Source organism: Chelonoidis abingdonii, chromosome 16 (genome assembly GCF_003597395.2).
Source record: "Chelonoidis abingdonii isolate Lonesome George chromosome 16, CheloAbing_2.0, whole genome shotgun sequence".
Classification (NCBI taxonomy): Eukaryota; Metazoa; Chordata; order Testudines; family Testudinidae; genus Chelonoidis; species Chelonoidis abingdonii.
In genome coordinates, this window is record NC_133784.1 from 20,350,949 (window position 1) to 20,421,423 (window position 70,475).

At 53.9% G+C, this 70,475-nt stretch overlaps 2 protein-coding genes and 1 long non-coding RNA gene across 4 annotated transcripts in view; all 3 read right to left on the reverse strand.

Annotated features, from left to right (window-relative positions):
• HYAL2 (hyaluronidase 2) overlaps positions 1-12,803 on the reverse strand; it is a 21,213-nt gene extending 8,410 nt beyond the window's left edge. Inside the window, exons 1-2 of one of the 2 annotated variants that reach the window (XM_075072948.1) lie at positions 6,090-6,148; positions 1,006-1,954 (exon numbers count right to left, since the gene is read on the reverse strand). In XM_075072948.1, the coding sequence (XP_074929049.1) occupies positions 1,006-1,923 (918 nt within the window). In that variant the 5' untranslated portion in view covers positions 1,924-1,954; positions 6,090-6,148. Of the gene's footprint in view, positions 1-1,005; positions 1,955-6,089; positions 6,149-12,323 lie in introns of those variants that run through there. The other variant, XM_032799319.2, reaches the window with a different exon arrangement.
• Positions 12,804-17,189: 4,386 nt separating this feature from the next.
• LOC116836000 (hyaluronidase-2-like) lies at positions 17,190-33,303 on the reverse strand. The gene is given in 7 exon segments (XM_032799307.2): positions 17,190-17,404; positions 17,407-17,430; positions 17,433-17,511; positions 17,513-17,588; positions 18,163-18,257; positions 24,081-25,052; positions 33,007-33,303. Coding segments are annotated over 6 exon segments (1,416 nt in total). The 5' UTR covers positions 25,008-25,052; positions 33,007-33,303.
• Positions 33,304-46,227: 12,924 nt separating this feature from the next.
• On the reverse strand, positions 46,228-46,711 carry LOC142047838 (uncharacterized). The gene is made up of 2 exons (XR_012657103.1): positions 46,635-46,711; positions 46,228-46,314 (listed from the first exon to the last, which is right to left on the reverse strand). It is a non-coding gene; the product is annotated as an uncharacterized LOC142047838 (long non-coding RNA).
• Positions 46,712-70,475: the final 23,764 nt, after the last annotated feature.

Below are 70,475 nucleotides of genomic sequence, written 5' to 3' on the forward strand. Positions count from 1 at the left end.
CCCTGCTCTACTCCATAAAGCACCACAAGCCCATGACAATGCAGGAAGGGCACAGCTGGGGTTGAATTTGAGGAGCTGGTGTTTAAAGCCTTGGATGGTGGGAAGAATCAGTTCCTCCTGCCCTCCCTGGTGGAGATCACACGGGGCCTGGAAAAGACTGTGCAAAGTCTGTCCTCTTGGTATGTTCTGGAGCCTTTGCTGTAATATGCTGGGAGGATGTGTGATCACACTGCCCCCTAGTGGTGACACCACCCACTACCCTCTCCCAGAACCAGAGAGCCAGAGGCCCAGGAAGAAGCAGGGTTCTAGGCAGAGTCAGTGAAAGTAAGCCGGTACGCCCCGGCACAGCATACCAGTAAAAGCCAGTACGCCATGCTGAGCTGGCTTCTCCAGACAGCAATTAAAGGGCCTGGGGCTCCCAGCACCGGCTGGAGACCCAGGCCCTTTAAATTGCCACCAGAGCCCTGCTCCTGGAGCCCTGGGGTAGCGGCAGCAGGGCTCTGAGGGTTATTTAAAGGGCTGGGGCTCCCGCTGCCTCTACTGCCCTGGGCCCTTTATATAACCACCAGAGCCCCACCGCTGCTCCGGCAGCTATTTAAAGGGCCCAGAGCGCTAGAGGCAGGGGACCCCTGGGCCCTTTAAATAGCCCCCAGAGCCCTGCTGCCAAAGCCTTGGGGTAGCAGCAGCAGCCGGGGGGTTCGGCAGCAGTTTAAAGGGCCGGGGTTGGTAGCAGCAGCCAAGCCCTGGGCCCTTTAAACTGCTGCCGGAGCCCCCGGCTGCTGCTGCTACCCCAGCGGGGGAGGGGGAGGCCACTGACCTGTACAGGGTAGGCTGGGGCTGGCTCTAATGCCACCCCCCATCCCCTCCCCTTCTGGGGGCCAGAGCTGGCCCCAACTCAGCCCAGCCCTATACCGGTAAGTCCCTATTTCTACTTTCACCCCTGGTTCTAGCCCCAACGTCTCTGGCAGAAATGGGTCTATCCCTGGGGCGCGGGCACCACCTTACACTGCTCAGGACGTCCAGCTTGTGGCTGTAGGTGGGCCTGGTGTAGACGAAGACTGGCAGCGAGTAGCCGTCATGGTGCTGGTGGGAGATCCGCAAGGCCTCCATGACCCGTGAGCGCACGAACTTGCGGCCGTTCTCAGAGGAGGCCAGGATCTGGTCTAGGTAGATGGAGGGGTAGAGGGCTGTGCTCTCCTTCCAGAGCCAGGACAGCCGGTCATTGCGTGTCTCCTCCATGTCAGGGCAGTGGCCCGTGTAGCTGTCTGGATTCTTGCTGTAGTCACGGTTGTAGCAGTCCGGGAAGAGGTAGTAACCCCACAGCTGCTTGGGCCGATAGCTCTTGGCATGCTGCAGGGTGTGAAGCATGAATCTCTGGGCCGAGCTCTCAAACTCGTACTGGGCCTCCTTGTTCACCATGTCCTCCTGCCAGTCGGGGTGTTGCGACAGCACCAGCTGGCGGGAGTTCTGCCGGTAGATGTCTTTGTTGCGGACCCAGATGGGCTGCCATTCCTCCCAGTCGATGACAGCCAGCCCTTCCTTGGCCTCAGAGCGGATGTACCTCCAGATTCCTTCCTGGAGCTGGTCCAGGTGCTCCTGTAGGCTGCTGTTCTGGGGGACACCTCCATTCACAGCCACCTGCTGCTCATCGTAGTAGGGGTAGAGGCCCAGGCGCTCCTTGCAGAAGATGGTGAGCTTCTGGTCTACAAAGCCCTCATTGGGCGAGGCATCCAGGTCAAAGAGGCTGAAGTCCAGCTGGACCTGGAAGCGGGGCTTGCAGTCCTGGGTGGGCGCATTCCAGGCCACAATGAAGGGCTTCTGGGTGAAAAGGGGGGCAAAGGTTGGCTTCTCATCCTGCCCACGGACGCCGATGACAGCAAGGACCAGGAGCCATGGCACTGCCAGCACAGAGCCTCCCCGCATTCTCTCTCACTGGGCGGCTTCAGGTCACAGCCTGCAGGGGAACAAGACTGTAAGAGGGTAGAGCAAAAGGCACTCCCCCATCCCACTAGCAGTAGAGCTTTGCAGGCTTCTCCCAGTTCTGCCAATGCCCCAAAGCCCCCCTACTATCTCAACCCCACAAACCCAGCTTTGCCAATGCCCCTCCAAAACATTGAGGTATTCAAATGGTCTGCCACTGGCCCCCATGTGAGCACCTCACAAACGTCAGTGCATCTCTGCTCTGAACTGGGGAGAATACTTTTCCACTTTGCTGAAGGGAAACTGAGGCACAGAGCTCAAGTGACTGACCTGAGGCCATACAGAATGCCTGCAGTGGAGCTGGGAACTGAACCAAGATCTCCTGCATTGCAGGCTAGCATCTCAGACCCCAGATCAGCCTTCCTGTCCTGCTCTGCCAAGGCACTTCGGTCCTGACCTGCCACAACCCACCTGAGCCCAGTACGACTTGATGGTGTTACCGAAATGTTGGGTCCGCCTAGGTGAGAGCCAATGACGGCCAGACAAGGATAAGGAAAGGTTGCTTTATTCTGCAGAAAAAAGGAGAGTTCTCTACCTTCGTACAAAAAACAAACACTCTCCTCCATACAAAAAACAAGAATCTTTTATACACACACACACAGGCTTCGGTCATGTCAGCATTTGATTCGTGGTTAGCAAACTCTGCACTTCTGCAATCTGCTCAGCAAAAACCAGCTTAGGACCAGCTTCAACTACCTCAAGACTAATAAGGGAAGACAGTTCAAAAGTTCAGACTACTATCTCCGTGAGGTATCCAATCTCCCCTTATGGTTGCCAGCTATTATAAAACCACTAGCTGTTAAGGAGTCACTGCTGACTGTCACAGTCCCCACTTCGGGCCTGATAATCCAAATTGTCGGGCCCGTTACACAATTTGTGATCAAGCTGGAGGGAGAAATATTGCGTTTTCCTACAGACAGTAGAGCCCTTAGTAACAGCACTACACAAACATTTTGCACATTGCAACATTACCCAAACGACACAGAGAAAGAAAAGAAAGAAAAGAATCCATTTGACAATTTTACGGAAAAGGCCAGTAAACCATGACCCAAGGTCAGGGAGGAAGTCGTCAAAATTAAGGGTATGATCAAGAGATACAGTGTGGAAAACAACAGCTGCATCCTTGATGGCCTGCAAATCCTCCTCAATTAAACCAGAGCCATTAATATAAAAACAGCATCTTTCCCCAATGCAAGCACAGGCCCCCGCTACTTCAGCATTCATGGCATCTAGCACACGCCTATTTTGCAGTGTTACTTCTGCTATGTCATCAATTTCTCGTTGTAACTTTTGGAACGCATCCAAGGAAGCATTAGCTGCTTTTTCAAGTTCTGCAGAAATGTTTACCACCGCCCTTTCCAGCTCTGCCACCCCCAGTCCAGGAATTAGCCCCCGTATAAAGGAATTAAATCCTGTTTGCCTGATTACTAGGGGGTTTTCGACATGTTTAACCCGAGCCCCTTTCAAGGGTGTGAAGAGCTTGTGAGAATAAGTCCCCAGGTTGAGAATTTGGCTTGAGTCCAGTGTGGTGTTTACTTGAACGTCTGGTAATACTCTGGCCACACCACACCGGCCATGCCAACCTGGCAGGAGAGCTTTATAAGCATTATGGCCACAAATAAAATACAGACTGGGGCTTTGTAAATAAAGGGTGAGGGAGCTTCCTGCTACTCAGTGGCCGAGGTCGAGGACAGTATATGCGGGGATTTTCTTCCCAAAAATCGACCTCTTTAGGAGCAGAAGGTTTTGGGTATAGAGGGGCTTGAATCTGTATTTTCTTAAAGCGACGTCCCACAAGAACCAATAATCCATTTGTCCCGGTGCCTGGTTTTCAAGCACCAGGCACAGAGGAGTTAAGTGAGTCAGAGTGTCAAAAGACCCAAACTCAGGCCAATCGGTTCCCAGGGCTGGCCAATCCTGAGTACAAAGCTGCAATAAACGCCTCTTTGACATTCCTTTCTGAACACTGGGTAAAGGCCATTCATTTAACATGTAATCTAAAGGGCTATCCTTAGAGGGTTTCCGCTGAGACCCACCCATCCCTCTTCTGGCACTCATATAGAGAAGTAAACAGAAAGAAGGAAGGAATAATGGTCTAATCTAAAAAAATCCAAGCCAGCAATCTCTGCTTACACTGACTGCTACAGGGGATAGAACAGAAGGATTTTAATACGACCTCAGGGCTTCCTTGCACACTATGGCTTCCACCCTGAGGATTTATGAACAAGCAGCTCAGTCCTGCCCACACACCTAACACCCAAAGGTATAAGACAGAAATACAGTAACCAGCTAACCAGAATATAACTAGAACCCAGGAAGTGTTTCCTTATCCTATTAGGGCTCACCTTATCGGAGCACGAACCCCAGGGGCCGTGGCGGAGTGAGGAAGAGGGGCTAAGCACCCTGGTGGCGCCACTCCTAGTTCATCGCAGCCATCCAGAGTCCGATGTCCGAGCTAGGAGGCTCCCATCTGGGGATGCCAGAAACCGTTACCAAAATGTCAGGTCCGCCTAGCTGAGAGCCAATGACAGCCAGACAGGGATAAGGAAAGGTTGCTTTATTCTGCAGAAAAAAGGAGAGTTCTCTAACTTCGTACAAAAACACTCTACTCCATACAAAAAACAAGAATTTTTTATACACACTCACACACAAGCTTCGGTCGTGTTAGCATTTGATTGGTGGTTAGCAAACCCTGCACTTCTGCAATCTGCTCAGCAAAAACCAGCTTAGGACCAGCTTCAACTACCTCAAGACTAATAAGGGAGGACAGTCCAAAAGTTCAGACTACTGTGTCCCTGAGGTGTCCAATTTCCCCTAATGGTTGCCAGCTATTCTAAAATTACTAGCTGTTATGGGGTCACTGCTAACTGTGACAATGGGCAGCAGAGACTCGCCCTTAGGAGGGGAAGCTTCCAGCCACAAAAATCCTCCAGCACCTGCACCGGGCCAGGAGCAGTCTCAGACCCAAGTCTGTCAGCACAGTAGGCTGAGCAGCCTCCCCAACCCCTGCAAAGGGCCTGCTCCACAGCTCAGCTCCAACAGTACGATTCCAACATAGCTTTCTTGACAGTCCCACCAGCAAGAGCCAGGCCCCATCATACAGCAGGCACATAACCTCCCTGGAAGGGAGCTTGCAATGCAGGGCCTGGTTCCGATCTCTCCCACACATTGCGCCGACTATTCGAATCGAGTCACTCCGGACTGAGACTGGCTGTAAATCGGAAGGATCGGGCCCCACGCCGGAAGCTGAAGCCTTGAAACATCCGAGGAATGTGCGGGCCTTCGCTTATCAGCGCACTCGGTGGGTCGGACAAGTTTTGTTCCAGACCGATCCCTCCCTCCTCCCGGGCTGCGCCCTCGTGCGACCCCCCCCAGACCCCCGCCTCAGCTCCGCCGGGGCGTGCCAGCGAGGCCACCTTTTGTTCGGCAACTCCGCGCACGGAGCAACAGGCTTCGCGCGAGCTGCGGGGCAGTGCGAACTTCTTTCCATTGCAATAGCCTGCGAGGCCAAGCGATCGGCGAGAAGCAAGAGCCCGAGATCAAATAGCAAAGGGGCCGGGCGAGGGAAAAATGTGGGTGTCAGCAGAGCAAGGGCTCGCACAAAGCCGCCCCAAGGAGCTGTGCTGCAGCGAGAACAGATCCGCTCTCAGCCCGGCCGGCAGCTAGCGGCACAAATCACAGCACGGCGCAGAGCCGGGAGAGGGAACCCGAGCAGCGGCGCGTCCGGGACAGAGCCGGGGCTCCCCAGAGTGACCAGCTCCCCCGGCAAGGGGGAGGGAGTGGGCTGCCCGTCGCCCCCCGCCAGACCCCCAGCCAAGCCGCACGCCGGGATCCAGACCGCAAGTTCCTGGAGCGGGGCGGCGGGGCAGGACAAGGCGCGGAACAGGGGACGCTTCCCGGCCACCCAGAGCTCCGCTCCAGAGCGGGCCGCTCGCCGGGCCGCAGGGGGGTCGGCAGCCCCCGCGCTGGAACCAGAGCCAGTGGGAGAGCCCCACGCCCCCGGCGCTGCTGCCTCCTGCCCCACTCCCGGCAGCTGGGAAAGTTCCGTGCCCGCCCAGTCCCGGCCGGCCCAGCCCCAACAGTCCCCTGCGCTCCGGGCGCGCACTCACCTGCGGCTCAGCCCCCCCCAACCAACCTGCTCTTAAAGACCACGAGCCCAGCACCGCCCCGCTCGGCGCTGCCGGCCTCGGCAGCCCCTTTAAAAGCCCAAAGGCTGGAGCGGCCCAATGCGAGCTGGAGGGGAGGGAAGATCCCCGACGGGCCCCCGCCTCCCGGCTCTAGGGAGGAACTGGCTCAGCGCGCTGCCGGCCGGCCAGAAGCGGGACGTAAGTCCTGTGGCTCCTGACTCGCTCTGCGCCGTTTGTAACGCTCCGTGGCAACGGAGACTGTTATTTTTATATGCCCTAGTCCTCACCCCCCTCCCTGGCCGCCAGGAGCCACTTGGTACAGCCCGGCTGTCTCGGCATGCCCGGCGCCGCTTGCTACTGAACTACAGGGGGCGGGGCGTGACGGGGCGGGGCGGGTCTGGGGGAGGGGCCGGGCCAACGGAGCCCGCCCAGGGCGGTAGTTAGGGGAGCGGCGAACTGCTGCAGCGCCGGTCTCTGCCCGCAGGGGGCGCAGTGGGGAGGGTCACTGGCTGTGTGGGAGATCCCAGTTACTCCAGCCCCAGCCTCTCCCAGCAGGGGGCACTGTGGGGAGTGGGCGAGACACTGGCTGCGGGGGTCCCGGTTACTTCAGGCCCAGCCTCTCCCAGCAGGGGACGCTTTGGGGAACGGGGCAGAGGGTGCTGGCTGTGGGGTGGGGGGGGGCCACCGGCCCCAGCTCCAGACTCCCCTGCAGTTCCAATGTTCAGAGCCCCTTTTCTCCAGGAGCTGCAGACAATGGGGCAGGCATGCCTGCTGCCTTGCCCTCGCCCACCATGAGTTGGTATAAGGATTGACTTGGGAGCACTGGCTCTCTGATCAAGTCACAAAGCAGCTGTTATGTCAACAGCTGGGAATCCCTTGGAACGGTTGTTTCGTTATGGACTCTACATAAACATCTGCTGGGGGAACAAGGTCAGCCCCAGTGAATGGCCATTGTCTTGGGAGGGCCATTTTCCTTCCCAAGAATGCACCCGCCAGTCTGCTGGGCTCAATGGCTCCCCCAGAGCCCTGGCAACTGGCTGCCGGGACAAGGCTTGGCATGCCAAATAGCTGGCACGTTCCAGCCAGACAGCGTTCTGGAACCCCTCCAAAGTGCCACTAGAGCTCAATCAAAACCAGCTCTTCAGACCCAGAAGGCTAAGCGGCTGGATCTTCTCCCATCACAAGGTTGGTTATTTGCATGTTCTTGTGATACCAGAAGCCGACCGTGCTCAGGGGTTCAATGGGACTTGTCTGAGTTTGGTGGCTGGCCAGCTTGGGAATCTGCAGCTGCAGGATGCTGAGTGATGAGCTCTGGTTGAGTTCACCTGCAGTTGAGGGTTTTCCTCAACTCTGGAAATCAGGCTTCTGTCTCACTACATAACAGCCACTGCTTTCCCCATACCATCTGGCCAGCGGGCCTCAACCCTGTCCCAGAAGGGCCTTGAGACCCCATGGTGTCCCAGACCTCTCTGCTGAGAGTGCCACCACCAGAGGCAGAAATGGTGCTTGTCAGCTCAGGATGTCTCCATGGCTTTATGCTTTCCTTGAACCCTCCTCTCTGGGAGCCCTGGGCTGTGACAAGGAACATGGGGGTTAAAGAGACAGTGCTGCACAAATGGATTCCTTATTGATTAAAGCCTCCAAAAAGTGCCTTCAGTCACCTATGGTACTGGGGACTGGCATGGCTCTGGGGATGGAATCTCTCACCTCTAGGTCCCTAGTTCCATAACCCAGCCAGGTCAAAAGAGACCAAAGAGCCTTCCCTTGGGATGGCTGATCAGTGGCCTGTTGGCCATGAATTAGATGGGGAGGGATGTCCCAGTCCATTTCCAAATGGGCCAATATCTACGTGACACCCAGTGCCACCAAACCTGCTGGCACTCCCAGCAGCGAGACCAAGAACTGAGTCAGCCACAGGGTCCCTCTGCAGTACGGAAACAGCCCACAGGCTGACCTCAGTTGCCCACTGCAGATCTCTCTTGATCCATCCAGGATTGCTGCTGCAAATGGGGATAATAGGACGAGATCACTGGGGACACTGTTACAGGGTACACGACCAGGCCCCAGTTCTCAAATGGTTTGGGCCCATCTACAGTAACACTTCCCTCAATGGTGAGGGTGGGTCCAATGGAACATATTGATTGCTTTTGCTGGCCTCCGGTGGACTCCCGTCTCACACAGAGGTTGGTCTCTGTGGGGTAGGACTGAAGCATGTGGGTGATATGGAGGCTGTTTGCCCTGCCACTGCCCATGCTGTATCTTGGCTGCAACCGACCAGAGGCCTTTGAGCTCCAGGGCTGCCACCACAGCCCCAGTCTCATTCCCCCACAATCCAATGCAATTTTATGTTTGCACTGCCAGCTGGCCTGGGCACCTCCCCTTCCTTCCTCTGCTGGACTCGCAGGGCTTGCTTCTAGCTGGGCTCTGCTTTTCCAGCCACATGTGCGTCACTTACAAGCCACTGTGGGTGTAAAATGATTAAGGGCTTTTCTACATGGGGAGTTTGACCACATACACTTAGTCTAGAAGTGCCTGCTTCTAGTTTAGCTTAGCTCCCTATAGCTGTCCACATGTAGGCTTACAGTGGTTTAAATTCACTCCTTTAGCTTCTACTGGTAGAACTTCCTGGGTGCATGAATCTGAACAACCAAACAGGATGAGGCCAACTAGAGACAGCTGGGGTGAGAACATCCCGCACCCTACAGACACGGTAAGGAGCCACTCCGACCCCATCATTACTCGCTGGTTACACAAATGGAGGGACAAACAACAGGGCATCACATTAGGGCTGTTCTTAATGGGCAGCCACCCCACTCTTTACTGCTTCTGCTGGGAGAGGTGGACCTGGTAACTGGGGTCTCCCCGCATACCCAGCACTCCTGCCCCTCCCCTCAGTGGCCCGTGCTGGGAGAGGCTGGGGCTGAAGTAGCTGGTCGCTCCCCTCAGAAATCCCCCCACAGCCAGCGCTCCAGCCCCCTCGCCCCAGCACCCCCTGCTGGGAGAGGCTGGACTGGAATAGCTGGGAGCTCCCCCCACAGCCAGTGCTCCTGCCCCACTCCTTACAGCAGGTGCCAGAATCATCGGGGCAAAGTGGTACCAACAATGCCCTCTGAGCAGCAGTGGGGGGGTCCTGGCAGCGCATGCCCACCGTGTGAGGCCCAAGGCCAGGGAATAACAACACGGAGGAGAGCTACTGGATTAGCTGGCACCTTTGTCCCAGCTGAGATGGATCTCCATGGGCAGAGGAAATGAAGGGCTGCTGATCTGTAATCCGATCACAGCCCCTCATACCCCTGCGCTAGGGAGAGGCAAGGGGGTGAGGCCCAAAGGCTCCCTGGAGAGCTGGACTCTGCAGTTCGGGGTGGAGGGGGTGAGCTCCCAGCACGAGGAGGGGGAAGGGAAAGACACTGGGGCTAGACTGAGGCAGGGGGCCAGGCCAGCCAAACAATGGGGGCTCCCAGAGGAGCTGGCTGTGGAGCTTGGAGCTTTGTTCCACACAAAAGGCTCAGGAGGCAGCAGTGGGGCAGCTCCCAGCAATCAGACTAGCCAGACTACCAGACTACGTTCTGGGAGCTGGGGGCTTTGTCAGCTCAACCCCAAGCCATGAGCACAGGCAGCCAATTCAGGATGGATACAGACCACCAGCCATGCCAACCACGCCTGCACTTCCCATCCCCCCCCGCCCAGAGCTACAGCCCCCATTACAGGCCCCAGTTCCCACACTCCCCCCAATAAAGACTCTAATTCACTCTCCCACCCCCATTACAGAACCCAATTCCCTCTGCCCACCCCCCATTACAAACCCCAATTCCCTCAGCCCACCCCTGTTACAGACTCCAATTCCCCCTTTCCATTACCCCACCCACCCCATTACAGACCCCAAATTCCTCCACCCCATGTTGCGCCAGGTCTCTACAGAGGCCAAGGCTGATGGTCACTAGGGGATGCCCTTCTGCCTGGGGGGCTGCCCTATGGGTGTAACACTGCGCAATGGCTGCAGTTTAGGATAATCGTTCCATGCCTCCTTGCTGGGAACAAAGCAAAGCAACTCAAGCTGGGGCTGATGGAGGAGATAATACACGCAGCCAATCCAGGATGACCAGACAGCAAGTGTGAAAAATCGGGACGGGGGGGGAGGGATACTAGGAGCCTATATAAAAACAAGACCCAAAAATCGGGACTGTCCCTATAAAATTGAGACGTCTGATTACCCAAAGCCCATCCGGCTTCTTGATAGGCCAGGAAATCCATGTGCCTGGGATGAAGGAACAGCCAGGAAGAAATGCAGGAAGCCAGGTGTGTTCCAGCCTGGAAGCATGAGACACTCACTGACAGTCCAGAGGGAGAGGCAGGGGCTGGCATAGCTAGGAGCTCCCACCACCAGCCAACACTCCTGCCACCTCCCCACAGTGCCCCCTGCTGGGAGAGATTGGCACAGGAGTGGCTGGGCACTGCTCTGTGTCTAGCACTCTCACTTTTCTGGACAGTGCCTCCTCTGAAAACACTGTAAATAAGCCACTTGTCCCAAATACAGAGAACTGAGATAGCAAGTCCCTGCCGAGTACTCTGGTCTGGATACAGAACCAGAGCACCCCCACCTCCACACACACACAAACCAGTGCCTGGGACCCACAGCCCTGTATCCTTCCAGTTACCAAGTCTCATGTTATCACACTAACAATATAGATCACAAAGCCCTTTGCAAAGGTGGGGGTCATTATCACCATTGCACAGATGGGGAAAGTGAGGCACTAAGTGTTACCCAAAGACACATTGCAAGTGGGTGACAGAGCCAGGTCCTGAACCCAGCTCCCCAGCACCACGTCCCACCCACAGGGTAATGCTGTCACACGCAGCTCTAGTGCATTGCTGCTGTAGCGTCTCCACTCCAGCTGATCTTTGCTGCACATCATGCAGTCCTCAGCCCCACCAGGGCAAAGTGCTGTCTTCAGAATGTCTCGCTTGCCTGCCCTCATGGTGTCCGAACCTGCTGCGCTGTTGGTCAAACCGCCCTCTCATTGACCCTCAGGGCTGGTTGTTCCAACCACTGGCACATTGGCAGCCAAAGGGTGTCCCCACCAGATGGCTAGTCACTGGCTTGTGTGACATGAGTTTGTGGGGTGTCAGTCCCATGGGCCCGTCACAATGCCAACAGGCCACCTGCTTTTAGTCGCTGCAGAAAGGCTGAGGACTGACCGGGCCACGGAGCCAACCTCCCTGCTCACCCCAGAGGCTGAGGCAGAGAGCGGTGTGTGAGATGCCTGGCACTGCTTCTGCCCATGCTGGACATATGCTGGCAAACACAGTTACCATGAAACTCCCTGAGCTACGCCCTTGGCTCAGATTCACCCTCAGCAGTGTAAGGGCCTAGCAAGGACTATTCTATATAGGGAAGGTTTCTGTCGCACACCTAACATGAAGGAGGCAGTGCACTGAGCAGGTGCCCATGCCCAGCTAGATGAGCATAATGGACATTGCAGGTCACTGGATGTTCTATTCCCTTCTTCTGGGACAGCTGGCCGGGGTGTTTCTAGCACATGGCACTGGGCACTCACAAGGCACTCAAGCTCCCGTTAGTGCATTAAGTCTTGTCTCCTACCCCTAGCCTGGCACTGGGGCAGGATCAGATCCTTTGCTAGCCTCCTGCAGACCCTCTATAGGTTAACACTGGATGTGTCGTTAGCACCACCCATTGGAGGGTGTCATTGCACTTTGTGGACATTAATTTACCCACAGAACCCCTCTGGGAGCCCAGTCAGTAGCATTAGCCCCATTTTATAGATGGGGAAACTGAGGCACAGAGTGAGGAAGCAACTTGACACGATCAGGCAGCAGGCCAGCAGCAGAGCCAGGCCTAGAACCCAGCTCTTCCAAGGCCTAGCCCAGTGCACCAGCCACTAGGTAACACCATCAGAATGGGCATGTGATGGAGCTGGGAATAGACCCCAGGAGTCCTGACACACATTGCCCCCCATTCTCACTGTTAGATCCCCCACCACCCACTTCCCTTCCAGAACTGGGAATAGGACCCAGGAGTCCTGATTTCCACCCCCCATTCTCCTTCCAGAGCTGGGAAGAGAACTGAGGCATCCCAGCTCCCTGCTCTTATCACTCTCTTCCTGACCTCATTTCTATTGCTAGGTCCATCCCAGCCCATTATTCTCTCCTGGTAAAGCACATACCTTGGCCTTCCCCAAGTATAAAAAAATGACTCACCTGCCTGGCTTGGCTTTCTGTGGCTCCGGGTGGCAGCAGCCATGTTGGCGCAGGGAAGGGTGTGGTAGAGAGATCAGTCCACACTGGGGGAAACCCCTCATGGATGGCTGCACCCAGCGAAGGAAGGGAGAAAGAAATGAACGAAGGAGCCGGCAAGGAGGAGAGTTTTGACCCCCACAGGGGATCTCCGAACAGTCCAAAGTGTCCAGATTGGACAGAGACACTTCCTGGGCTGTGCCGTCCCAGGGCTAAGATTCCAGGGCCTGCGGGGCTGGACAGTGGCTCTCTCTCCCGGTGTCTCTCTCTCCTTCTCAGCTCTCCTATGCTCGGTCCCCCTCTCCAGAGGTGCACACTCACTCTCTGCAGCCGAGGGAGCTGTGCGCTCCCCAGTTCTCACCTGCCCCCGTGGAGCTGCCCTATGTGTCTTAGCCAGTGCACACCCCTTTGTCCCCCTAGACTCCCCCCTAGCTTGGAAGGCCTTTCTCCCGGAACTGAGCCTGATTTCCTGCTGGCAAATGGAAAGGGAAGCTGTGCAGTCCCTGCTCAGCAACCACAAGGCCTCCGCAAGCTCCAAGGTTGGAGGGAGGGTGGCTCAGAGGTCAGCGAGGGCTCAGGGGATCTCCCCTGCATTTGCCTCCACTTGCAACCCATAGCGATTGCTGCTGACTGTTCCACGAAGCATCAGCCCAGCTTCCCCAACCCCTGCCGAGGGGGCAAGAGCGGGGCTTAGCATGGGCCATCCTGTTCCTGCTGTTCTGAGGTCGCCACCTGCTCCACCCCAAAAGAAAATACTGTAACAAGAGTCACCCAAAAGCTCTCCAGACTCTTGGCTCCAACGTGCACCTCTCCCAACCTGTAGGTAGCACTGCAGAACAGCCGGGACTGACATAGTGCCTCTCAGCTGTGCTCCGTGAGTGTGTCCGGTACCAGCACAATGTGTCAGAAAGTTCTACTCCGCTTGAATGGTTCTTCCTCCGCTTCTGGGTCTGCCTGACTCCAGCAGGACTGGAGAGCACCGTCTATGGGCAAGGGGATCGGAGCCTGCACTGTTAGAGAATGCCAGAGAGGCTATAGCCCCCATTGCCCCCTAAGCTGAACTGCACATGGGTGCAGGGCCTATACAGGAGTCACATTCTGGGGCTGGTGCAAAGGTCCCTGACCGGTGGTTTTTGGAGCACTGGCGGGAGTGCCATGGAGATGTGTCAGGGCACAATGGCGCAGGTGCCCCGTCTTCTTTACGGGTGCTAAACCCATAAAAGACATTAGAAATGCACAAAGACTTTCCCACAAAAGCACATGCCAGAGCTTCCCCAGAGAGGTTCTGCAGTCACCAGGAAAGAGGGGAGCGGGTAGATGTCCCCATGACACTCTCCTGGGCCCAGACTGAAGCTGTAAAGGGACTTTGCAGGACCCTGGGATTTGTTGTGAGTTGGTGTCAGGGGGGTTGATCCTTGTCCGGGCTGGCCTAGAATTCGTGGGACTCAGTAAGTGGCAGGGGGGTGGGAGTCTTCTCAGGCCTTGTTGCCTGAGAAGGGAAAATTGCTGGAACTCTGCAATTGTAGCTTTAGTTCTAGCTTGTTCCCAAGCATGGTGCAGTTACAGTTTAGTGCTAAGCAACAGTTTCCCCTTTCCCCTCCTTCCCCTTTCCCACTGAACACTTGCCTCAATCCCCATATAACCCCTTTCCCTCACTCTGTCCCATGGTGCTTTGGGGCATGTTGCCTGGCAGAGGTGGGAGTCAAGATGGAGCCCTCTATCCCCTCTCTCTCTCATCCCCCTTGTCTTCTTTTCCCTTCCTCCCTTCCTCTGTCCTGGAACAAGGAGGGTTATTCTTGCAAACTGCACTGGAAGGCCAGCAGCCGCGTGTAAGTCAAGCCCGGCCTCCTCTTTGAAATTATTAGTAGGTTACGAGAGAAACTGCCAGCCACTCAGCCACCCGCTCCCTACTGACTCCATCCCGTCCAGCCACATGCCCAAGCCTGGCAAGCTGCCGGGTCCCTTCCCCATGAGACCAGCGTGCCTGCAGTTCCAGGCCTTTTTCTAACAGGACTACCAAAAAGCCCTGTGGACTGTTGCCCCCTGAAAACGCACCCCAAAGCATCATGGGACACACATGCCCTGCAAAAACGCACAAAAACCTAAGACACCAGGGCTGATCCTGGCAGAGAGGCACCAACAACGTGATACTGCATCTACCTTGCCTGTGCACTTGCTGGCTGACACACACTAAGCAGGGTTGGGCTAGCCAAGACTTGGGTGGGTGACCACCCCACAAGCCCCAGCTGGTACAGGAAGCGGGGTGGGGCACTCTGAGCTGGGGCTGTGTTACAGGGAGTATAAGTGGGTGCAGGGCTGGTTCGAGAGTCTCATTACTGAATCTACTTTGGGGCCCTGGATGTCACTGAAAAATAAAACAGACCCTGGGCAGGTGTGTTGTTAGACCACAGGGAACTCTGGGATTTTAAGCATTTACCAAAGTAAAAGTTAGCAGCTGGCTATTGCTCTGTGATTTCCATTACAGAAAGGATGAAGACTGGCATGTTCTGGCTTTTCTGACAATAATTTGGGGGCCCTAGGAAATTGCTGGGGGGGGGGGCAAATGCCCCCATACCCTTCCAGTAGCACCAGGCCTGAGTAAGGGGCTCAGTAGGGGACACACTCCCCTCAGTCACTGCTGATCCCAATGGGAAGCTCAGGCTGCCGTGTTTCAGGGAGCAGAGGGGGTTACTCAGTAGGGGGCGCTCTCCCATCAATCAATGCCACTCCCCAGGGGCTGCTGTATTTCAGACCAGCTGCCAAAGCAAGGCCCCTGCCCTAGTGCTGGTCCCAACACAGGGTGATCATGCCTTGGGCATTGGTGGTATGGGGGGTAGCACCCAACACGTGCACTGTTTAAGGAGAACACAAAGATGAGTGGGCAAAGACAGCCCCCCTCCCTCCTGGCTTCACACCATACTGAGGGGAATGAGCCCAGGGGAAGCGAAACATCCCAAAGCAACAGGCTCCCCTTGAGCCAAGCTTCCAACACTCAGAGCTGGGGGCTGGCAGCAAGGGGGAAGCCATGTAACTCAGTGCAGCACCATGCAATAAATGAGCAGGATAAGCTATCAGAGATGGGTCTCACCTCCTGTAATTAACCCTGAGCCCCCAGCCGCATGGCTTCCAGAGAAACCCCCCAGGGAGGGTCAGTCACTCACTGGGGTTTCAGTGCCCCCAGCTTTCCTCCTCGCTGCTGGCCTTGAATGAGCATGCAGCATTCCCGTATGTAACAAACACACCCCTCCATATCTCCCCCACGCCTGCAGAACCCACGCTGCTAGCACACAGGGCCGCCAATAGTCTTATGGACAGTTGTTGGCATGAGGGGGCTCTGGCCACTCCTGCAGGTCAGGCAAAGGGGCAGGTGTCCCATGAGGTACCAGACTCTGTACATGGAACAATTCACAGGCTGAACGATAAATGACCTTGCTGGGGGCTGGGCTATGGAGACATGGGGCTGCCCGCTGCCCCCCCGTGCCCTGGAGCTGCAGGCATGACTCACGCCAGCTCCCAGCCTTAATGCCTCCTCCACAAGCTAGCCTTCCCCATAGCTGTCTTCTGCTGCCAGCCCAGGGGCAAAGGGAAGCCCAGCCAGGGAGAGTGCACACCCTACAGGAGCAGGAGACCTCACGGGCAGATGTCTCCTTGCTGTGTGCCAGGAGCTAACAGAGAGCAGCTCAGTGAGCCGGGGAGGGAGGGGTGCTTGGTACCATGCACGCTGGCTGTTGAGTCACACACCAGGGGCCAGGAGAAATGGGGAATTGTCAGCATTGGGTTGGGGGGGGGGGAAGGAGTATGGTCAAACTTGACTCAGATATAGTTGCCTCCCTAGCCCAGGTCCTCTGTGCCACCAAGAGGGGCCCAAATAAAAGCCCCCCAGAACGCCTGTCCCAGCCTCCCTTGCAGCAGGGGTGGGGAAATGGGACTGTCCCCTTCTCTCAGGCAAGGGGGGCTGTGCCATAAGCAGACAGCAGCCGCCTGCTCTTCTCATTCCGCCTTTATATGGTGAGGTAAAGCACTTTGGTTTCTCGGTGACGAGGCAGGGCGCTGGCTCCCAGGAGGCCCCCGGCCCAGCCCCATCTCACCTCAGGCACTGAAAGGCATATCCTCCCCCAGCCTGTAAACTCAGCCCCAGGGGGTTTCCAGACACACACAGTAGTATGTCACATCAGGCCTTGCCTCCCAGACACTCCTCCGCTCATTGCATAGCCACCCCCCTCCTTACACAGAAGAAGGGCCCTGCCATCCCCTTGCTCCTCCACCCACCCCAAAGCCTAGAGTAGAGCTGGAGCACCCCACACCACCTGTGCAGCTTGGCTCACGCCAAGAGGCCCCTGTCCCTCTGCGAACCAGGGAAGGATTAGCACCCCCCCCCCCCCTCACCCAACCCATGGGGCCAGGCTCCGCATTGGAGTCCACCTAGCAGCAGAAGGAAGCGCTACCTGGCCCTGGGGATTGAAGCAGTCCAGGGCACAGATCTTGTATTTTCACAGGAGGGCAGATCTCCCCTCACTCCAGCTGCAGGCTGCCCCCTACCCCTGCATCACTGCCCAAGAACACCCCCACCTCACAGCTGCAGGCACTCTGCGCCAACAGGGAGCGCTGGAGGGGCCTCTTGCCCCTCAGCCTGGCAGAGGGCCACCTCCAATAGATCCACTACATCGGTACTAAAGGAAATACAAAAGGCCCTGGGTTCTAAGTCTGTGTGCCCCACAGAGGGGCACACCAGGCTCTGGCTACAAGTGCCAGCTATTGCACCCATGCCCCTGCCATGCTAAGCACCAGGAGACTGCTTTACTGCCATGGTGACCCCAGTAAGGGGCCAAGTTAGTCCAAGTGGGCAGGAACCCCAGCACCAGGAGTCCCAGAGTGGCACCAGGTCGGGCAGGCTCCACTGTTCTGTGTGCTCAGCTGCCACTCACAAGTCCCCACGCTGCCCTGGTAACACTGGCACCGGAAGTGGGTCCGTAGGTAGGCGGTGTCGGCGGCAGACAGCTCCCCCTCCACCCGCAGCATTGGCTGCTGCCCGTCTGCCTCACCCGGCGCCGGATCCAGAAGCTGAGCGGGTGAGGTGGAGGAAGACATTGGCGTGGCTGTCCCGGCGCAGGCAGCGCCCCCAGCCCTGGCACAGTGCCTGGCTGCAACGCTGAGGCCGCCGTGGTGACGTTGACGATGTAGTGACCCAGCTCTTCCTCCAGGTAGGCCTTGATGGTCCGGCAGAGTGCTCTGGAAAGGGAGGCGAGGGGTGAGTGAAAGCCAGAGGGCAGCTGTGGACCAACTGCCATGGCAGGCCCTGCTAGGAACCCAGGAGCAGTTCAAGCCCACCGGGGCATACCAATAGCACTGCCAGGCGCTAGCACTGTTCCTTCGCATGCCTCCAGGTCCCCAGGGCTGGCAGCACTATTGCGGCATGCAGGGGTGGCATTTCCCATGCGCAAGCCAAGCCAGGAGGCAGAAATGCCAAAGCAGGCCAGGGATCAGCAGGGCCCCAAGGAGACAGGCAGCTTCCTCTGCCCCACTGATTGCACTGGTCAGGCACCATGGAATGCTCAGACCTCACAGGCACAGACCAGACATCAGCAAGGCCACAACACGTGCTGTGGCCAGCCTGGCTCATTCACAGCACAAGCTGCAGTAGGCAATGCCAGCAGGCACCAGGCCCAATCCTGTTTCAGTCTTTGACTCCACAGGAGGCAGGAGCAGACCTGCTGAGAGGCGGTCCCCATACCGATACCAGAGCTCAAGATGGCAGCGGATGCATCCCTGCTGCGGGGAGAGGGGAGCTGTCTTCCCCCAGTACTTCACCTGGCTCTTGGTGTAGTCTGCATCACCCCAGAAGATGGCACCGGCTGCCCCCAGGGCAGCGCTCTCGCCAATGGTGGAGACCAGGTCCATCTGCCAGGGAGGAATCCAGACAGGGCCAATGGTTAGGGTAGAAACTTGCAGCAGGAGGTAGGCAGGTGCAGCTCCCCAAACCAACCTGCAAACTCTAATCTATTGCATTCACCTGGATACTCCAGGGGCAGGAGGATCAGGATCACGTGGGAGGGCAGTGCCATAGTAGTCAACTGCTGGTTGGCGGGGTGGGGGTGCGTGTGTGTGCCCACACGCGCTCACACTCCAGTTGGCTGTGTCAGATGTGAGCTCTCTGCTAGTCTCTGAGTAGGGCTAGACCTGGACAGGAGCCTCCTGGGTGGTGCTAGTGCCCTGCTGTAGTGTTAGAGGTAGGTGCTTTTGGGCATGCTAACTTGCCACCTGAGGCCATTAAAGATCCAGTGTATTTTTCCTGCTTATCCCCCTGACACACACACCCCCAATTCTGCTGTCCAAATCCAAGCTCCTTACACTGCACCTCCCTCATTGCTCTCCCATCTCTTCCCCAGTCCATTATGTGCCCCACACTGTTGCTAGGTGCTGTTAGAACAGCCGCTGTGCTCCACCCCAGAGGGGGCTGCCTTGCTGGCACCAGGGAGAGCAGTCTCAACCTCCCCCCTTACAGTCCATGAAGCAGCTGATGAAAGGTTGCCAGTTACCTGAGATATGAGCTATCCCAGGGCTGCACCCAGCCTAGTGGCACACACTTTGTGAAGGGGTGGGGGTGGAGCCCCACTCCATGCTCCTCACATTCCTGCCCCTCCCTTCCTTGCTCCAAGCCAGCATGCATGTTCCTGGGCTGGGCCTAGCCACCAGGGCTGCTGAGACAGCAGGTGGCCTGATGGAACAAGCACTGAGAGGCAGGAAGGAGGGAGCCACAGCAGCTAGGGAGCTGCACTGAGGGTGCCAGAGGTGGGTGGCACGGCCTACATGCAGCATAGCTCCTGCCTGGGATGGGGGTGGGCAGCTGCAGGATTAACTTGTCTAGCATGTGGGACTGGCGCCGCTACTGAGAACCAGGCTCTGAGCTGCCATCCCACACATGGCCTTGCCCACATCCCAGGCCTGGGCTCCCTGCACACAGCTCTGCCAGTGCCCTTCAATCCCAACCCATAGCCCCTGCTATCCCTGCCCCAGACTCCCCCCACACAGCTCTGACAATGCCCCTCAATCGTGATCCACAGCAGCCCCCTGCTATCCTAGTCTCATAAAGGGGTTGTAGCCTATTAACGTCCCTTCACGTCACATTAATCCAAACGGAGCCAGCTCTTCAGCACTGAGACATTAGTGCATGTGGTTCTCAACAAAAATTTTGGTGGCTTTGGAGTGTGACCACCAACTCTTGCTAGTACCAGACTAGGTATTTTAGGAAAAAGAAAAATATCCACATCTATGTGTATGTGGTTTTTGGTACAGACAATAAAAATAGTGCTGTGAAAAGTGCTATTTGTATGTTGGTTAATATCACTTCTCACAGCACACTTGGTAGCTAGCTGGGAGGCGGTGATAGGTCTGCTGGGAAAAGTGATACCTGCATGTTTGTTAATATCACTATTTTCAGCAAAGCCCCAGGACAAATTAAGGCCTGGATGGTGGGGGGGGTTAGAGGAGGAGGTAGTGGGGGCCTGGTGCCATGGATGTAGGACCAGGGGAGACAGCAGGGGCCCAAAGCAAATGGGGGAAGCGGGTGGTGAGCCTGCATAGCTGGAGCCAGGGTTCAGTGCCCATGGCTGCGTGGTCAGAGCCAGGGGCTGTGCAGCTGAAGCTGGGTGCCCAGAACTGGACCCAGCCCTCCAGATGAGGCCTCATCCATGCTAAGCAATACAACGTCCTCCCACACGACACTCCCACATCCCAGAATGAAATTAGCCTCTTTGGGGAAGGGGGGGCAACTCTGCCACATCAGTTTGATCCACTCTAACCCCCAGACCCTTTGCAGCAGCAGCACCACCACCTAGCCAGTTAGTCCCCATTTTGAAGCTGCGCATTTGATTTTTGGTTCCTAAATGTAGTACATTGCACTTGTCTTTACTGAAGTTCATCTTGTTGATTTCAAACCAATTCTCAATTTGTCAAGGCCCTTTTGAACTCTAATCCTGCCCTCCACAGGGCTCGCAACACCTCCCAGCTTGGTGTCCCCTATATATTCTTATAGGCAAACTCCCCACTCCATCATCCAAGTCATTAATGAAAATACTGACTAGCACTGGACTCAGGACTGATCCCTGCAGGACCTCACTAGATGCACTCTCCCAGTCTGCCAGCTAACTGTGAAATACCATCTTTCAGCCAGTTGCGCATCCACTTTACCGTAATGCTATCTAGACCCCATTTCCCTCGTTTCCTTATGAGAATGGCCAGCAGCCGGCTGCCCTGCTCCATGCCAGTGCTATGCCTAAGCTATCACTAGGGCACTTGTCAAATACCAGCATCCAGTGTCTCATAATTAACCCTCTCATTGCCTCCATGAGGACTAGTGTGCCCATGTTACAGAAATGGAAACTGAGGGACAGGAGAGGATTTATTCAAGGTCAGAAAATTTAAGAACCAGCATTGAGAATAGAACCCAGGAATCCTGGCTCGCAGTCTCTTCTTCTAGCCACTAGATCCCACTCTGCTGCCAAAGCCAGGAATAGAACCCAGGGGTCCTGGCACCCGGTTCCCACTCTAACCATTAGAACACCTGGTCCTTCCTCCCCTGCACACAAGATCAGGCCTGTCCACTAAGAGGGGAGCTGCACTCTAGCAACAATGTATATACCACAGATAGAAGCAGCCTGCCACCCACAGAGACCCCACACCCATCCCATCCCACCCCACCCCCGGGGACCCTTCCACCCCTGGAACACTTCCAGTGGGAAGTGTTCCCAGCCAGGAGCTGCACTCAGCAGGACACATAAGGAAGCATTTAGGCATGTGCTGGCAGACTGCGGGAAAAGGAGAACACAAACACCAAGAGTGTGCGAGGGGAAATCTGCCCAGCTCAGCTAGGGTCACTTGTGTCCTCCCACTCATCTCCACCCCCTCAAAATGCCCAGGAGGCCGGGGTGGAAAGGCCCCCCTCCCATGCAGCTAGGAGCCACCCAGCTGGGCAGGACAACATGGGGACCCCCGAGAACCTCTGACTCCCAGCCCACCCCATAGAGATAGCTTTGCAGCCTCAGCCATGCTAGCAGCTGGCTGTGTGCAGGGCCCACTGGACTTCTACTCAGTCACTGACAGGGGGCACTGTGCACAGCAGAGCTGGCATGCTAGGCACTATAGATGGGCTAATGGGTGCAGCCGCTGGGGTCCCTGTGGTGCTTTGGGCCTCAGAGGCCCTTTCAGCCCCATCTCAGCAGCCAAACATTCCGCAGAGCCTCTGTCCTCAGAGGTGTCCCATGGGGCTTGGCTCAGCTTCCTCCCCCTGTGCCTGCAGGGTGGGAGCACAGAGTGGAGCAGTGCTCAGACCTGAGCCCATTCACATGGGCTCTCTGTTACAAGGGGGCCCTTTATACTAAATGGCTGGGAGACCCCACGTCTCTCATGCTACATCCTCAGTTAGAGAATTACATTCTGTTGCCTCTGCACCATTGCTGCCAGGGAGCTGGGTGCCTGCCTTGTCCACCCACCACCTGCTAGCACCCGAGGCTCCTCCATGCTCTGCTGGAGGAGCCCACCCAGGGCATAACCTTGCCCCATCAACAGGAAGGTTGATGGAGCTGCTCTCCTGGCCCACGCTCAATTCCCATATAGGGCTGGCAACATGAGTTGCCCAGATCTAACACTCCCCTCCCCCCCCCGCCCATCACCCTACCAGCATGACTTGAAGCCTCACCCAGGACAAAGGGGCACCCTCCTGTGGAGGATACAGGCCTCTGCCAGCCCGCTCACAACTTGAACACACCCCTGCCCCGCAGGGAGAGATTGCAATGGCTTCTTACTCAAGAATAGCTTAACGTATCTGCAGGCCCTGTCACTAAGTGCCAGGCATGCATGGGCCAGAACAATGGTACCAGCACCACCTTCCCACTCCTGCCTTTTCTCCCCCTAACACAGCCACCTCCCTGCCCATCATGCTGCCCCCACAAGCCCTTGTGGGGACAGTCACACCTGAGGGCACCAGGAAACAGACTTACCAATGGATATCCTTGGCACCACAGAGGGCATCCTGTGGCAGCATGGACCTTCCACATTGGGCAGGGGGGTTGGCTAACGGGGGCATAGTTCAGGATGTGATCATTACAGACTCTGCACCCCACCACAGCTCCATATGGCTCCCCCAACATGGGACCTTTCCCCCATGCTGCACCTGGAGTCCAGGAGCTCAGGCACCAGATTTTCAGCTGAGCCCTTGGGAAATCTGCCTCTAGGTGATTTCCCTGTGCTCAGGAAGGAGGGCCAGAAATGGAACCCAGGAGTCCTGGCTCTTGAGGCCATGCTCTTCTTCCAGCTGCTCCATGAAGCTGGGCCCTGCGGGACAGGATCCAGAAAGGGGAAGTCATGGCTGTCAATGTGCGGTTAGCCTGCACAGCAGCAAGGCCACAGCTCCCATTTCAACAGCTGCACTCCCTTGCCAGGAGGGGCATGGTAAGGTCAGGAACTCATCCTCAGCCATGGCAACGCTGGACGGGACCAGGGAGTTGGAATGCAAACACAGGAAGATTCCCCCCACCCCCTCTCCACTGCCCATCCTTCTCTCCTCCACCCCAACCTGCCAGGAAGGCCACAGAGCAGCCCTGTCCCAGCTCCCTTGGCTACCACCATGCAAGAGCCCTATGCCCAGGCAGCACAAGCAACAGGGCCACTGGCAAGTCAGCTCAGATGCAGAGGGACAAGCAGGACTGGGACCCTGCTCTACTCCATAGAGCACCACAAGCCCATGACAATGCAGGAAGGGCACAGCTGGGGTTGAATTTGAGGAGCTGGTGTTTAAAGCCTTGGATGGTGGGAAGAATCAGTTCCTCCTGCCCTCCCTGGTGGAGATCACACGGGGCCTGGAAAAGACTGTGCAAAGTCTGTCCTCTTGGTATGTTCTGGAGCCTTTGCTGTAATATGCTGGGAGGATGTGTGATCACACTGTCCCCTAGTGGTGACACCACCCACTACCCTCTCCCAGAACCAGAGAGCTAGAGGCCCAGGAAGAAGCAGGGTTCTAGACAGAGTCAGTGAAGGTAAGCTGGTACGCCCCGGCACAGCATACCAGCAAGAGCCAGTACGCCGTACTGAGCTGGCTTCTCAAGACAGCAATTAAAGGGCCTGGGACTCCCAGCAGCGGCTGGAGCCCCAGGCCCTTTAAACTGCCACCAGAGCCCTGCTGCTGGAGCCCTGGGGTAGTGGGAGCAGGGCTCCGGGGGTTATTTAAAGGGCTGGGGCTCCCGCTGCCTCTACTCCCCTGGGCCCTTTATATAACCACCAGAGCTCCACCACTGCTCTGGCAGCTATTTAAAGGGCCCAGGACGCTAGAGGCAGGGGACCCCCGGGCCCTTTAAATAGTCTCCAAAGCCCTGCTGCCAAAGCCTTGGGGTAGCAGCGGCAGCCGGGGGCTCTGGCAGCAGTTTAAAGGGCCCAGGGTGGTAGCAGCAGCTGAGCTCTGGGCCCTTTAAACTGCTGCCGGAGCCCCCGGCTGCTGCTGCTACCCCAGCGGGGGAGGGGGAGGCCACTTACCGGTACAGGGTAGGCTGGGGCTGGCTCTAGTGCCACCCCCCCCCGCCCCCAATCCCCACCCCTTCTAGGGTCCAGAGCTGGCCCCAGCTCAGCCCAGCCCTATACCGGTAAGTCCCTATTTCTACTTTCACCCCTGGTTCTACCCCCAATGTCTCTGGCAGAAATGGGTCTATTCCTGGGGCGCGGGCACTGCCGTACTCTGCTCAGGACGTCCAGCTTGCGGCTGTAGGTGGGCCTGGTGTAGACGAAGACTGGCAGTGAGTAGCCGTCATGGTGCTGGCGGGAGATCCGCAAGGCCTCCATGACCCGCGAGCGCACGAACTTGCGGCCATTCTCAGAGGAGGCCAGGACCTGGTCTAGGTAGATGGAGGGGTAGAGGGCTGTGCTCTCCTTCCAGAGCCAGGACAGCCGGTCATTGCGTGTCTCCTCCACGTCAGGGCAGCGGCCCGTGTAGCTGTCTGGATTCTTGCTGTAGTCATGGTTGTAGCAGTCCGGGAAGAGGTAGTAACCCCACAGCTGCTTGGGCCGATAGCTCTTGGCATGCTGCAGGGTGTGAAGCATGAATCTCCGGGCCGAGCTCTCAAACTCGTACTGGGCCTCCTTGTTCACCATGTCCTCCTGCCAGTCGGGGTGCTGCGACAGCACCAGCTTGCGAGAGTTCTTGCGGTAGATGTCTTTGTTCTGCCAGTTGCGGATCCAGATGGGCCGCCATTCCTCCCAGTCGATGACAGCCAGCCCTTCCTTGGCCTCAGAGCGGATGTACTTGCCGATTCCTTCCTGGAGCTGGTCCAGGTGCTCCTGTAGGCTGCTGTTCTGGGGGACACCCCCATTCACAGCCACCTGCTGCTTATCATAGTAGGGGTAGAGGCCCAGGCGCTCCTTGTAGAAGATGGTGAGCTTCTGGTCTACAAAGCCCTCATTGGGCGAGGCATCCAGGTCAAAGAGGCTGAAGTCCAGCTGGACCTGGAAGCGGGGCTTGCAGTCCTGGGTGGGCGCATTCCAGGCCACAATGAAGGGCTTCCGGGTGAAAAGGGGGGCAAAGGCTGGCTTCTCATCCTGCCCACGGACGCCGATGACAGCAAGGACCAGGAGCCATGGCACTGCCAGCACAGAGCCTTCCCGCATTCTCTCACTGGGCTGCTCGGTCACAGGATGGCTTCAGGTCACAGCCTGCAGGGGAACAAGACTATAAGAGGGTAGAGCAAAGGGCACTCCCCCACACCGCTAGCAGTAGAGCTTTGCAAGTTTCTCCCAGTTCTGCCAATGCCCCCCTACTATCTCAACCCCACAAACCCAGCTTTGCCAATGCCCCTCCAATCCATTGAGGTACTCAAATGGTCTGCCACTGGCCCCCATGTGAGCACCTCACAAACGTCAGTTCATCTCTGCTCTGAACTGGGGAGAATACTTTTCCACTTTGCTGAAGGGAAACTGAGGCACAAAGCTCAAGTGACTGACCTGAGGCCATACAGGATGACTGCAGTGGAGCTGGGAACTGAATTGAGATCTCCTGCATTGCAGACTAGCATCTCAGACCCCAGATCAGCCTTCCTGCCCTGCTCTGCCAAGGCACTTTGGTGCTGACCTGCCGCAACCCACCTAAGCGGGAGGTCAGGACCGAAGTGCTTAGGCAGAACAGGGCAGGAAGGCTGATCTGGGGTCTGACAGGCACCAGAGACTCGTCCTTAGGAGGGGAAGCTGCCAGCCACAAAATCCTCCGGCACCGGCACCGGGCTAGGAGCAGTCTCAGACCCAGGTCTGTCAGCACAGTAGGCTGAGCAGCCTCCCCAACCCCAGCAAAGGGCCCGCTCCAGAGCCCAGCTCCAACAGTACAATTCCAGCATAGCTTTCTTGACAGTCCCACCAGCAAGAGCCAGGCCCCATCATACAGCAGGCACATAACCTCCCTGGAAGGGAGCTTGCAATGTAGGGCCTGGTTCCGATCTCTCCCACACGTGGCGCCGACTATTCGGGTCGAGTCACTCCGGATTGAGGCTAACCGTAAACCGGAAGGATCGGGCCCCACGCCGGAGGCTGAAGCCATAAAACATCCCAGGAATGTGCGGGCCTTCGCTTATCAGCGCACTCGGTGGGTCGGACAAGTTTTGTTCCAGACCGATCCCTCCCTCCTCGCGGGCTGCGCCCTCGTGCGACCCCCCCCAGACCCCCGCCTCAGCTCCGCCGGGGCGTGCCAGCGAGGCCACCTTTTGTTCGGCAACTCCGCGCACGGAGCAACAGGCTTCGCGCGAGCTGCGGGGCAGTGCGAACTTCTTTCCATTGCAATAGCCTGCGAGGCCAAGCGATCGGCGAGAAGCAAGAGCCCGAGATCAAATAGCAAAGGGGCCGGGCGAGGGAAAAATGTGGGTGTCAGCAGAGCAAGGGCTCGCACAAAGCCGCCCCAAGGAGCTGTGCTGCAGCGAGAACAGATCCGCTCTCAGCCCGGCCGGCAGCTAGCGGCACAAATCACAGCACGGCGCAGAGCCGGGAGAGGGAACCCGAGCAGCGGCGCGTCCGGGACAGAGCCGGGGCTCCCCAGAGTGACCAGCTCCCCCGGCAAGGGGGAGGGAGTGGGCTGCCCGTCGCCCCCCGCCAGACCCCCAGCCAAGCCGCACGCCGGGATCCAGACCGCAAGCTGCTGGAGCGGGGCGGCGGGGCAGGACAAGGCGCGGAACAGGGGACGCTTCCCGGCCACCCAGAGCTCCGCTCCAGAGCGGGCCGCTCGCCGGGCCGCAGGGGGGTCGGCAGCCCCCGCGCTGGAACCAGAGCCAGTGGGAGAGCCCCACGCCCCCGGCGCTGCTGCCTCCTGCCCCACTCCCGGCAGCTGGGAAAGTTCCGTGCCCGCCCAGTCCCGGCCGGCCCAGCCCCAACAGTCCCCTGCGCTCCGGGCGCGCACTCACCTGGGGCTCAGCTCCCCCATCGCCCCCCAGCGAGCAGCTCTTAAAGAGCCATGACCCCAGCACTGCCCCGTTCGGCACTGTCGGCCTCGGCAGCCCCTTTAAAAGCCCAAAGGCTGGAGCGACCCAATGCGAGCTGGAGGGGAGGGAAGTTCCCCGACGAGCCCCCACCCCCCGGCTTCAGGGAGGAACTGGATCAGCGCGCGGCCAACCAGCCGGAAGCGGGAGGCAAGTCCTGTGGCTCCTGGCTCGCTCTGCGCCGTTTGTAACGCTCCGTGGCAACGGAGACTGTTATTTTTATGTGCCATAGTCCTCACCCCCCTCCTCAGCCCCCAGGAGCCACTTGGTACAGCCCGGCTGTCTCGGCATGCCCGGCGCCGCTTGCTACTGAACTACAGGGGGCGGGGCGTGACGGGGCGGGGCGGGTCTGGGGGAGGGGCCGGGCCAACGGAGCCCGCCCAGGGCGGTAGTTAGGGGAGCGGCGAACTGCTGCAGCGCCGGTCTCTGCCCGCAGGGGGCGCAGTGGGGAGGGTCACTGGCTGTGTGGGAGATCCCAGTTACTCCAGCCCCAGCCTCTCCCAGCAGGGGGCACTGTGGGGAGTGGGCGAGACACTGGCTGCGGGGGTCCCGGTTACTTCAGGCCCAGCCTCTCCCAGCAGGGGACGCTTTGGGGAACGGGGCAGAGGGTGCTGGCTGTGGGGTGGGGGGGGGCCACCGGCCCCAGCTCCAGACTCCCCTGCAGTTCCAATGTCCAGGAGCTGCAGACAATGGGGCAGGCATGCCTGCTGCCTTGCCCTCGCCCACCACGAGTTGGTATAAGGATTGACTTGGGAGCACTGGCTCTCTGATCAAGTCACAAAGCAGTTGTTATGTCAACAGCTGGGAATCCCTTGGAACGGTTGTTTCGTTATGGACTCTACATAAACATCTGCTGGGGGAACAAGGTCAGCCCCAGTGAATGGCCATTGACTCGGGAGGGCCATTTTCCTTCCCAGGAATGCGTCCGCCAGTCTGCTGGGTTCAATGGCTCCCCCAGAGCCCTGGCAACTGGCTGCCGGGACAAGGCTTGGCATGCCAAATGGCTGGCACGTTCCAGCCAGATGGCGTTCTGGAACCCCTCCAAAGTGCCACTGGAGCTCAATCAAAACCAGCTCTTCAGACCCAGAAGGCTAAGCGGCTGGATCTTCTCCCATCACAAGGTTATTTGCATGTTCTTGTGATACCAGATGCCCACCGTGCTCAGGGGTTCAATGGGACTTGTCTGAGTTTGGTGGCTGGCCAGCTTGGGAACCTGCAGATGCAGGATGCTGAGTGATGAGCTCTGGTTGAGTTCACCAGCAGTTGAGGGTTTTCCTCATCTCTGGAAATCAGGCTTCTGTCTAACTACATAACAGAGCCGCTGCTTTCCCCATACCACCTGGCCAGCAGGCCTCAACCCTGTCCCAGAAGGGCCTTGAGACCCCATGGTGTCCCAGACCTCTCTGCTGAGAGTGCCACCACCAGAGGCAGAAATGGTGCTTGTCAGCTCAGGATGTCTCCATGGCTTTATGCTTTCCTTGAACCCTCCTCTCTGGGAGCCCTGGGCTGTGACAAGGAACATGGGGGTTAAAGAGACAGTGCTGCACAAATGGATTCCTTATTGATTAAAGCCTCCAAAAAGTGCCTTCAGTCACCTATGGTACTGGGGACTGGCATGGCTCTGGGGATGGAATCTCTCACCTCTAGGTCCCTAGTTCCATAACCCAGCCAGGTCAAAAGAGACCAAAGAGCCTTCCCTTGGGATGGCTGATCAGTGGCCTGTTGGCCATGAATTAGATGGGGAGGGATGTCCCAGTCCATTTCCAAATGGGCCAATATCTACGTGACACCCAGTGCCACCAAACCTGCTGGCACTCCCAGCAGCGAGACCAAGAACTGAGTCAGCCACAGGGTCCCTCTGCAGTACGGAAACAGCCCACAGGCTGACCTCAGTTGCCCACTGCAGATCTCTCTTGATCCATCCAGGATTGCTGCTGCAAATGGGGATAATAGGACGAGATCACTGGGGACACTGTTACAGGGTACATGACCAGGCCCCAGTTCTCAAATGGTTTGGGCCCATCTACAGTAACACTTCCCTCAATGGTGAGGGTGGGTCCAATGGAACATATTGATTGCTTTTGCTGGCCTCCGGTGGACTCCCGTCTCACACAGAGGTTGGTCTCTGTGGGGTAGGACTGAAGCATGTGGGTGATATGGAGGCTGTTTGCCCTGCCACTGCCCATGCTGTATCTTGGCTGCAACCGACCAGAGGCCTTTGAGCTCCAGGGCTACCACCACAGCCCCAGTCTCATTCCCCCACAATCCAATGCAGTTTTATGTTTGCACTGCCAGCTGGCCTGGGCACCTCCCCTTCCTTCCTCTGCTGGACTCGCAGGGCTTGCTTCTAGCTGGGCCCTGCTTTTCCAGCCACATGTGAGACACTTACAAGCCACTGTGGGTGTAAAATAATTAAGGGCTTATCTACATGGGGAGTTTGACCACATACACTTAGTCAAGAAGTGCCTGCTTCTAGTTTAGCTTAGCTCCCTATAGCTGTCCACATGTAGGCTTACAGTGGTTTAAATTCACTCCCTTAGCTTCTACTGGTAGAACTTCCTGGGTGCATGAATCTGAACGAGCAAACAGGATGAGGCCAACTAGAGACAGCTGGGGTAAGAACATCTTGCCCCCCACAGACACGGTAAGGAGCCACTCCGACCCCATCATTACTCGCTGGTTACACAAATGGAGGGACAAACAACAGGGCATCACATTAGGGCTGTTCTTAATGAGCAGCCACCCCACTCTTTACTGCTTCTGCTGGGAGAGGTGGGCCCAGTAACTCGGGGCTCCCCCCACACCCAGTGGTCCTGCCCCTCCCCTCAGTGCCCCCTGCTGGGAGAGGCTGGTGCTGGAGTAGCTGGTCGCTCCTTTCAAAAATCCCCCCACAGCCAGCACTCCTGCCTCCTCCTCACAGCACCCCCTGCTGGGAGAGGCTGGGGCTGGAATAGCTGGGAGTTCCCCCCACAACCAGTGCTCCTGCCCCACTCCTTACAGCAAGTGCCAAAATCATCGGGGCAAAGTGGTACCAACCATGTCCTCTGAGCAGCAGTGGTGGGGTTTTGGCAGTGCATGACCACCATGTGAGGCCCAAGATCAGGGAATAACAACACAGAGGAGAGCTACTGGATTAGCTGGCGCCTTTGTCCCAGCTGAGATGGATCTCCACCGGCAGAGGAAACTGAAGGGCTGCTGATCTGTAATCCGATCACAGCCCCTCATACACCTGCGCTGGGGAGAGGCAAGGGGGTGAGGCCCAAAGGCTCCCTGGAGAGCTGGACTCTGCAGTTCGAGGTGGAGGGGGTGAGCTTCCAGCAGGAGGAGGGGGAAGGGAAAGACACTGGGGCTAAATGGAGGAAGGGGGCCAGGCCAGCCAAACAATGGGGGCTCCCAGAGGAGCTGGCTGTGGAGCTTGGAGCTTTGTTCCACACAAAAGGCTCAGGAGGCAGCAGTGGGGCAGCTCCCAGCAATCAGACTAGCCAGACTACCAGACTACGTTCTGGGAGCTGGGGGCTTTGTCAGCTCAACCCCAAGCCATGAGCACAGGCAGCCAATTCAGGATGGATACAGACCACCAGCCATGCCAACCACGCCTGCACTTCCCATCCCCCCCCGCCCAGAGCTACAGCCCCCATTACAGGCCCCAGTTCCCACACTCCCCCCAATAAAGACTCTAATTCACTCTCCCACCCCCATTACAGAACCCAATTCCCTCTGCCCACCCCCCATTACAAACCCCAATTCCCTCAGCCCACCCCTGTTACAGACTCCAATTCCCCCTTTCCATTACCCCACCCACCCCATTACAGACCCCAAATTCCTCCACCCCATGTTGCGCCAGGTCTCTACAGAGGCCAAGGCTGATGGTCACTAGGGGATGCCCTTCTGCCTGGGGGGCTGCCCTATGGGTGTAACACTGCGCAATGGCTGCAGTTTAGGATAATCGTTCCATGCCTCCTTGCTGGGAACAAAGCAAAGCAACTCAAGCTGGGGCTGATGGAGGAGATAATACACGCAGCCAATCCAGGATGACCAGACAGCAAGTGTGAAAAATCGGGACGGGGGGGGAGGGATACTAGGAGCCTATATAAAAACAAGACCCAAAAATCGGGACTGTCCCTATAAAATTGAGACGTCTGATTACCCAAAGCCCATCCGGCTTCTTGATAGGCCAGGAAATCCATGTGCCTGGGATGAAGGAACAGCCAGGAAGAAATGCAGGAAGCCAGGTGTGTTCCAGCCTGGAAGCATGAGACACTCACTGACAGTCCAGAGGGAGAGGCAGGGGCTGGCATAGCTAGGAGCTCCCACCACCAGCCAACACTCCTGCCACCTCCCCACAGTGCCCCCTGCTGGGAGAGATTGGCACAGGAGTGGCTGGGCACTGCTCTGTGTCTAGCACTCTCACTTTTCTGGACAGTGCCTCCTCTGAAAACACTGTAAATAAGCCACTTGTCCCAAATACAGAGAACTGAGATAGCAAGTCCCTGCCGAGTACTCTGGTCTGGATACAGAACCAGAGCACCCCCACCTCCACACACACACAAACCAGTGCCTGGGACCCACAGCCCTGTATCCTTCCAGTTACCAAGTCTCATGTTATCACACTAACAATATAGATCACAAAGCCCTTTGCAAAGGTGGGGGTCATTATCACCATTGCACAGATGGGGAAAGTGAGGCACTAAGTGTTACCCAAAGACACATTGCAAGTGGGTGACAGAGCCAGGTCCTGAACCCAGCTCCCCAGCACCACGTCCCACCCACAGGGTAATGCTGTCACACGCAGCTCTAGTGCATTGCTGCTGTAGCGTCTCCACTCCAGCTGATCTTTGCTGCACATCATGCAGTCCTCAGCCCCACCAGGGCAAAGTGCTGTCTTCAGAATGTCTCGCTTGCCTGCCCTCATGGTGTCCGAACCTGCTGCGCTGTTGGTCAAACCGCCCTCTCATTGACCCTCAGGGCTGGTTGTTCCAACCACTGGCACATTGGCAGCCAAAGGGTGTCCCCACCAGATGGCTAGTCACTGGCTTGTGTGACATGAGTTTGTGGGGTGTCAGTCCCATGGGCCCGTCACAATGCCAACAGGCCACCTGCTTTTAGTCGCTGCAGAAAGGCTGAGGACTGACCGGGCCACGGAGCCAACCTCCCTGCTCACCCCAGAGGCTGAGGCAGAGAGCGGTGTGTGAGATGCCTGGCACTGCTTCTGCCCATGCTGGACATATGCTGGCAAACACAGTTACCATGAAACTCCCTGAGCTACGCCCTTGGCTCAGATTCACCCTCAGCAGTGTAAGGGCCTAGCAAGGACTATTCTATATAGGGAAGGTTTCTGTCGCACACCTAACATGAAGGAGGCAGTGCACTGAGCAGGTGCCCATGCCCAGCTAGATGAGCATAATGGACATTGCAGGTCACTGGATGTTCTATTCCCTTCTTCTGGGACAGCTGGCCGGGGTGTTTCTAGCACATGGCACTGGGCACTCACAAGGCACTCAGGCTCCCGTTAGTGCATTAAGTCTTGTCTCCTACCCCTAGCCTGGCACTGGGGCAGGATCAGATCCTTTGCTAGCCTCCTGCAGACCCTCTATAGGTTAACACTGGATGTGTCGTTAGCACCACCCATTGGAGGGTGTCATTGCACTTTGTGGACATTAATTTACCCACAGAACCCCTCTGGGAGCCCAGTCAGTAGCATTAGCCCCATTTTATAGATGGGGAAACTGAGGCACAGAGTGAGGAAGCAACTTGACACGATCAGGCAGCAGGCCAGCAGCAGAGCCAGGCCTAGAACCCAGCTCTTCCAAGGCCTAGCCCAGTGCACCAGCCACTAGGTAACACCATCAGAATGGGCATGTGATGGAGCTGGGAATAGACCCCAGGAGTCCTGACACACATTGCCCCCCATTCTCACTGTTAGATCCCCCACCACCCACTTCCCTTCCAGAACTGGGAATAGGACCCAGGAGTCCTGATTTCCACCCCCCATTCTCCTTCCAGAGCTGGGAAGAGAACTGAGGCATCCCAGCTCCCTGCTCTTATCACTCTCTTCCTGACCTCATTTCTATTGCTAGGTCCATCCCAGCCCATTATTCTCTCCTGGTAAAGCACATACCTTGGCCTTCCCCAAGTATAAAAAAATGACTCACCTGCCTGGCTTGGCTTTCTGTGGCTCCGGGTGGCAGCAGCCATGTTGGCGCAGGGAAGGGTGTGGTAGAGAGATCAGTCCACACTGGGGGAAACCCCTCATGGATGGCTGCACCCAGCGAAGGAAGGGAGAAAGAAATGAACGAAGGAGCCGGCAAGGAGGAGAGTTTTGACCCCCACAGGGGATCTCCGAACAGTCCAAAGTGTCCAGATTGGACAGAGACACTTCCTGGGCTGTGCCGTCCCAGGGCTAAGATTCCAGGGCCTGCGGGGCTGGACAGTGGCTCTCTCTCCCGGTGTCTCTCTCTCCTTCTCAGCTCTCCTATGCTCGGTCCCCCTCTCCAGAGGTGCACACTCACTCTCTGCAGCCGAGGGAGCTGTGCGCTCCCCAGTTCTCACCTGCCCCCGTGGAGCTGCCCTATGTGTCTTAGCCAGTGCACACCCCTTTGTCCCCCTAGACTCCCCCCTAGCTTGGAAGGCCTTTCTCCCGGAACTGAGCCTGATTTCCTGCTGGCAAATGGAAAGGGAAGCTGTGCAGTCCCTGCTCAGCAACCACAAGGCCTCCGCAAGCTCCAAGGTTGGAGGGAGGGTGGCTCAGAGGTCAGCGAGGGCTCAGGGGATCTCCCCTGCATTTGCCTCCACTTGCAACCCATAGCGATTGCTGCTGACTGTTCCACGAAGCATCAGCCCAGCTTCCCCAACCCCTGCCGAGGGGGCAAGAGCGGGGCTTAGCATGGGCCATCCTGTTCCTGCTGTTCTGAGGTCGCCACCTGCTCCACCCCAAAAGAAAATACTGTAACAAGAGTCACCCAAAAGCTCTCCAGACTCTTGGCTCCAACGTGCACCTCTCCCAACCTGTAGGTAGCACTGCAGAACAGCCGGGACTGACATAGTGCCTCTCAGCTGTGCTCCGTGAGTGTGTCCGGTACCAGCACAATATGTCAGAAGGTTCTACTCCGCTTGAATGGTTCTTCCTCCGCTTCTGGGTCTGCCTGACTCCAGCAGGACTGGAGAGCACCGTCTATGGGCAAGGAGATCGGAGCCTGCACTGTTAGAGGATGCCAGAGAGGCTATAGCCCCCATTGCCCCCTAAGCTGAACTGCACATGGGTGCAGGGCCAATACAGGAGCCACATTCTGGGGCTGGTGCAGAGGTCCCTGACCGGTGGTTTTTGCAGCACTGGCGGGAGTGCCATGGAGATGTGCCAGGGCACAATGGCGCAGGTGCCCCGTCTTCTTTACGGGTGCCAAACCCCATAAAAGACATTAGAAATGCACAAAGACTTTCCCACAGAAGCACATGCCAGAGCTTCCCCAGAGAGGTTCTGCAGTCGCCAGGGAAGAGGGGGCGGGTAGATGTCCCCGTGACACTCTCCTGTGCCCAGACTGAGGCTGTAAAGGGACTTTGCAGGACCCTGGGATTTGTTGTGAGTTGGTGTCAGGGAGGTTGATCCTTGTCCAGGCTGGCCTAGAATTCGTGGGGCTCGGTAAGTGGCAGGGGAGTGGGGGTCTTCTCAGGCCTTGTTGCCTGAGAAGGGAAAATTGCTGGAACTCTGCAATTGTAGCTTTAGTTCCAGCTTGTTCCCAAGCATGGTGCAGTTACAGTTCAGTGCTAAGGAACAGTTTCCCAAGGGGCTGTTTGCTATTTCTAGCCCAGCGTACCTGGGTGCTGCCAGAATCCCTCGTTTAGCAGGGGGATGCAAGGGGCAGGTGAAGGAGCAGCAGGACAGAACCAGCATAGTTCCCCTGGGGAGCATCATGGCTGTGTGGTCCCAGTATTTCATAGGGGGGAGGGATTTCCTCTGCCCGTTACTGCACCACTGAGTGCGCGGGTTGTTCATGGAGCTGCTAGGTCAGCCCTCCGGTGCCTCCCCTTTCTGACCTCACCGTGGTGACTCAGCAGCTTTCTAGAACCAGGAGCAATACAGGAAGGGTTTCCTGTCCCGAGCTCTGCTGGGCTGGGGCCAGGAAAAGAAACTGTAGAGATCTGTCCTGGCCTCAGAGTGGAATGGACCTGGTGGGAGCTAGCAGAGGTCGAGCTCCCATGACACTCAAGGGTTAGCCATGCTGCTCCATGAAGAAAGAACTCACCTTCCTCAGCAGCCTGGGGTGGAGTGGCTGTCGTCATGTTCCTTCAGACAGAGAATCTTTCCACCACCACCCAGCATGGGAGCCCAGAATCTAATGGCTGATGCCTAAAGCCCCATTTAATCCAAGCGCCCCTCCGCCTGAGCCACATGAGTGATGGCTGCCAAGGCACCCAAAGAGAACCTGCCCCCTTTCTTAATGACCTCCAACCAAGTCTCTGTCACTGTCCCCATCCACCCATCTATGCAGAGCCTCCATCAGCATGATATCCATGCATCTTCTGTGTATCTGTAAGTGTCCTGCTCCCTGCAGTATCACCCAGGGTTCTTTCAACCCAAAGTTCTTGGTAGCTTTACTCTGTGTCAGGAGGTGTCAGGAAATAAATCAGGGGAGATGCGGCCGTCCGACCGATAGATGGCTGGCACAAATAGGACAACACAAGAGTGCTTTCACTTAAAGCTAAACTTTACTTAGTCTCAAGCACTTACACACGTCCGCAACAAGTTAGTAAAACACTCCCAACCCTTGATAATTACCAAAGCTGAGTGTGGCTTTCGAGTGATACAGCAGCAGCCTGTCTGCCGCTGGGGAACACAAGATGCATCCAGAGGGAGAGGCCAGTCCTGAAACGAGTCCCACCTGTCTCAAGCTTTTTCCCCTTATTTATACATTAGTAATTAAAGAAACCTTGTTAAGTAAGCAGTTTCAAGCAAGAGGTTCCTTCTGATTATTGATTAACCAGGTGTGGGTTTTTCCAGAACTTGCAGCCTTGAGTCCTCAGTAGACATTCCTGGGGCATATCCTACTCTTTGAAAACACATGTATCAGCAACTTTTAACCCAATTCTTATCAGGAAGGACGCGGGGTCAAGGTGCCCTTTCAGTGGCACCCTAAATCCCCCTCCCCTCCTGCCTTGGTCAAGCTGAGACTTGCTTTTAACAGCTTGCCAACTAGGCTGTCTTTAACAATAAGCCATAGTGGTTTCAGGCACTTTACTGGTTTGCCAAAGTCTCGTCGTACAGGTGTCATCAGTCTTGTCCACTGCTGGACATGAGCAGTAGTGCGGTGTGGGTGCCTCTGCGTTGCCTCAGTTAATAGAGCCCAGACAGTGGCTGAATTTACTTGCAGACCCCCTGTGCACCAGGGAGGTATGTGCAGAGCTGCAGGTGTTCAGGGGCCAGTGGAAAAGCACAGAACCTCTGTGTGGTCTTGTGCTTCTGCAGGAACCTCATAACTCAGTGCAGACCCTGCAGCGCTACATTGCTGGAAGTCAGTTTGCCCCTCCGAATGGCCAAGTTGAGCACTTGTGTTCTGCAGTGCACTTGAGCAGTGTGACAGGTCTACCTCTGGGGCACAGGCTACCCTCCAGGGTGCTCTGGGGTAGATCAGCCAATGTCATGTCCTTGGCAGGTCACTGTTTGGGAAGGGTGACTGCAGTCTCCTGTTTCCATTCCCTTGTGCTGGGACTGTCTCCCGCAAATTTTCATTCTTCAGAGTTCAGTTTTTGTTCCAGGTGCCTGCACTGACTTTCCTCATCTGGCTGTATTTGTGACTGAATCCCACTGTCTGATGAAAACAATGCACTGGCATCTTCCAGAACTAGAGGGAGAGAGAAAACCATGAAAATAAAGGGTAGGTCCAAACTCCAGGGAGAGTCAAGTGCTTTAGGGGAAAGCTTTGCTGTGCTGTAAGCTCGAGCTACAAAATAAGCTGAAAACCTTGTGTGAAAGAAAACTCCTCTCCTAGCTTGAAGCCGTATGTGGCCCACCCAGCTCAAGGACTATTGGCCCCATCTTCATTGGCCAAAACCCTTCCTCCTTTATGGGAAGCACGTTTCTTTGTTCTAACCAAAAGCCAAGGAGACGAGTTACCAAATACATTATCTACAGAAACCATTTTCATCACTCATGCTTCATCCCAACTCCCAATGGACATGGACATTGGGTATTGTCCTCTTCAAGTGCCCACGTCCAGTGTTGTATGCATACCTCCATCACAGTCTTATGTTCAGCTTAATAACTTGAGCCACCACATCCTTGAAGTAAGAAGTCTGGACAAGTTAAGAAGGCGAACCTTAGAGCTCAGTGCTCAAGGCCAGCGGCACAATTTATTCATAGAAATAATGTGAATGGAAAGCTGTACCACTCATCATACACGTGGAAGTTATGGTGAGAACACAAAAACAGCATCCAGAGATGTAAGAGGTCCATTGTTTCACTCTTTTTAATTCAGCTTTCAAAGATTGATATTGAAAATAACTTACCTGAAACTATACTTAGCACATCCCTGTCCCTCATTTATGGGCATAGATCAGTGCGTTGATCTCTATCAGACAAAGTGCTCAGCCTTCACTGGTATTCTAGAAACAAAAACAATTGGGGAAAAAAACAAACAGTTATGCTTGCTAAGTGACAACACTGAAATTGATGAACTATTTTTTGCAAAACCCAGGCCCTTAAATGGCAGGAAATTAGTACTTAAAGGAATAAAAAATCTTACCCTGCTTGCATAATAAGAATAGCCTTATCAAACAGAAAAAATGCACATTCCATTACAACACAAGAACCTTAACTCTGATCCAATGGGTTTTTTTGCATTATTTTTATATTTGTTTTAAAATTAGTATTTTAAAATGATTTTAATGTAATGTTATTCATCTGACCGTAAATTTGTTTGGTAAAGTACTTCGAACTGCTATTGCTTGGGAACATTTGTTTTCTATGTAATAATAGGAAAGTCTATAATTTATCAACTTGAATGTATGTGGACACACATTTAAGGTTAACCCATATATCATTAATGAGTGTGTCTGCGCGTTTGTGTACATAATTTGTTTCTTTTGCAGAAAGCCGTTGTGTGTGTTTATATTTTGCAGTTGCTCGTGAGGAGTTGAGGCTGCCATGATGAAACATGCACTTCTTTCTATTAAAATTAATGCATTTCTACCCTGGCTATGTAGATTTATGACAGTCTTAACTATTCGTTTCCTTATGACTTAGTTCTTGGGTTTTGTAACAGATGCAATAGGTAATTGGCAGATGCAGGGACAGTCTCTGGAAAAGAAAGAGCATCCTCCTGGCTACATTATCTTACAGCCAGCTGCCTCTGACCTCCCTGGGAAGTCCAGCCAGTCGGGAATCAGCCATAGGTTGAGGCTTCTGCAGTGCCATTCCTCAGGAAAGAGGAGCTGTNTGGCTTTCGAGTGATACAGCAGCAGCCTGTCTGCCGCTGGGGAACACAAGATGCATCCAGAGGGAGAGGCCAGTCCTGAAACGAGTCCCACCTGTCTCAAGCTTTTTCCCCTTATTTATACATTAGTAATTAAAGAAACCTTGTTAAGTAAGCAGTTTCAAGCAAGAGGTTCCTTCTGATTATTGATTAACCAGGTGCGGGTTTTTCCAGAACTTGCAGCCTTGAGACCTCAGTAGATATTCCTGGGGCATATCCTACTCTTTGAAAACGCATGTATCAGCAAATTTTAGCACAGTTCTTATCAGGAAGGAAGCGGGGTCAAGCTGCCCTTTCGGTTGCACCCTGAATCCCACCTCCCCTCCTGCCATAGTCAAGAGACTTGCTTTTAACAGCTTGCTGACTAGGCTGTCTTTAACAATAAGCCATAGTGGATTCAGGCACTTTACTGGTTTGCCAAAGTCTCCCTGTACAGCAGCTCCCCTACACCCTCGCCACCTCCTGGCCCCTCCTCTGGCACTTGTTGCTTCTCCAGTACCTCATCACTGAGCCCACCTGCTTCCTTGGGATGGGTGCTGGGATGGCAACCAGCAAGCCCCATGGGCTGGGACTCAGGGGCAAGTTCTCTGATACCAGCAGCCCCAGCTGTGATCCCAAGGCAGCTCCATGTGTCACCACTACCTAAGTCTTGTTCACTATTGCTCTGTGTGCAAGGGCCTGGCTGGCTCAGGGATTCAAGTTACATGGCCTTCCTAGCTCAGCAGTGACTGATGTCTGCCCAGAGGTCTCTAGGAAATGGGTTACACCGTCCTACTCCAGTTCCTAGTGGACAGGTGCCCACGCTGGCACTAACTGGACCCCGTGCTAGCAGCATCAGCTGATGGGTCGAGGACTGAATGTGCCACAGAGACCAATCTCCCTTCTCTGCCCACTGAGGTCCTTCCGAGGGGGGCAGAGCCACAACAATGTGTGATATGGGGAAGCCAGTCCTGCCACAGCCCATGCTGTACCTGCTCTGTGGATAGAGGAGTCCAGGTTCCAGGAACATTTCTCCAGCACAGGAGCCATTTAAATCAAAGCACCTTCCCCAGGATCTACCACTGGCCACAGGGCAGCACCATGGAGCAGCTGAAGGTGACACTTGTCTCCAGGCAGACAGAGATCAGGCAGGGAGGCTAGCCTGGCTGGCAGGGGCTAGGTGGGTGGGCAGGGCATCAGCCCTTTGACTTGCTGGCAAGTGCTGCAATGATAGAGCAGGCTCCAGCCGGCGGCGCTGGAGTCAGCCTGAGCAGAACTTGCAGGCTGGCAGCCCAGCCTGGCACTCTGGAGCTGCCCTGACTGTCCTTGTGCAGAAGAAAGGACGTCTGTCTATGGGGCTGATTTGGTGGTTTTTTTGGCCATGCTATTTCCAGGAGGCAGAGTCAGTTTTTTTCCACTAAGAACGGAAGCGAAGGTCATGCTGAAGGCTCCTTTATGCGTGTGTTTGCGCAGGTCCCTCCGGGTGCCTGTCCAAGGGGAGTGTGTGTGTGTGTTAGTATGTCCAGGGTGTGCATGTGTGATTCCTGGCACACGCCCACACACGGAGCTGGCCAGAGAGGCTACCAGGGGCTGCTAATCTTACAGCCCCCAGCTGGACAGACTGTCCCTGATCTACCCTGTCTCTGCCAGGGCCACTGCTCTGATTCCCCCACAGTGCCATGGAGTTGCTGTGAACAGGACAGGACAGGACAAACTTCACCCTCCCTGCCAATGAGCATGAGAGCTGAGGGGGGAGAGTCGTCCCCATGTGCCAGCCTCTGCTCAGAGTGAAAGTGCTGCCTGGCTTCAGAGTTCTGCACCCAGCTAATGTTGCTGCAGGGACTAAATCACCGTTCTCAAATGCGGCCACCAGGGGATTTCCCCCGGGCGAAGGGAGGCAGGGCTGGCCTTATCATGAGGTGAACTGAGGCAGGGCTGCCCAGAGGATTCAGGGGTCCTGGGGTCTTTGGCAGCGGGGAATTGCCACCGAAGACCCAGCACTTCAGCAGTGGGTCCCGGGGCGGAAGGACCCCCGCTGCCGAATTGCTGCCGAAGATCCGGAGCAGAAGAAACTCTGGGGGCCGGGGCCCCACGAGAGTTTTCCAGGGCCCTCGGAGCCATTGAAGGACCCCGCTCCAGGGGCCCCGAAAAACTCTCACAGGGGCCCCTTCGGGGCCTGGGACAAATTTCCCCACTTGCCCTCCCCCCAGGCAGCCCTGAACTGAGGCAGCCGCCTAAGGTCCCAGACTGGGGGGCATGGAGGGGCACCACTAGGACTCAGAATGTAGAAAATTGTGTCTGATGCTGGTGCACATGTATTCTCTCTGCTCTAGATGCACAGAGATAGTGGAGTGCTGTGATGGAGGAAAGAGGGCACAAGAGACATAACAGGCAGGCAGGAGAAAAGGTGAGAGGGAATAATAGAAAGCAACAGGAGCTGCAGGGAGAGAGAGGAGGAGGAGCCTCTTATATACCTCTCTGGCACCCCCAGGAGCCTGGCCTGATTAACATCAGCTTCTCAGGGAGTTCCCTGTTTCCTGCTGCTTCCCTGAACCCACTTGAGGAGAACAGGCAGCCAACTGAAGCAGTAGGAGCCAGTCAGGCCCTTAAGACGCTGATATCTTCCCTCACTCAGGCCCTGCTACCAGCCTGCTTATTTATCCCCTTCTATTGAGTGTTGAGAGCCACTATAGCTGGCACAGAACAGCAGTCATGAGTAAGAAGAAAACGCCCCTCTGGGGCAGCATTCAGAAAAAAAAAGAGGCAAAGGAAGCTTTTCTACCTAAGCAGGATGGAGCTCTCCTGAGATACATAGACACAAATGTTCATAGTGAGCCTTCCGGCCCCAGTGAGGATGTGAGTGGTGAGGAGATGCCTGATCTTCCAGTTAGAGTGAAGTGCATGTGACCTGGCAGGTACTGCAGCATCCATATCTCTGGGCTTGGCTACACTTGCAAGTTGCAGCGCTGGTGAGGGGGTTACAGCGCTGCAACTTACTCGGTGTCCACACTTACAAAGCTCAGCCAGCGCTGCAACTCCCTGGCTGCAGCGCTGGCTGTAACTCTGTCTGCTCGGGTGTAGGCACAATCCAGCAGTGGTGATGCAGCGCTTTGACTTTCATCAGGTGGGACACTCACCAGCGTGTATTGGCCTCCAGGGTATTAAGAGGTATACCCAGAACTTCTGATCTACAAACAACCACGAGTTACTCCCGGAGCTACCAAAACAGCTGCTCTTTGCTCCAGCGACGAGCCAAGGCTTTGAGATGTTCACAGTGTTTGCTTGAGGACAACACACGGCGGGGGAGAGGAAGTCCCTTTGGAGAAGCTGACTTATCTGGTTCTGAAGCCTTTTTACATTTAGAGTGATTGAGAGAGGGTGGGGGAATGGCCAGAATTTGCAACGCAGGGAGCTCACAGGTTGCCTCCAAAATCGCTCTCTCTGTCTCCCCGATGCTCCTGCTCATCCACCACCCCCGCTTGAAGCTAGAGCAGGGAGCTGTCACAGGTGTCTACTCCACAAAATCCGCTCTCTCTGTCTCCCCAGAGGCTCCCTGTCACACTCCCCCCCCCCTCTTTTTGAAAAGATGTTGCGGCCCTTGACGCTGGATGCTGCCCACAATGCCACACTCCCATACAGCGGCTGCAATGCTGCAAATGTGTCCACACTGCAGCGCTGGTAGCTTGTCGTTTGTGGCACACACCGCGTGTGTTTCTAACAGCTGATACCGACACAAGCTGTAACTCCCGCGCAGCACATGTTCCAAAGTGTAGCCATTACCTCCACTCAAAATGGATGTAAACCATGCACCATTCCTGAAGACGTGTAGTCAGAAGAATGTGGTGGAGGCGCAAGAAACAGCTGCTGCTGAGTATAGTTCCTTAAGTCTAGATGATCCAGGACTGTGGACCCACTTGAGCAGTAGCCTGAGGGACTTCGTTGTACTGCATGGGCCACAGCAAGTGAAAAACTTCATGTTCCCCAAAGACAATGAAAATAGAAGTTTCCATCCAATGCATAACTGGTGTGAATCCTCAATGGTAAGAAAGTGGAGAGGCCATGACTTATGTACTAAAAAACCCAGAATGCTGCATACTGTTTTTGTTGCAAACTCTTCCAGGCTAGTGTTCCAGCCACATTGGGTTCTACAGGAAAAAAGGGCAGGAAAAATCTGGCTAGAAATCTGGCATGCCATGAAAAGACACCAAATCATCAGAGAGCATTCCATAGGTGGAAAGAGCTTGAGATGAGACTAAGGTTAAAGGCCAGCATAGATGATCAGCATCAAGAGTGTATCAGAGTCTCTTTACTGGCAAAATGTTCTGAAAAGGCTCATTGCCATTGTGAGAATGCTTACTACCCAAAACCTAGCACTGCGTGGCACTTCAGATCAGCTGTATGTGCCAAACAATGGAAACTTCCTTAAAATTGTGGAGCTAATGGAGTTTGATGCTGTACTCCAGGAGCATCTAAGAAGAGTCACTACCCAAGAAATGTACACACGCCACTATCTTGGAAAAACAATTCAAAATGAGATCATACACTTTGTCAGGGTTCCCTCCCCACTCTGAACTTTAGGGTACAGACGTGGGGTCCCACCTGAAGACTCCCTAATCTTATTTCTACCAGTTTAGATTAAAAACTCCCCAAGGCACAAATCCTTCCTTGTATCTTGGATTAGGTAACGCTGCCACCACCAAGTGATTTAAACAACATTTAGGGAGGGCCACTTGGAGCTCTACCTTCCCCAAATATTCCCCCAAGACCCTACACCCCTTTTCCTGGGCAGGCTTGAGAATAATATCCTCACCAATTGGTACAGGTGAACACAGACCCAAACCCTTGGATCTTAAAACAATGAAAAAGCAACCAGGTTCTTAAAAGAATAATTTTAATTAAAGAAAAGGTAAAAGAATCACCTCTGTAAAATCGGGATGGTAAGTACTTTACAGAATAACAAAAGACTCAAGAACACAGAGGATCTCCCCTCTAGGCAAAACCTTAAAGTTACAAAACCAGGTATAAATCTCCCTCCTAGACAAAGGAAATCACAAGCCAAAATAAAAGTAAACTTTCCTACGCTGGTACTTACTAATACTAATGGAGTTGGAGTGCTTGCTTTCTTGATCTGTCTCCAGCAAGCACACAGAACAGACAGACAAAGAACAGACAAAACAAAGCTTTTTCCCCCTCCCCAGATTTGAAAGTATTTTGTCCCCTTATTGGTCCTCTTGGTCAGGTGCCAGCTAGGTTACCTGAGGTTCTTAACCCTTTACAGGTAAAAGGATTTTGTGCCACTGGCCAGGAGGGATATTATAGTACTGTATACAGAAAGGTGGTTACCCTTCCCTCTACATTTATGACACAGTTACTGTCAACAAAATTCAAATAGAAGATTGTGGCAGATCTGAAGTCAGCAAGATATTACTCTGTTATTCTGGACTGCATACCTGACGTCAGCCATATGGAACAAATGACTTTAATGGTGCGTTTTGTAACAACAACAGAACCTAGTGAAAATGTCCCTGCAATGGTGACTGTCAGAAAGCATTTCCTAGAATGTATTGACATTGATGATACTACAGGAGCTGGTATGACAAATGTGCTTTTTAAAAAACTGGAAGATACGGGAATTGCGATAGCTGACAGGAGAGGTCAGAGTTACGATAATGGTGGCAACATGAGAGGAAAGAACAGAGGAGTGCAGACATGGATCCGAGAATTAAACCCTAGAGGTTTTTTTTGTCCCATGCAGTTCTCATTCCTTGAACTTGGTGGTCAGTGATGCAGCATCAGCTTTCAGTGAGGCTGCTGAATTTTTTAATGTAACTCAAAGCATCTATGTATTTTTCTCTGCATCAGCTCATCAATGGCAAATTTTGAAGCAACATCTGGGAACATCCTCTTTGACACTGAAACTGCTGAGTGCCACACGATGGGAAAGTCGACTGGAGGCGATAAAGTCTATCAAACACCAAACTGGGAAGATAGATGATGCCATAGTTGCCATTATGGAGGATAATACTATGCCAGGAACTGTTCGTGGGAGAACAGTGGCAGAGAGAAATGGAATCACCAGAAACATACATAACTTCAGATTTCTGTGTGGGTTAATGTTGTGGCATGACATACTGTTTGAAATAAATGTTGAAAGCAAGAGACTCCAAGGTGTTGAACTTGATATATCTGGAGCAATGGAACAACTGGACAAAGCAAAGTCATATCTACAGTCTTACTGGTCAGATGAGGGATTTCAAAATGTTCTGAAGAGTGCACAGAAGTTGGCAGAGGAACTTCACACTGAAGCTATTTTCCCACCCATTCAAGAATATAAGAGTCACTAAAGAAGAAGGCATTTTGATTATGAGGCATGGGATAATCCTGTAAGAGACCCCAAACAACAATTCAAAGTTGAATTATTTAACCAGGTGCTAGATTGTGCAGTCAGTTGAAGAATGTTTCATGCAGCTCAAGGTCCCGTGAGTTGCAAGGGACCTCAGGAAATCATCTAGTCCATAGCCCCTGCTCAAAGCAGGACTAATCCCCAACATGGTCCTCTCAAGGATTGAACTCACAACCCTGGGTTTAGCAGGCCAATGCTCAAACCACTGAACTATCCCTCCACCCTGTCAAGGAACACAGCAGTATATTTAGGATGGTGTATGATATTCCAAAACTCCTCACTATACCTGAAGAAGTCCTACACCAGCAATGCAGGAGACAGTGTTGACACACGACGACGTGCGATATTGATGCAAGTGATTTAGGTGATGAACTGAAAGCCCTTTCAAGATACATTTCAGCAGAATCAACTCCAAAGGGCATTCTGGAATATATGTACACAAATAAGATGACCACCCTCTTTCTAAATGTTTTTGTTGCTGTGTGCATACTTCTAACACTTCTTGTAACAGTTGCCAGTGGAGAACGCAGCTTCTCCAAGCTGAAGTTAATAAAAACACATCTACTCTCTATAATGACACAAGAGAGGCTGGTCGACCTTGCAATCATCTCAATAGCACATGAGCTGGCCCAGACTGTGGACCTTCAGGAAGCAGTTCAAATCTTTGCAACCTAGAAAGCACCACTTTGATTATTCAAACACATAAAAATGCCAGTGTTTATTATGCAGACAAGAAAAGTTACATTTGCTGTTAAGGCGTTTGAAAGTTAAGTGTTACTTAAAATTTTTGAACAAGGCATTTTAAGTTGTTAATTCTCCTTTATAGGGGTAAGTAGCAGAGCAGTACCATTAGAGGAGAAGAACAGGAAGAAGGCAGAATTGAGACCTTTCAAAGTTTTGGCTGAAGCGAGGGGGCGTGGGGATGTCATTTGAGCTCCCCGTCTCAGGTGCCAAAATGTTGTAGGCTGGCCCAGGGGGTGGGGAAGTATCATAGAATCATAGAATATCAGGGTTGGAAGGGACCTCAGGAGGTCATCTAGGTGGTGGGAATAAGGGTGTTTGACTTTTGCGGGGATTGCTCCAGCTGCCTGCACAGATGCTATGACTACCCCTTTGTAACCTGAGACCCAGGAGCGGGATGCGATCAGGTGACTCTTTGCCCAGGCAGTGAGACAAAGGCCGGAGGAGGAGCAATGGGCAGGGCAGGGCAGGGGCCAGGCAGCTGGAAACACGTCAGTCTCATCTGGCTGCGGGTACCAGGGGAGGGTTAGAGCCCTGGCTGTGGGCTCCCCTCCCCCCCAAGATGGACTTGGCTGAAAGACACTGATTTCTGTGATAACAAGTTCTGTCCTACACTGAGTTCTAAACCTTCTGTTTTACTGGCTGGCTGAGAGTCACGTCTGACGCTGGAGTTGGGTTGCAACGCCCTCTGGCTTCCCCAGGAGCGCCTGCTGGGTGCACTCGCAGCAGGAAGCGCACGGTGTGTGAGTTCCACCCAAATCAAATTATGACCTGATACTTGGTAATGGTGTTTAATATGGTTTTGTTTATTGTCTGCCATTTTGGTTTGTAAAGTCCAAGTAGTCCACCATGTTAGACAGCCTTCTTGTTCCCTTAGGAGAGAAAAGGCGGGAAATCTAGTGGGTTGTTGTTAGGCAACGGAAGGGATTATATAGGTTGGGAAAGAGCAGGAAGGGGTTCTTCTTCCTCTGCTCTTACCTCAGAGAGAAGGGAAGAGATCAGACACCAGTTATCCATCTAAGTAATAGCTCAACACTAATTGAATGGGAAAAGATCTGATTTATTGTTGGGGTTTATTGTTTTAAGAGAAGCATACTTCCATCCACAGGGTTTCTATCTCAAGTGGCTAGGGCTCTTACTCAGACAGGATGTCGCAAAGAGGTTAGGTTGGGAAGTTAGTTAGACCTCTTACCTGATTCTTCATCGTCATTTTCTGGTGTGGTCACTGTTCCAGAGGGAATCGTGGTCCAGTGAGTCATTCATCAAATCCTGGTCTCAGCAGCAGCAGCATCTGGACACGGTATAGAGAGCAGCCATCATTTACCCTTTAGTAATTCCTGTGTGAAAGAGTGACTGGTTATAAAATCTGTTCGGTATTAATCCTGCCTCCCCATTCCCTTCTTGCCTATCCTATTCCTAATTCCCTAGTTAATAAAGAATCGATTGTTTAAGTTGTGGTCTCTGTGATTATTTTAGATAAGCTCTGATAGATGGGCTATACTGAGGGAATCTTGGGAGACTTCTGTTGGCTTCCCGCAGTCTTTTGGAAGTAGGGTCCTGAAATAAATAATAAAAACTAACGGGTGTGGAAGGGGATGCTGAATGCTTTGAGGTCAGACCCAGGACGGTGGAAGCTGTGGAAGCTTCTTCCTCTGGAGACAGTATGCTCAGAGAGAGGAGGCTCCCCCAGAGTCCTGACTGGCTTTGTATGGAGTAGTTCCAGAGCATTGCCCCGCTGACTCCATTACAGTGGGCAAGACCCAGCAGCCAGACACCTGGGAAAGAATTCTCTGTAGTAACCCAGAGCCTCCTCATCTAGTGTCCCATCTCCAGCTATTGGAGATATTTGCTGGCAGCAGCCGCAGATGGGCTACATGCCATTGACAGAGCAGCTCTGAGCTTAGGCTGGGGAGTTACAAAATTTCACTAATCTCTGTAGGAGAACTGGCTTATTCTGGGTCTAGATCATCAACCTCCACCTGCAATCTGAAACCCAAAGACGAGGAGCGCTTGCAATGGTTGCAGAGAGGGGCTGTATTTTTGGCTGCTTGCTGTTACAAGATTAACTTCAAAGCTTCCGCTTGTCATGCGAGCCACTGCACGCAGCAGGGATGGATCAAGTGGAGTCAGATACGGTATGTATATTCTCCATGGTCCAGCTTGAACCCTTGCCAGTGACAAATGCCATGGTATGACATGCCACTGAAAACAGTCCATGCTGGCTGATGAATGGATGGCCTAATGTGCATGGACAACTATGGCCAGTTTTCTTTGCTTGAAATGACCAATTATATGGATATCCAGGCTGATGAATGTCACAAGTGGCTGGTGAAAATATTCTTGGGGAGGAGGGGCCTGAGTCCTACCCCTGTGGGTGTTTGGAAGGGACCTACTCTCAGAGGGAGAGGGGAAATCAGCAGCCCCAGTTCCGTGGGGCTGGGCCCAGCTCCCCACTCGAGCATTCACTGATTCAGAGGAGCCTGCCCCAGCATCGTGTGATATGTGCATCCATATGCAGGCAGAGTGCCACTGGCTTGAGGGCTTCACTTACCGAGCTGGGCGTGCATGTGGGCAGCAGGGTGGCAAAGCAGAGATAGGCTTGGGAAGGGGGATGAGCCCTCTCTAGCCCTGCCTACCCGCCACCTATGCCTAATGTATGGCCCTAGGGTGGTGGTTCCAATGTAGCTCAGGTCACGCCTCTACCAAGAATTACACGAGAACCTTTGGGAATGAAAATCCTGGTTGGGAGTTGTGCATGGTGGACAGAGATTGATAAACAAGCAGAGGAAATGGCATAGTCGTTAACAAACACAATGCAGACCTAGATATGCTCCTTTGCATTCTTGGGGGTAACCATCTGCCCCATGGCAGCAGATCCACATAGCTGTTAATGGAACATTTGTCTTTGATTGCAGAAGATGCCCATTCTAAACGGCCTGAAGTATTCTGTACGAACTCAGCTAATTCCACGCAGATGGTGGCAGCGTTAAGACTTGTTTGCACAGACAGACGTTCCTGACCAGATTGTAAGTGATAATGGAACTCAATTCCCATCCAAAGAGTTTAATTTGTGTGTCAAAAGAAATGGGATCAATCATGTCACATCAGCGAATTCCCTTCTTGCCACAAATGAAGTAGCAGAAAAGTTTATTCAGACATTCAAACAGTTTGCATTACAGCCCTGGATAAAGGCAGTTTACAGTACAAGATTGTGAATTTTATGTTGGCCTATAGGAACTTAGGCCATGCTGCTACAAATTAGGAGCCAGCAATGTTGTTTACGGGACGTAATTTAAGACTCTCCTGGAATTGTTAAGGCCCGATCTACAGAGAGACATTCATAAGAAACAGTGTGATCAACTGGCCACAAAATAATCCCACCCAACTGCATAGCTTTCACATGGGAGAAAGTCTTCATAAGAGACACCTGCTTTAAGTCATGGAAATCTGGAGATTGTGTCACAGACTGATCTTCTGCCTTATCAGATAGAAGAGGCACCAGACATGTCGTGGAGAAGACAGAGAGACCTGCTTTGGAGCACAAGTCCTGTGGAATGTTCTGTCCCACAGCAACGCCTGTTGAAAACACTGAACTTGCAATACAGCCACAGCGACTTGTGATAGCATCAGTGAGCCTCAGGGCCCTGTTTCTACTACAAGAGACTGGAATGCTATAGGGCAGAAAGCTGTTGCTGATCCAGCGACCTGAGAAAGTGCAGACACTGTTCTGCAATGGGTGGGATGCCAGGGAGATGTGATCCACAGAGAAGTTACAAACCAGTTCTCAGACTGAATTTGTAGTATGTTCTGCGTTTAGTGAGTGATGCATTGTAACTTTTTGGCACTTTACAATTACATTAAAGGTGGAGGAGCCTGTAGTGTATAGGAATAGGGCAATATCCCTTTAAATTGTTTGTAACCCTTCTAGTGGCGCTCACTGTGTTTTGTTTAAGAAGCTGCAAGAAGCAGAACCCAGCCACAGCAGCAAACTCTATGTAGCTGGGCCTGGATGCTGGGGATGTTCAATAAGCAGAGCTATTTGGACCCCACTGGGCCTGGCTGGTTCCTTAATATTATGTTTGTGTTTCCCCCGATTTCTTCTGGCCACGAGTTCTAGATTGGTGGCCAGTCCCCGAGAATGCTCTGCTTCCTGCACGTGTCTTGCTCTTGCAGCTGCCAGGTCTCTTATTGTGCTGGAGCAGTGGGTGATCATGCATGGTGACGGTGTCATGCTGGTGTCATGGGCCCATCCCCTAGAGTCCAGTGAAGATGAAGACTGAAGTGGTGCCAGTGTACAGCCAGGAGCCAATGCTGATTGCTGTGCGCTGTCGTGATGTGATCTGGGGACCCTGTGCTGCTGAGCTCAGAGCCTGCTCTTGCTCTTTCAGGACTTTCCAGGTACGAGAATGGCATAATCAATGTCCAGGAATGCATAGGCCAGTCCAGCTGAAGGCATCGCTGCATGTTGGGATTTGAGAGCCTTTGGAGTGATGTAGTGCTAAGTTTCTCAAACTGCTACAGAAGAAACAGTTCTGCTGCCGCGATCATGAGGGAGGAGCCTGTCTCCAAACAATGCACATCCCTAAACACTCCCTAATCTCTAGCACCTACTGCACCGTTGCCTGCCTTCTATACCCAAGGAGTGGCTGATAAAGGTGCCTAAGGTCAGAGGAATCTGTTGCCTTCAGCTTAGGAAGCCCCACTGGAAAGGGCCTACTACCCCCATGGCTTACACAGAGCTGAGCACTTCATGGTGGTAGAGCTGAGCCCTTTCCAGTGCTGGGCCAGTATCACTGTACTTGGAGACTGAGGCCCAGAATAGTGAAGTGACTCAGTCCAGTCCCACAAGGAGTCGCTGGCAGGGTCGGGAATAGGGGCCAATCACTTGGTAACTACCGTCTTGACAAGCAAACTGCTTAACAACCAGGGACCTCCTCCTCATTGCTCCTTTCACCCCCTGTCCCAGTGTGAGGGCTGGGCAGAGGCAGCGGAAGGCAGTTGGCAGCTCCCTTCTAGCTGTGCAGTAGGAAACACTGAGACAGGAGGTTCTGTTTAAGTACAATGGCCTTGTCTGCCTAGAATTGTTTCCTGATGGGAGGGACAAAATTTTCTTCGCCTCATTTGCAACGTTTAAACTGACACAGGCTAGAGAACAGTTTGTTCCTGAGCGTCACAGAGACTCAGTACCAAACGATAGGGGTGCCAGCCAAGCCACCCCACACCACACCATGCTGTGCCACTGGTCAGGACTGGAAGGGCAACGGATGAGCAGGGAGCAGTTCGTGACTCACTAGGAGGCACTCTGCTTTCTAAACCAGGCCTGCAGTGCTGTGGCGTTGCAGATGCCATCTTTTGGCAAAGACTTAAAACTAAGCTGCTGATCACTTAAGATTATTAAAATTCCCAGGGTAGGTCCTGCAAGAGTACATTCATTAGCCCTGCTATCCAGCCCCGATTCCAATTATACTCTGCCTCCCTGAATTCCCCCTGCTGTTTCAAAGGGATTCCAGATGTCTGGTTCCCAGGGAGCACCTCTGCACCAATTCTAGCTCGAGAGCCCAAGGTAGAGAGCAAACACTTGCTGTCTGCACCAGCTCCCAAGCAAAGAATGTGCATCACAAATATGGCGTATTTTTAAAGACTGGACTGTGCTCACATGCTAAGAAAAGGGCTTGTAAGGCTCTGCCTAACAGCGCCATCTGGTGCCTCCTGCATAGAAATAGCGCTTGGAAACTAACCCATCTAGCCAAACAACTGCAGAGACTAAGCCCCAATATCTGTGCCTGCTGGTGGATGTAAAACTGAACAGCAGCCCTATCTGTGAAATCCTGCACTGTGTATGCTGAAGGGTTAAATACACAGTAGTCAGCTGCAACAGGCTCTCATACCAGCCAAGGAGGCTCTGCAGTAGGAGAAGGAAACTCCACCTCAGCTAATGCTCCTGTTTGCTAAAGGGAAGATCTTTCCCTTGCACATTTGGAGCCATCCACCCTCCAAGTTTGGTGTGTGAGGAGCTTCAGGAAGGCTCTCTCCACCAGCCTGGGTTCTCCAGCCCACTGCAGGGCTCTTCCCACATTGGGGATACTCAGGAGGGCATAAGGGCCAGGAGCCATGCTGGCAGGGAGGGGGCTGTGGGCTGTTTCCACAGCAGCTGGAGAAATGGCCTAAGCTGTGTTTTCTTCCCCTGCTTCAGGATTATTCCATTTGCGCTGAACTCTGAACAATAAAAGTCAGTGCTGGGCTCCCCTGCTGCTGGTGACCACGTTCCCTGGCAGCGCTCCTGCTCCCTTTGATTCTCTGGCCCGCTCCATATCTCATCTGCCTTGAGGTCACTTCCTTCCTTAGCTGGCTCACCCCTGCTGCCTGCTCCCTGAGGCTTGTGCTGCCAAAGGGCTTCAGAGCTCTGCTCACTGGGGGGGCCTTTCCCATTGGCTGTCTGTGATGTCATGCTTGGGACAATGGGCCCCAGCAAGCTCACGGTGCTGACCTGCTCTTTCCTGAGTTGTTTAATAGTCTCTGTGTCGCAGGAGGCAGTGAGACTCAGTGTAAGTTGTGCACTGCCTGGAGAACCCTATTCCTCAGCCTTTGAGTACCTGCTGCATGCACTTCACCAATGCTGTCCCAGCACACCCCAGGCATGGCTCATCACTCACTTACTTCAAGGCAACCTTCCCCTGATCAACAGCTGCATTCACCTAACATGGGGCACATTGTGGCCATGTGATCGTGAGGGCCTACGGGTCCTAGCATGCAGCGCTCCAAGTAGTACCCATAAAGATGGTAGGTGCCGATCCCCATCTCTGGCAGCGAGGAGCACTGCATGCTGGGACCTGTGGTTGTGCCTCTGTAATGGGATCCCTGGGGTGTAACCTGGGACTGGGGGACCACTGTGCCTCCTTAAATCACTAATCTGGGTAATCTCGCACAATGCCTGGTGACAAGCAGCAAACCCTTCCGGGTGTTGTTACTACTCAGTACAATTGCATGTGGAGCCCCACACCCAGCCAGATTGCATGAATGCTCCCAGAGCCGCTCATGAATCACACAGAGACAGGCACCAGCCAAATCCGCCTAATTTCCAGCACTGTACCTCAGGAATATACCATCTTGCACTGTTCAAGAACTTTTCTTGAACAATGCTAGTTTATTAATGGGTTCACCACTTCATCAATGGAAAGTAGACATACACTAGCCTTTGTAATGTGAGCAGATTTACCAAACACTTCAGTCAAACCCACTGGTAAAGATAAACATTAGAATAAATGTATTGATTACAAGAGATGGACTTTATGTGATTACAAGTAATAGGCAAAAAGTCAGAGTAATTATCAAAAGAAAATAAAAGATAAGCGTTCAGCCTCAATTCTTAACTGTATTAGGCTAGGCAATATCTGGACTAAGCAGATGTTCTCAGCCGACTGGATACTTCAGGTTGGTTGCAGTCCTTCATATGCAGGTTCTCCTTGTTAGCCTGGGGACCAATATCCTCAACTGCAGCATTCTTGTTGCCTTCAGCATGGGTTGGATAGGAGAAAGGACCAACCATGCGGCCTCTGTCCCCTAGTTTATATACTCACTCCATGTGCTTGGAGAACACAAGTCCTGGCATGTCTCGTGGGCATTTCTGAGTCCCCAGGCAAGGTTGAGCAATTCATAGAATATCAGGGTTGGAAGGGACCTCAGGAGGTCATCTAGTCCAACCCCCTGCTCAAAGCAGGATCAATCCCCAACTAAATCATCCCAGGCAGGGCTTTGTCAAGCCTGACCTTAAAAACCTCTAAGGAAGGAGATTCCACCACCTCCCTACGTAACCCATTCCAGTGCTTCACCACCCTCCTAGTGAAAAAGTTTTTCCTAATATCCAACCTAAACCTCCCCCACTGCAACTTGAGACCATTACTCCTTGTTCTGTCATCTGGTACCACTGAGAACAGTCTAGATCCATCCTCTTTGGAACCCCTTTTCAGGTAGTTGAAAGCAGCTATCAAATCCCCCCTCATTTTTCTCTCCTGCAGACTAAACAATCCCAGTTCCCTCAGCCTCTCCTCATAAGTCATGTGCTTCAGTCCCCTAATCATTTTTGTTGCCCTCCACTGGACTCTTTCCAATTTTTCCACATCCTTCTTGTAGGGTGGGGCCCAAAATTGGAAATAGTACTCCATGATGAGGCCTCACCAATGTCGAATAGAGGGGAATGATCACGTCCCTCAATCTGCTGGCAATGCCCCTACTTATACAACCCAAAATGTCATTAGCCTTCTTGGCAACAAGGGCATACTGTTGATTCATATCCAGCTTCTCATCTACTGTAACCCCTAGGTCCTTTTCTGCAGAACTGCTGCCTAGCCATTCGGTCCCTAGTCTGTAGCAGTGCATGGGATTCTTCCAACCTAATTCCCCTGGTGTGACCTTGTGCAAGTGAGTCATTGAATTGTAACTCCCTTGCTGGACAATGGCTGTTGATGTTTTTTCAACACCCGCCCTGGTGTTGCTTAGCTCCCTTGTTATCTCTGGGGAGCTAATATCTGGGCAATTCCCCAACTCACAGCATATTTTAGTGATAACCATAAAACACAGTCTCATAACTTCATATACACCAATGATATACATACTTAGATAGAACAATGGCTTTGAGCAGATCATAACCTTTCCCATGATACCTTACATGGCATGCTTTATATGAAATATCCCAATTATATATAAATGATTAATATGGGGGTTACAGGGTGCTCCCCTGAGGTACAGAGTGTAGCAGTCTCTGTAGTGAATATGGCCTTTGGCACCACCTTAGGCTCCTTGGTAGGCAAGACATCTGGCTGGAGCTTTGCATGCTGGGACATGTAGTCTTTGTGGGCCACACCACCACAGGAAGGCAAGGATGGCCAGGAACTGCACAGTAGAACTCCATGGACCGTGCTCCTCGGTTTAACGATGATGGTGAATTGTGAGGAGGAAAAGACTGAGATGATGTCAGTGGAGAGATTGCTTCTACCTGTTGGGCCTCCCCATGACCACTCGCCGGCTGCCCTGAGAAGCCCCAGGGCAATCCCTGAAACATAGAAGGGATCAGGGAGCCGGCAGTCTTTAATGCAGCCAGGGTCTGCGGCGCCAGAACCCAGTGGGGTGGGTTTCTACACAGGCAAGGTTGTTCAAGGGCCTGAGCCCCAGGTGCTGGAAGGTGAGTGAGCTGCTGGTGGAGGAGAAATACTACCCAGAGGGAGCAGTGACCCAGCTGCCTGCCTGCCTGGCCTGGGGCTGCTGTTGCAAAGTCACCACTGCACAGACAAGGCTCAGTGTGCACCAAGCCAAAAAGCTTTCAGTAAGTGACTCTGTGGCAGTTTCCTGTTGACAGCTTTGTGGGCCGGGGGTTTCCTTGTCCCCTTTACGCCCTGTGCCATCCAATGGGGAACAGGAGACCGTCTCTTCCTGAGCATGGGTCACGTGCCGGCACTCAGTGCCTGGAAACAGGCAGGGAGCAGGAGACCTGGGCTGCTGCCTCTTCTCATTTCTCTCTCAGACTCCAGGCAGCCTTCCTGCCTTGGAATCTAGAGTATCCCCATTGCCGCTTATGGGCACCCCAAGGCTCAGCCTGACACCCAACTTGTCTTCACCCTCCCCCACTTTCTAGGCCATGTGTCATCATGGCCACCAGCCAAGGTGAACTGGAGCCCATCAAACCCTGCTCCTTCAATAGCCAGAACTAGACAGAGACAGGAGCCATTCACTGCTCCCAGCCCTGCACGTCAGTACATGCAGCTGCGAATTGTCCCCAGTGCCCCCCCCCCAGCATAGTGGGGCAGGGCCGGTGCATTCATTCTATCCTAAAATAAGAGGGCAAGGGGACACTGAAAGGCAGTATGCTCTGGACTAGAAAAGGGACATAGTTATACAGGCAGGTTGTAGTTAACCCAGGGGACTCACTGCTGCAGGCGGCAAATACAACCGTGGGGTTTGCAAAAAAGGCTGCGTAATAAGTGATCGCTATCATATTGCAGAGCTACATCAGCTGAGGCACTGAAGAGCATAAATCCATCTCACTCCACGGCGCAAGGGCTTGATGACTCTGACATGTGCCACAGTCCACAGCCAGGCCTGGCTCTGATTCAGGACAGGGCTCTCAAATCAGTTCCTCAATGGCCTCTTCACTTGGTCGAAGGATATTTGAAGATCCAAACAAATTAAGTCCGACCAGTTCCATTATCCACTGTTTGTTAGTCTCTGATGGGATGACAAGAAGCCTGATTTTCCTTGTCAGCCGTTGGGCTGCTGAGCCCCCGACGTATGATCATCAAGGTGCTTTATTATTCTAGTTATAATTATCATTTCACCAACAGAGAATGAGGAAGGGGAGGGCTTGGTAACAGAAGAAGAAAAGGTTCTGAATAAAAATAGCGCTTCCAGAATCTATCTACATTTAGCTGTCTCAGTGTCTCTCTTTGTCCCCGCATCATCCACCCCCCCCATCCCAGATCATGTGTAGAGGATTATGAGTCTGCCAGTGGCTCTGGCCCTGTTGTCCAATCAGGACAGTCTCTTACTTTTAGATCTGGAGTCCTGGATTCACCCTGCTGTACCCGGAGCAAGTCCCTTCCCCTCTCTGCCTCCATTTACTTTCTGCAAAATGGGGATCAGCGTGGTGACCCTCCCTCGTAAAGCACTTTGAGATCTCTGATGGCAGGGCTCAGGTTCAGTCAGTGTGGGGTGGGACAGCAGGCTGGAGCCACTGGTGAGCTGCTTGGCTGGTCTGCAGAGGCTCAGCTTCCACTCAAAACATGAATAAAGGATCTAGCTGTTCCGGTTGCAAAACCAACCTCAAAAATGGGACCCAAGCCTAACTGGTGCAGAGCTGTGGCTGTAGAGAGCCAGCAGGGACTGGAGAGGTGGGACTGGCCCCAGTGACCTCAGGGAGGAGTAAACTGTTTCCTTGCTCAAGTCAAACAGGAGAGAGAGGCTCAGAGATCTGCACAATTTATCCTGAGGTCTGGGCTACACTTGAATGTTAGGTCAACAGAGATATGGCCCAGGGGGGTGGAGGGTATGCGGGCATGAAAACCCCGAGCACTCTAGCTATGCTGCCCTAACACCAGGTAGATGTGACTAGTGGACAGAAAAATCCATCCATTGACCTGTCTAGCTATGATCACATAGAAAGCTGTTTTACCTACACTGATGGACAAACGCTCCAGTGATGTAGGAAGCATCTACAGTCTGGTGCTATAGATGTGCCGCCATAGCGTAGATGTAACAGTGACAGACCCTGGTCATCAGTGGGTGGGATCAAACCTGGGACTTCTGGAGCTAAATGTCATATGGCTGTTAGTGAGAGATTAATGAATTTTCTAAGTGGTCTTGGTGCCTGTGGTGGGGCGATGACTCACTGGCATGGCACCTCCTGCTGGTCATCCTGGGAATTAGCTCTTCTCCAGAGTGCCCTCTGCAGGCCAGTGTCTCGCCTGCTGCTGGCCACCATGTCCTTCCTGGATCCTGGTGCCCTCTGCCCAGAGACTCTGCCCATTGCAGTACCCCCTCGCTCTGGGTCTCCCCTCTCAGAGGAACCCCCAATCCCCACCTTCCCTCAGTGGCTACTGCCAGTCATCATCTAGCCCCCACTCCCTGGGGCAGGCTGCAGTCTATAAACCACTCAGGATTGGCAAGGAGGGTTGGACCAGCTGCCTCTGCCTATTTCTGGGCTGCCCCAGTACCTTTTGTGGGCCCTTAAATTGCCCTGCAACCTGGGGCTTTGCTATGCAGGAGCTCCCCAGCTCCCTCTGCCCTTCCCCAGCACTGCTCTACCCTAGATACCCTTCTCAGCTTCCCAGGCAGCCCAGTCCTTCTCTTTCTGAAGCTAAAGAGAGTGTCTCTTTTTTAGCCTCTGGCCCATAGCCCTCTTATAAGGGCCAGCTGGGCCTTAATTGAGCTGGCCACAGCTGTGGTCAGCTACTCACTCAGCTTCTCCAGCTGTTCTTAATCCCTTTTACCCAGTCGCTGCCCCTCCAGGACTACTTTTAATGCCTCTGGGCAAGAGCAGGGTGACCATCCCACTACAGTCCCACTTTATGGGACAGATTGCTATGCCTAGGAGTCTTCCTCTAGCTTAGGAAGCACATCCTGAGCTTCAGAAACTTCCCAGTTGAAATCCCAGACAAGCTCCCACTTGTCACACCACCAGACTCCAGCCATTGGCAGGTGGGATTGAATGTGGGATCTCTGGAGCTAAATGCATGAGTCTCTACTGCATGAGCTAAAGCCATATAGCTATTAGCTATGGCTGTAGAGCAAACTCATTAATCTCTCTCTAAGTGGTCTTGATGCTACTCAGTGGGACAGAACACCACACCCAGGAGCTGTGTGGATTACATAGACATCGCCCAAGTGATTTACTCTTATTCTGGGTTCAGTTCCTGTGTCTGCTACACTCTTCCTGTGTGACCTGGAGCAAGTCACTTCATTTCTCTGGGCCTTTCCCCTGCAGGAAAGTCATGTCCCATTTCCTGAGGAACACACACTCACGATGAGGTCAGATCTCAACTATGTCCATGCAAACAATGCTCTGCACCGGTCATCCACCCTGCACTTCCCCTGCAGCAGGAGCATGGGGCCAAAACTGCTGGTGGTGCATTAATTCCAAAGGGGCAGGCTCTGGGCTAAACCCCAGCTGGGTGGGCTTGTTCTGGAGAACTTCCACCCATGGCCCAGGAAGCTGGCAATGACAGCCTCAACTAGGCTGCAAGGCAGAGGAGGGCGGCCTCTCCTGCCTGCTGCAGGGCAGCAGACTAATGAAGAGAAGCTGTGTCCCAGTGGAATGGTGTTCCCATGGGCTGAGCCCTCACAACGATACCCTCCTCCCAGGATTGCACCTAACACTTTGTCCTTCTCCAGCCCCTCCCATCAGCCTGGTGTCATCATCCCCTAGTCCGTAAATGGGGAAACTGGGGCACAGGAGGGGCAGGGACTTGCATGAGGCCAGACAGCAAGTCGGCTTTCTCCAGGCACCATTTAGTCCGGGGTTCCCGCAACAAATTTTTTGGTGGCCTCAGAGTGCGGCCACCAACTCTTGCTGGTGGCTGCACTGACACTTTTTCCTAAGATTATTTATTTTTCCTAAATTAATAAGGTAATATACACATATATACATCCAAATCATTGTAATTTATTTATGTAAGGTTTTCTGGGGGGTTGGGGTTTTTTTGCAGACTCAATAATAAAGAAAATGGACAGTTATCTCTATTCTGTAAAAGCGGCAAAGAGTTCTGTAGCACCTTACAGACTAACAAACGTATTGGAGCATGAGCTTTCGTGGGTGAATACCCACTTCGTCGGATGCACTCTATTCTTTACTGGACCTAACAGAATAGAAACACAAAAAAGGTGCTTTGCATGTTCTTGTCTTTATTAATTATTATTATTATTATTGTTTCTTCTGCTTTTTTGATAAAAGTGGTTGTACAACAATTCTGAAGTAAATTTAAAAATGCTTTGACATAACAGAAGTCCAAATAATAATGAAAAACATATCTGGGTGGCTTGGGACTGGGGAAGGAAAAGGAGGGGAGGCACGGCTGTGGCTGCAGCTGACCCAGGGGCTTCTCCAGGGAGGTGGTGGGGCTCAGAGCTTCGGCCGGCCCTGAGCTCCTCTGGCTGAGAGAAGGTGTGCTCCGGGCTACAGCTAGCCAGGGGTGTTGTGGGGAGAAACACTCGGGGCTTCAGCAAGCTGGGGCTCCTCCAGCCAAGAAGGGGGGTGCTCGGGGTTCTCCGGTGGGGGGGCTTGTGGCTCCAGCTTAGGGGGGCTAGAGGGGTCTCGTGGTTCCCACTGCTAGGGCGGGAGTGGAAGGGGTTGAGGTGGAGGCTAGCCTCCCCAAAGGGGGGCTCCACCCACTACCCATGCACCCGCTGCTCACCTCTTGACCCACCCCCGCCCGCCTCCTGCATCCCTCCTCACTCCCCCACTGCAGCCAGACCCAGCCCTGCCTCCTTACTCTTCTGCAGGCTCACCGCCTGCCTCCTTACCCCCCCACCAGGCTCCCCCTCCCCTCTCATCCTCACCTTGCTCCTTAAGTATTGTGTATTCCACCTGTGTCTCCAGAGAGGCGGTGCATGCGGCAACAGAGAGGAAGGACAGTGTTCCCTCCAATTTTTCCCACCCATGTGCAGAATGAATCATAGAATCATAGAATGTGCAGAATTATTTTTGTTATGTGCACCAATGTGGAGGTGATTTGTGACACATCACCTTCATATTGGCGCACATAACAAAATTCATGTGGTTCTGGTGGGCCGAAGGGTTTGGAGTGTGGCAGGGGGCTCAGGGCTGGGTCAGAGGGTTAGGGGTTCAGGGGTGTGAGGGCTCCATCTGGGGGTGCAGGCTCTGGGGTGGGGCCAGGGATGAGGGGCTGGGGCAGAGAGTTGGGGGACATGTATGTGAGGGCTCCAGCTGGGGGTGCGGGCTCTGGGGTGGGATGAGGGGCTCGGGGTGCAGGAGAATGCTCTGGGGCTACGACAGGGAGAGAGGACTCCCCCCAGCTCTCACTTGGGCTGGTGGGGGAAAGGTGCCTTTCCTTGCCATGGCAACTCTGGGGGTGGGGCTGGGGCTGCAGGATAGGCACTCCTTTGCCCCAGCAGGTCTGGGCTGGGGCTGGGTTTGGGACAGGGGAGGGGAGCTGGGTTTAGGGAAGGGGTACCCAGGCCAGGACTGGATTTGGGCCAGGCCATTCTGGCCACACTGAGCTGCGTCCGGGTTGCTGCAGCCACAGCTGGGGCCGTGCTGCCCCAGCCGTGGCAGGGCCAGGCTGCAGCAGAGTTGAGGCTGGTGGAGGGGTGCCTCAGCCATGTCAGGTTGGGGGCTGGTATAGAGGCGCCCCTCTCTCGGGTGGGTTCCCTGAGCGCCTGCATGGCGCTAAAGAAGCTGCTGCACAGCTTACAGGGAAATTGTAGGGGCTGGTCAGGCTTGAGAAAGCCCTGGCTGGGATGATTTGGTTGGGAATTGGTCCTGCTTTGAACAGGGGGTTGGACTAGATCAGGGGTCTCAAACATTTGGCCTGCGGGGCTATTTCCTGCAGCCCGCCAAGCGGCCCGTGCCCACCCACCCCCCGCCTGCCTCCAGGCCAGGGTGTGCAAATTACAGCTGCAGGATTGCCCCCCTCGAGCCCCACGCTGCTCCCTGAAGCGGCTGGCATCATGTCCCTGCAGCAAGGGAGGGTAGAAGCAGAGGGCTCCCTCCCTCTGTTGCCCTAGCTCCCAGGTAACCACCCCCCAGCTCCCATTGGCCAGGAATGGGGAACCACGGCCAACGAGAGCTTTGGGGGAGGTACCTGGAGGCACCGGCAAGCAGCAGGCGGAGCCCTGCATCCCTCTTACCCCAGGGGCCACAGTGACATGGTTCCAGGTACTTAGCGGAGTGGGGCCGTCAGCCTGCCCTGGCCCCAGTGTGCGCCACTGCCAGCCCAGAGCCTGAAGCCCTCCTGCACCCCACCCCACAACTCCCTGCCCTGAGCTCCCTGCCTGCACCTCAACCCCCTGCTGCATCCCACACCCCTTCTGCACCCCAATCCCCTGCCTACACCACACCACCACCTGCTGTATCCCAACTCCCTGCTCTGAGCGCCCTGCCTGAACCTCAACCCCCTGCTGCACCCCACACCCCAACCCCCTGCCCTGAGGCCCCTGCTGCATCCCACACCCCTTCTGCACCCTGAGCCTCCTGCCTGCACCCCAACCCCCTGCTGCACTTCAACTCCCTGCTCTGAGCCCCCATCACACCCCTCATGCACCCTCTGGGAGGGGGCGGAGCTGGGGTAGGAACTTCAGGGAAGGGGTTGGAATGGGGGCAGGGAAGGAATGGGAAGAGGCAGGGCCTCATGGAAGGGGTGGAGTGGGGGCAGGGCTGGGGGCAGCAAGAGGTGTGTGTGTCAGTGATGCAGCCCTCGGGCTAATGAACTAGCCCTCATGTGGCCCTCATGGTCAGTTGAGTTTGAGACTCCTGTTTTAAACCATGATTTGAGGACTTAAGTAACTCAGCAAGAGGTTAGGGGTCTATTACAGGAGTGGGTGAGTGCGGTTCTGTGACCTGCAACGTGCAGGAGGTCAGACTAGATGATCATGATGATCCCTTCTGACCTTAAAGTCTACGAGCATAGTTCTGCTCTGCCAAGAGAAGAGATCTAAACACAATAGGCATGATCTTCCGCCACACACAACGCAATGCTCCTATTGCATATGGGGAAGCGACACACACTGACTTTACAGGCAAAAACACACCTTAGTGCAGAAGAGCCCTCTCGGATGACATGAGCTTTTTGGCCTCATCAGGCAGCCTTGATGCAGCACATGGGCCAACACCAATTCTGAGTAACAGTTAGTTTAGGGGATGTCACACTGTTCCTCTGTTTGGCAAGAACCTGTGGTCATAACTGACTGTCCCCAGAAAGGAACATAATTGTTACACTTTTGTGGTTGGGGAACCATAAGGCTTGTCTTGTGATTGAATCAAATAAGCTTTGTCAATGGTTTAGCCACAGAACGCAATGGGGTCCTGGAACAAGCTCCATTTTCCCTCTTTGCTCCCTGAGCGCATTTAGGCAGCCTCACAAGTACCTCTGGGGTATTCTCCGGGTGCTCTTGATCATAGAATCATAGGACTGGAAGGGACCTCAAGAAGTCATCTTGTCCATTCCCCTGCACTCATGACAGGACTAAGTATTATCTAGACCATCCCTGACAGATGTTTGTCTAACTTGCTCTTAAAAATCTCCAATGATGGAGATTCCACAACCTCCCTGGGCAATTTATTCCAGTGTTTAACCACCCTGACAGTTAGGACGTTTTCCCTAATGTTCAGCGTAAACCTCCCTTGCTGCAATTTAAGCCCATTGCTTCTTGTCCGAACCTCAGAGGTTAATGAGAACAATTCTCCTCCCTCCTTTTTGTAACAATCTTTTATGTACTTGGTACTGGCTCCCGTGAACAATATGTTGCGCCTAGGAACACTGAGTACCACAAAGGCCCTGTAATACCTGATCCATGACTTGTGGCCAAATAGCAGGTGCTATTCCAAACACAAGCCTCTTATATGGAACTAAGCCTGATGTGTGTTAATCACGAGCTACGACTTGCCAGTCTTTGTTTCCAAATAGGCTTGGTTTCCAAATAGGCTTGGGCAAGGTTGGTCTTGGAGAAATGCTTCTCATCAGCTGATAAGGCAAATACAGCCTCTGTTATAGGCAAAGGATACTAAACCACATGCAATTCTGGGTTAATGATAATCTTAACATCACCATCGATGTGAACAGCCCCCTTCCTTGTCGTTGCTGTCACTGTAGGGGTGTGCCATTTAACCTTGGATATAATTCTGGAGTCCTGCCAATGCTGCAGGTCTGCCTCTACCTTTGGCTGTTTTGCAAAATAATCTGCTACAGTGGAAGCTGATAATGGCTGCCATCGAGTCTTTGATCTACAGACAATGACAGATCTGCTTAAAGCCTATAGGGGGGCTGTGATAAACTAGGAATGTTCTTAATGTTTTCTATGAATACTGTGTTGGTGCCTCAGTGCCCCTTAGGCAGTTCTTAAGTATGTGGCAGAGCAAAGGGCCAGTGCACCTAAATGACTGACACTGTCTCCTAGCAACTGATGGCCTGGGCCCCTCCCTTGCAAAGGTGCCAACTGAAGGTGTTGGAGACAAAGAGGTCAGGTGACCTCCTGGCCTGGGAAAGGAGCTGAGCAGAGAGGAGGGGCTGGAGGGGGTGGTTAGTCTGGAACTGGCTGGGGATGAGAAGTGAAGTGCAGACGTGGAGGTCTGGTTCACTGCCCCCCAGAATGGACCTGGCCAAGGGGTCCGGTTTGCTGTACCTACAAGCTCTGTTTTAGACCCTGTTCCTGTCATCGAATAAACCTCTGTGTTACTGGCTGGCTGAGAGTCACGTCTGACTGCAAAGTGGGGGTGCAGGACCCTGTGGCTTCCCGCGCTGACTACAGGCCCTTCTGTTTAGACCCTGTTCCTGTCATCGAATAAACCTCTGTGTTACTGGCTGGCTGAGAGTCACGTCTGACTGCAAAGGGGATGCAGGACCCTGTGGCTTCCCAGGACCCTGCTGGGGCGGGCTCGCTGTGGGAAGCGCACAGAGGGGCAGAGGATGCGAAATGCGTCCATTCAGGAGAGACCCAGGAGGTGAAGACGTGTGAGCTTCTTGCCCTGAACAAGTCTGCCCAAGGGAGAGGAGGTCCCCAAAGTCCTGACTGGCTTTGTGGGGCAGTTCCAGAAGCATCGCCCGGGCACTCCGTGACAACTGGTGGCAGTGGTGGGATGTACTGCACCCGTGAATGGCACTTCTTGCAGTAAGTGATGGGAGCAGTAAACAAAGGGGGATAATGAGGCCCAGGTGTGCTGAAGCTAGAGAGGGACAGTTTTCAGGGGGCAGTTAACCTCTGGGAGTGTGTGAACCTGCAAGGAACTGTTGGAGTAACGGGGTCCCCCTGAGGACTGCAGCGAGCGGTCTCAGGGCGGAGGAGCTTGCCGCTCGACCTGGGAGAGAGAAGGATTTTTGCAGAAGCAGGGTTCCCTGGGGATTGCAGGAGCAGTTGCAGCTGCCCCTGGCAAAGAGGTGGTGATCACGAGAGAGGGCTGGCACACCAGGGGTTCTTCCTGGAAACCATGGGGAAGCCAAGAACACACAGGCCTGTAAGTCCAGAGCCATGGGAACGGCGTAGTGATGGCCTATCACCATCTCCTTAGGAAGGACATTGTGATCCTGTGCACAAAGAGAGGGTTACGCATGGGGAAGTTCACCAAGGCACACGTTAATCGTGCAGTTGGAGGAGGAGACCGCTCTGAGGAGCAGATTCCTGACCCAGATGGGGCTACAAGAGGAATCTGGGAGCAGGCTGGAGCAGCACCAGGCATTCCTGAGAGTCTGGTCCCAACAGACGAGGTCTTCATGATTGGGTCCCCATCAGGGATCGGAGATGGATGGGATGGAGCAGAGCCCAAGAGAGCGAGAGGACTGTGAGAGAGAGCAAGAGGCTGAGGAAAAGCTGCAGGAGAAGCAGCAGCAGCATGGACTGGTGATGGTGAGCGGAGAGACATAGGGGGCTGCCCAGGGGTCAGTGGGAAACACCGCATGCGGGGGCGAGACCTGGGTCAGAGGAACTGTGGTGGTGCAGCCCCAAATGCTTAGGGCTGTGGACCTGGGTGAAGGTCCCCGGGGTGAAGCCCCTCGCCCTGCCTATGGCCCGGATCCCTGTGCAGACACAGGAAGGGGTCGGACTGGCTGGTAGTTGGGTCTCCAGGATATCGGCTGGAGGCCTGTTGGGTGGTGACTATCTCCCCTTGGGACAGGATCCAGGCTCTGCTCCTGTAACGGCCGAGAGTTTGAATTCAATCCAGGGAACCATTGGCTAGGATGGAAATAGTCAGTGAAAATGCAAATGACCTGGCTGACAGGGGGAGGGGCTTTGGGCTCAGGATACCTGCCTACCTGTAACCAGCCCCCTGGGGCTGAGGGAGGAGAGAATGCTCCCCGCCCCCCTGCAACACCAGAACTCACGCTGGCTTGATGCTGGGACCAGAGCAGAGAGCTCGCTGCCTGCCCCACTGGGACAGCAAGGGCAGTGCTGAGCACGGGGGAGCTGAGACCCCAGCTGAGTGGGGGGAAAACCCAGGCAGAGGCAGGTCAGCTGCAACCAGGTTTGCCTGGTCCAGACGTGCTGCTGGGAAGTGATTACACAAGCAGGAGGGAGCTATCAGGGACAAGGCTCAGGGGGCTGTGACCCCAGGCCCAGCCAGCGAGAGGGAGCAGGTCCACTCCCTGCCCCAGCAGCTGAATCCAGACGAGCTGCAGAGGGATCCTCTTTGGGGAAGCTGAAGAACTTGCGGGCCACAGCGCTGCAAACGCCCTTGAGGAAGTCGCAGGGACAGTGTCCTGCAGGAGAAGGGATTCTGTACCGGGAATGGGCTCCCCAGGGGAAGTGGAACTGGGGGAATCGGAGGCAGCTGGTGGTGCCCAGGAATCACAAGGTCTTCCCATTCGGAGCCGTATGGGAGGAGAGTGAGGGACCCCTGGACTGAAAGGGGAGGATTGGGAGAGAGGGGAAGACCCTTGGGGGATCTCTCCCTGAGGTGGGAGCCAATTTCCCCATCAGGTGTTCCCCATTCAAAGTAATGGGAAGCAACCCGGCTGATCCCCAAGGTGGACCAGGATGATCTGGTTTTTGTGGGGCTATCAGAAGCTTAAAGCATCACAGTGTCTGATGCCTACGCCATACCTAGGCCTGGGGAGATTCTAGACAAGCAGAGGGGGATGGAGAACTTGCCCTGAACAGAACATGATAACGTGCATCTTTAGCTAGACCTGGGAGGAACAGGTATCCCAGGGAAGAGGGGGCTGGGCTGCGTCAAGGAGGTGGGACTGACGTTAAAAGCTGGAAAGTGTAAGGGGGACGGCAGAAGTGTTGTGTCTGGGCCACAAAAGGGAGGACTGCAGAATGTTGTGTCTCGGCCAGAAAGTGGGAAGCGGCTGCCCAAGCCCAAAGCTGCCAGGCCAAGATGGGGGCTCTTAACCAAGAGAGCCTGAATCGCAGCCCAGAGTGCTGGGAGAAGACCCCGTCCAGTTTGAACCCCAGGGGTATTGGGGATAGCAAAAGGGTTCAAAGCTGCATAAACCTTCCCACATGCAGCCTGCAGAGTGCCATCAAGCAACACCCGACCTAAGGGAGGGCGTGAGACTGGACTGTCCTGGTGTAATCCCACCAAGGAATGGGAGAGATGCTGGGGCATCCATGAAAACGTTCGTGGGTTCGAACTCCCCAGGTCACTGGCTGGAGTGACCTGGCTCAGTTCGGTCTCGAAGGGGGGAGAGATGTGATAAACTAGAATGTTCTTAATGTTTTCTCGAATACTGTGTGGTGGCCTCAGTGCCCCTAGGCAGTTCTTCAGTATCTGTTAGAGCAAAGGGCAAGTGCACCTAAATGACTGACACTGTCTCCTAGCAACTGATGGCTTGGGCCCCCTCCCTGCAAAGGTGCCAATTGAAGGTGTTGGAGACAAGAGGTCAAGTGACCTCCTGGCCCGGGAAAGGAGCTGAGCAGAGAGGAGGGGCGGGAGGGGGTGGTTAGTCTGGAGCTTGCTGGGGACGAGGAGTGAAGTGCAGACATGGGGTCTAGTTCACTGCCCCCCAGAATGGACTTGGCCAAGGGGTCCGTTCGCTGTACCTACAAGCTCTGTTTTAGACCTGTTCCTGTCATCGAATAAACCTCTGTGTTACTGGCTGGCTGAGAGTCACGTCTGACTGCAAAGTGGGATGCAGGACCCTGTGGCTTCCCCAGGACCCTGCTGGGGCGGGCTCGCTGTGGAAGCGCACAGAGGGGCAGAGGATGCTGAATGCCCAAGGAGAGACCCAGGAGGTGAAGACGTGTGAGCTTCTTGCCCTGAACAAGTCTGCTCCAAGGGAGAGGAGGCTCCCCAAAGTCCTGACTGGCTTTATGGGGAGCAGTTCCAAAGCATCGCCCGGTGACTCCGTGACAGGGGCTGAGCAGTCTTCTTTCAGGTTGAAGTGGAAGGAGCAATTAAGCCCTCTTGTATAGTGAGATAGCTTAAAAACAATATTAGCCACCCTCCAAGGCAATGGTCTGCATGGCAAGAACTGATTAGAAGCTAAGCCATGTGGGCTAAAGGGTTCCCTAAGTGCAAATACAAGGGCTAGGGGGACTGGCAAGCTGTGGGTATATATTAGAACTGAGAAAGCTAGCAGGCAGGGAGAGAAGCAGTCACGAGTCTGTCCCTGAGAGGCAGCAGAAAGACATAGCTATTTGGGCACAGGAAACACTGGAGATACAGGCGTGGGGATTTCTGCATAAGGAAACTGTCTGATGCTGTTTGTTCTTACTCTGTTCAGGGAAACAGGACTGGCTGTCTGGTCTTTGTAAACAAACAGGATTGCACCAAAGATATACCTGACTCATATCACTGGTTCCTCCTCCTAAGGGAACGAACCCTGCTTGACCCCAAATACTAGCTGACTGTGCAGGCTGAAGGGGAAGCAGTGATGGAGGAGTGATGTGACTTTTTGGAGTTGCTGTCTCCTCAAGCACAATTGTGACTTCCCAAAGGTTGTGATTCCACCCTGAAGCCAGCAGCTGCCTCCTCCAAAAGTTCAGGTTCATTTTTGCTTGGGGATGGAATTTGGGTGGCTTTTTTTTTTTTTAAACCTGCAGACATTTTATGCTTTGCCAGGGATGGCTGAATTTCTCTCGGCCATTCTCTAACCCCATTGTAATTTTGGGAGGATTGAGGCAGCATGCTGATGCAGACCTGGATAGATACAACACAAGGCAAGCATATGGCTGCCCTTCTCTATGGGGCTCATCTGTGCACTGGGGTAGGCTCTCTCATCTAAGTGAGGAGGGGAGTAGCTGCTCATATTTCCCCAGGAACACGATGGTCTCCCATGGTTACAGTTGGGGAGATCTTGCTGGGTCATTGACCTGCTAGCAGCTTGGAGAATTTTGCTTGAAAACAGGCCAGTAGGAGATCTAGGACCTGGTTGCCGGTGGAAGGGAAGGGGTAAAAGCTACATTGTTTGGGGCATGTAAAATTGGCTGTGACAAAGGCTTTGCAGAACAAAGCCTGTCTTGGCCAAGGAGAATGGCACCTCATGATGGGGAGAACTCCTCCAGACTCACACCTTTGAGTCATGGGGCCTCAGGCCCAGGCAAATGTAGCCAGGCGGGCTGGCCAGAATGCAGAGAGGAAGGTTAGAGATGATCAGGGGTTGGAAGGGCTGGTTTAAAAGGTAGGAGGAAAGGAAAGGAATTGGCAGGGGTGTGTCTGAAAGATGGCGGAAAAGGAAGGCGATGCCATCTGCAAGTGTCCGAAGGGTGGACACAGCCGGGAGCAGAGGAAGTGCTCTAGCAGGAGCACCTGGGCATTAACTAGCAGGGAGTTAAGGAAAGGAAACCTTAGGCTGAATCTCAGGAAAAGCTCGCTGGCAGTGAGATTGCTGAGGCTGCAGAAGCCTCTTCCCAGAGAACAGGGGGAGTCCTGAAGACTGGGCAGTTACTGTTTATACCATGGTAGCACTCAGAGACAGAGATCAGGACCAATGCAGTGCTTGGTGCTGCATGTGCGCAGAGTGACCAACAGAGCCTGCTCCAAAGAACTTACATTCTAGATGGACAAGACAGAGGTGCAGGGAGGGGACGTAATTGCCCAAGATCATCCAGGTGGTCAGGGATGGAGCTAGCAACAGAACCCACACCTCCTGAGTCTCAGGACAGCGCTCTGCCCGCTGGACCCCCACCCCGTATCACTTGAAAGGACCGGACATACTTACCTCACATGCTGCCTTTCCAGTTTCATCTTCCCTCCCCCTTTTAATTGCTATAGCCTGCTCCATTATCAGATCGGCACAGCTGTGTCATTCTCGGTGCTGACTGGTTTGATTTTCAGCATCGCTGCGATGGAGCAGCAATGAACCGTCCTGCTTGAGGGCTATGCTGGAACTCTTTCCACCTTCTCTTGTGGTGCAGGAGGCTTTTTTTTAACTAAAGACAATTGGGGAGGAGCCACAAAGCTCTGGACAATACCCAGTAAGGGCCAATCCTGTCCTGGCCCTTGGGGAGCTGTGGATGGACTGGATGGAATTTAACAGCTTTCCCATCATTAGCAACCAGGGTTATTCTGTAAAGACTAATTCTACTGTCTTATCCATTTTCCCATCCCAATGTGATCTATTGTCCAGTTCTTCACACAGACTGCATTTAACTGCCACCAGCCTTGAGCTTCACACCCTTTCCCCTGATTAAGGGAGATTAAGCTGTTTCCCTTAGATAACAGCTATTCAACCTGGATGTTCCGTGGCTCAGTCTCCCTTCAAGCCAGTGGCCCAAATCAAAGCCTTCCTGTCCCACAGTTTATCAGCTGTCCTTGAGCCTGTGATTCACTAAACACCACATCCTCTCCCAAGCTGGGAAGCACTGATAAAGTGCAGGAGTCGCCTCCAAGCTCCATCCTTCTGCATGGAGGCTTGTGGCAGACAGAACAGTTGTATTGTCAGGGAAGGGCCTTGTGCCAAATTCAGCCAGTTTCTCTCTGAATGACTGTGATGTTATTGATATAATCTGGGACCATATAGAACATGGTTGCAACCAAGGTCCTGTAGTGGCACCAAATCTTATGTAAAGGAGGTCATATAAGGTGTCTAAGACCAGGTTATGGGTTGCTGGTTATGATTATGCTGTCTGTATGCATGTGTCATTTTTTAGTTTAAGTTATGAATATTGACCTGTACTGTCTGTACTTCAAACTTATGCTGTGCTTCTGGGTGATATCCCAGACAAGTTGGTGTTAGCCTGCCTAGCCTGCTTGATGTCCCATTAAGGACCATCAGCTACACAACTGACCCATTGAAGAAGGCAGATACGCCTTGTAACTCAGCAAAGTATGCAGGAACTTGCCCATGTGACTCCAGACTCCATTTTGCTGTAATTTCCACAGTAGGAACAAGAAATGTTCTTACACCTGGAAAAGACTATAAAAGGCTGCTGCCTCATCTCCATCTGGTCTTCAGTCCTGCTTCTTACCTCTGGAGGGACTTTGCCACTACAAACTGAAGCTCTGAACAAGAGACTGAATGACCCATCCCAGCGGGGATGTATCTCAGAGACTTGATTTGAACCTGCAGTTTACTCCATCACTGCTACAATCTTGAACTAAGAACTTTGCCATCACTGTATGTAATTTATTCCATTTAACCAATTCTAGCTCTCATCTATATCGTTTTGCTTTTATGAATAAACCTTTAGATTTTAGATTCTAAAGGATTGGCAACAGCGTGATTTGTGGGTAAGATCCGATTTGCATATTGACCTGGGTCTGGGGCTTGATTCTTTGGGATCGAGAGAACCTTTTTCCTTTATTGGGGTATTGGTTTTCATAACCATTCATTCCCCAGGACGAGTGGCACTGGTGGTGATACTGGAAAACTGGAGTGTCTAAGGGAATTGCTAGTGTGACTTGTGGCTAGCCAGTGGGGTGAGACCAAAG